Genomic DNA, 72089 nt, shown 5'->3' on the forward strand with positions numbered 1-72089 from the left:
AACTAGATGATTTGTCTTGAAGAGTGAGGCAAACATAGATGGACTAAAAGCAGCTTGTGAAACTTCAACTTCAAAAGTGGATGAAGGAAAGGAGTGGTGGACAATGACAAACTGCAAGGACTAATTCTCAATCAATGATGGATGAGTGACGGGATCAACAGTAGTAGCTCAAAGCTAAGAGCTACAAAACTGCAGGGACTACACTAAATCCTCATCAATGATGGATGGGTGACGGGATCAACAGTAGTAGCTGAAATCTACAAAACTGCAGGGACTACACTCATATTTATGTGACTTGCAGTGTCTTGGAAACGTACTCCCCCTTAGTGTGAAAGGCGGAAATGTGAAATATCACAATTGTTGGACCACTAAAACAAAACAAAATATTAAACTACAATGCTGAAACAAAGGCATCAAAGATCCAAAGACATGTTGGAGGTCCAAAATTCTTTGTTGGACAACTCCCAAGTGGTGATACTTAGCAGTGTATCACAAGAAGATCGGGCTAAACTCTAGCCCAAGAAGAACTGACGTAGTTGCGTCTGTCTGAGGCGGTAGCGACTACAGCGACGGTTGACTGCGCCGATGCCGACTGCGGCAAATCTAGTGAGAAAGGAAGAAGATGGAAATTTTGTGAAGACCAAAGAAGATGGAAGCTATGGTTGCTATGGAGGGTCAGAATAGAGAGAAGAAGCTCCGGCAAGACGACCGGCAACAGCGCGGTTTGATGCCGACGCCGAGAAGACGGCGTGTGATGAACACACGTCCGAGATCTACCGGAGAGAGGAGGCGCGTGACAGCGCATGCGGACGAGACAGAGACGGCAACCACCAGGGTTAGGTCGCGCTTGAAGAGACGATCCAGATCCACTGGTTACCGGTCGAAACTGTGACGATGGCCGACGACAAGGCGGCGCGTGGCAACACACGCACCCGAGACCAGCTGAAGACAGGCGGCGCATGGAGGCGCGTGAAGATGAGTCTAGTATTGACTCTGACGGGGTTGGCCGTCACTCGAGGAGACACTTCAGATCCGTTGGCCACCAGTCGAAACTGTGACGGCGGTCGGCAACGATGGGAGAGATCTGATACTCGTGGCGGCGCGTGACTGAGAAGTGGCTCTCAAAATTGGCGTGGTTGGCCGTCGCTCGAAGAGACGGTCCAGATCCGTAGGTTACCAGCTAAAACTGCGACGGTGGCCGGCGGCGGCGGATAGCGGCAATGGTCGACAGCAGAGGCGACTGGATGCACTGGTGCTGAATGTGGCACAGATTTAAGAAGAGAAAGAGTTGCCCACTGAAATTTTAGGGGCTGCCGGCGGCCATGGCGGCCGGCCGCTGGCAGACAGCAGAGACCCCGGAAGAAGATCAGAGAACCTGCTCTGATACCATGTTGAATATAGTGAAAAACTATATTTGGGATTAATCTCCCTTGTGTTAAATACACACATAGGGTTCTCTATTTATAATAGAAGAAATATAGGCTAAGCCCAAAATACAAATGAGAAATAATAACAAACTAAAAGATAAAAGATATAATATATCTAACATATACCACTATTCTCTAAAACATTTCCCACACACCACCCCTCCCCAATTTCCACACACTACTAATATGCAGTTAGTACATCCCATTTTTACAAACAAACCAATAAAATCTTCATTTTCCATTTTGTGAATTGGAATTTGCAATTGTTAATTGGAATTTGCTAAAAGTACTTTGCCAACTTAAATCCAAACATACATACCTGCCTAAACTGTTTGGTAAAAAGGCATGGAATGGTTTTATATCTCACATTATATATAGCTTGTTAAGCAGTTATGTGAACAATGTCATTTAGTCCAAAGATCAAGCAAAATTTTATTTTTCAAAGCACATTTTCAAAGTTACCTTGAGCACTCAGTTTCATATAGCTCAAAGCTTCATCAAGCGTCCTTTAAATCAACAATCCCACCATCTTTTTGCAATATAATTCATTTAAAAGATACTTAAATAGGAGCAGAAAAAAATTATAGCTCCTCACAGTCGTCATTTTCATTCACTATACCCATTTCACTCGGTACAAAATGAACTTCAACCTATACCAAACACAAGGCAGCACCATCTCACTATAAAAATATAACTGCAGCCTCAATGTATCTTAATTAAAAAGATTAGCTGATCAAACAAAACAGAGAATTTCAGAACATTAAATATCAACCCTAAACACCCCACACCTATTTTTTTCAGTTGCAGATCTAACAATTCCCAGCCCTCTTAGATCTTCAACCCAGAAAACAATAAAGAAGAGGGAAAGCAAGTTTTTTTCCCTCGTGAGTAATTTTCTTTTTCTAGCAATACGAAACCCTAATCCACTGGAACAACATTGAAATGCCCATACAAGCACAAAAATGTCAAATTATAAACACAAAGGACTCCTTACTCGTCGAAACGTTTAAAACCTTAACATTTTCCAGACCCCACACACACAAGAGAAAAAAGGAGGAAAAAAAAGGAGATACAAATATATGAAATATCAATAAAATTTGAATCACAAACAGAGAAAGAAGAAAGCGCATTTAAACCTGATTCTTGAAGGTAAAGAAAAAAAACTAGGAAATTGACAACATCTTAGAAGGAGCGAGAGAACAAAAAGAGGAAATAAAAAGAGGAAAGAGAAGAGAAAGAAACAAGTATACCGCATATGAATAGATTTCGAAACACAAAAAGAAAAAACAAAGAGAAGAAAAGAAAAGACGCGGAAGAAAACCTGATTCTTGAAGATAACGAAAAACTAGAAAGTTGAGTTCGGCGGCGGAGATTGAAGCCATGTCCTCCGCTACACGAGCATGAGTCCTGTAGCAGTAGCTGAAGAGAGAGAATGAAGAGGAAAATTGAGGTATGAATTGGAAATGAAGGTGAATGTGAAGGTGAACGGTTAAGTTATGGTGAGGGGTAGCAGAGGAACGGATTATAAACTGCAACAGTCACGCTCAGCTCACGGGCTTCAGAGCTTCCCTTCCTTCCGTCTGCCTCTGTTACTTTACACAGCTTTTCCGTTTCTTCTACTTCTCCCTTCTTATAATTCATTAATTCATTATTTTTAAACCTAAAAAACAGTGTCATGCTCTTTCATGTTTTTTTATTTTATTTTATTCACACACAAATCATGTCACCTCAACTCTCACCGAAAAAACAAAATTATTGAAATTATTTTTTTACTGTTTTATCTTTTATAAATTATTGAAGTTATTTATCATGTTAGAAGATGCGAGATATTTATTTTTTTAAAATTAGATGTTTGTTAAGAATGGTTTAAATATTCAAATAATTCAGAATTATCTAGATTTGTTTTAGACGATTCTTTTTAGTGACTAAAAAACAAGGAAAAAAACAGTATAGAGAGAAAAAATTCTCCGCTTTTTCAACTTTTTAAAAATACATATTACTCGTTTAAAAAATTCGTCTAATTTCTCTTTTTTTCAAAAAAAAAATGAAAGCAATTACACCAGAAAAATATTAATTAATATGAAAACCTGATAGAAAGAAAATAACATTAATATTTCATTGGAATTACAATTAATTTAAAACCGTTTTACATGGTCAAAACTAAAGTAATTTTTAACGGAAGGAGTATTTATTACAATACGTTTAATTTTTTGAATTAAAAAACATTAAAATGTGTTTAATTTTATAAGTGTGTTTTCCTTAAACTTACACTTCAAATCAACTCATCCCATTTTCAGGACTTGATTGAATTATCCATTATGTTAATACATTAAACATTTGATAATTGAGTCTGTATCGTTAATGGTGGAAATAAACCTAAGCGTTTGTCAAATAGGTTTAACGATTTTAAAAACTATGTTTGAGCAAATAATATAGGCTTTGAATATTTGAGAAACTATTAAATACTAGATTTTAAACCTCGTCAGTTGTACTTTACTTATATACTTTTTATTTGTTTTTAATATATTTATAATGTATATACATCATACATAAATAAAATTATCTACTTTCAAATATTTAGGAGTATATTAAATATAATTACACTAAATTGAGCTAACGATTAACTGTATTTATAATGAAACAAATATTTCCTTCCAAAACATTAAGTCTACTAAATATTATTGTTGATTTATTCTTCTTCCAATGCTAATTATAAGTATATGTTTATAGTTCTCTGGGAATATAAATACAATAAATATTAATGCATAGCACATAATTATTTGTTATTATGGAAATTACGTTAACAGATACGTGTATTTATAATTAATAATTTTTAATGAATCTATAAAATTACATTTATTTAAAATTTGTTGAAAAGTATTATTAATTTTAAAAACTATCCAATTTTTCATATTATTATAATTATAATATTTAATACAAGAAAGATTAAACTCAAACCAAAGGAAATAAATTGGCTTAACTTAGTAAACCGTGCATGTCAGAAAATACGCTGCCTAAAATTTCTAAGCAAGTTGCAAATATTTATGTCAAAAGATAAAGTGATTTAACATTGAAAAAAGAATTTTATGATTTTCTTTTTCTAGCAGACATTTTATATGTAATCTTTCTTTGGCGACAAAGTCCCTCTACCACTGGATTATTCCATTGTTTGGATAAAACAATATCTCCCACCAAACTCAAACCCTAGACTTTGTTTAAAAAACTCAAGTGTCAAACCAGTAGCGAAACACCATTTCTTGAGTATTTTGAGCTGAATTTAAAAAATCCTTTTTTATGCTGTTCAATTGATTATGAGCATACAATTTACAAGACGATTTTTGTAAATTTATGAATAATGAGTCTATACAGTTGTTCCATGCTCCGAATAGAAGCAGCAGCAAGGTAAACTGGCAAAACTTACCAAAGGTCATTATTGTGATAGAAACAATTAAGATAATTTAATCTAAACAATTAAGAAAAACGAACAACGCCATTAATCCTAGAAACACCTTATTTCCCCCACAAATTGGGCTCAGGGGAACAATTATAGAAAAGACAACTGTTGGTTTTGAATTACCAAATATTTTTTCCTTTAACTACCCACATAAAAGAAAAAAAGAAGGGGGCGAGGGGGAGTTTTGCTTTCACTTTGTTCGTGTAATGACTCTGTGAGTTAGATCTATTAGGGCTTTCCTTGATTTTCTTACTTCCTCGTCGTCACTGTCGGGTAAGGAATCAATTGCTGCTGCTGCAAGGTTAGCATGCTGCACGGCTAGTTCCCTTGTTCTCTGTATGCCTCGGCTCTTCCCTAGATAGTCCAAAGCCTACAAAGCCAAGATTGCAAATACAAAAATATGTGAACTGCGTAATATTAAGCTAGTTTGATGTGGATTTTCTGCACCACGAGTTTGGTTTGGAGGATAGATGAAAAGGGTTTAATTCAATCATAGTTGTAGGTTACCGTGAAGGATCCTCATATTTGCATTCCTGAACTTTGAAAGTAACTATGGTACGAAAACTAAATAAAACACACAGTAATTATGGATTTTGTTGACCTTAATAAAAGCAGGGAAAATCAACCTCACTTTTTCTCCTACTGCAATCTAAAAGTAGGAGACTACGGGACTGTCAGAAAGGCCATCAATGATCATCAAACTAAAATCGTAGAAATGACAAAACCAACTGCAATCACTTAAATGACAGATTCACGGAAGTTATCTGATCTAAACATGGTTATTTCTTTTGTTTAGAGGCACAAGAACTAATTATGTAGAATAAACGCAGCCATGAAACGTAATTTAACTTACAAGCTCAATATTGGCAGGGTTTTCAAAGCCCTCGTCAACAATTGCACGCAACTGTGGGAACTCCTCCATCGCAAACAGTATGGGAGCTGTCACAATTCCCTGCATTCATTTTTTGGACACTTAGTCATTCAGCAGGTAAAACAAAACACGACAGGTCTCACGAAAAATAAAAGGCAAAGCAAACCATAAAGTAATAATAAAATATTTTCTTCCAAATGACACCCAACCCAACATAGGTTTGTTAGCATTGAAATTTAATATCAGTGTAAAAATAAATATCTGCATGTTGTCAAAACAGGATCAAGAAATAAGCACAATAACATATGTTTACGGATATCAAATGAAATGTTTCAAGTCATATAATTTTTTGCTTAAATGCCCTTTTAATCCCCTCGGTCATTCCTATGTGAGTTCTCCCACAATTGAAAGTATGCAAATTGGATCCTTCAAGTATTGCGATTATATGAATTTGATCCCCTCATCAGTCTTCCATTAAACTTTTCCCAGACTTTGTTGGCATTTTGCTAGATGTATATGCTAACATGACTTAATTACATTAACGGTTTCTCACAATTGCAATACCAAAGAGACAAAAAATGCAATTAAGTCACAATAACACGTGTCAAGCAACACATCAATTGTCACATCAACAAAATTTATTTAATATTTAATGCAAGACAGATATAGGAACAAAATCATACTTTTACGATACTCGAACACTCTAATTCATGCACTAGGAAGCCAAAGAATCAAAATTGCACTATTGCCATATCTGAGAGACCAAAAGTGAAATTAAGCCTACTATTTTTTTATTCTTTATCTCATTTGGTAAGATTTATTTAAACATGAATAAAATTCAAAAGTGGATGAAATTTAAAATAGTAATAAATTATGAAATTACATGTTGAATGTCCGATAAAGAACCCTTTCCAAGGGATGCAGAGGTGCCAGTAAAATCAAGAACATCATCAATCAATTGAAATGCCAAACCCTGCAAAACAGTGCAGAGGGAAATAAGTTTCCAGTAAATTATAAACCGCAACATATGCATAACATGTACAGACAGGAACATAGATATCAACCAAATGTCGCCAGATAAAATGGTGGATAAGCGTTTGGCACAACAAAATTTCTAGTTTTCCAATAATTTAAAATTAAAAAAAAAAAGCTTGTAATATACACTATGTTTAATTCTTAGGAATGAAAATGTGTTTAGCTGATTCCAACAAAATTGTTTCGAATGGGAGATATGGGAATCTAACTTTTTTAGAGTTAAAAAAACAGTTTCATTGCAGTAAAAATAACACAATACAATACTCTTATCAGATAACTCAATATATTAAATAACTTTTAGGGCAAAAACAGGATGTTACTCTTTGATTACCAAGGCTCCTATGTTTGTGTGTATATTAAGAATATTCAGGACCAACTGAACATATTTTAGTAATTCTTAGGAATCATATTTTGGGGATTCATAATTTCCAGTGGCATGAAAAAAATTTCCCAGTACCAGACGTTTCAGTAGTTCCATTAATCTTATTATGCAAAGCCTTCAACTATTAATAATTAAACAAACTATTTACTATGTAAAGTATCATACTTCCAAGTATAAATCCATGAAAAATTGAATAATACAAACCAGATTTTTTCCATACTCAAAAGCAAGAATTGCAACTTCTGTTGTTTGCCCTGCAAGGATGGCTATTGCCTTGCAACTGTTTGATATTAAAGATGCAGTCTTGTAGTAGGTCTTTTCCATATAATACTCCATGCTGAAAACATTAACAATTATAAGAAACCATTCTAACCATATATCGGTGCCTTACATGCCCACATTCTAACGAATTAAGACTGATCTATAAATAAATGTTTGGGCAAAGGAAAATCAATGAATTTTTATAAAGAAAACATTAACCACTGATAGGATATAAAAATCTACAAAACTAAGGTTAACCTCTCGGCAAAGAAAATGCATAACTCAAGCATACCTACACTGTTGATCAGATGTTGTAGTCATTTGCATCGTCTCGCCAGTGACAAGATGCTCTACAACTTTTGCCAATAAAGATACAACCTACAGGGATGCAATCCTTACCATAGGCAGATGACAGAAAAATAATTGTGTGCCCCCATCAAGGAAACTAGATACATCACACATCTTTACAAGTTTTGTATGAATACACAGCATAGCACCCATTTAACTTACCTCAGTGTTTTTCAAAGAGGCAAGAGCAACGCAAGCCCGAGAAAGAAGAAAATCTCCAGCCAATACTGCCAACTGCATAGAAAAAGAAAAAAAAATAAACAACCTACGCCCGCCACTTGACAGTATGTGTATAGAAAATATAACTAAACAACACTGCACCAATGGCATATAATATGCTGGCAAACGGAACACAACTTTATATATACCTTATTGCCCATTACAAAATTCAAGGAACCAATACCACGTCTGGTATCAGCATCATCCAATACATCATCGTGAAGAAGACTGGCCACCTGTGATGACATCATGTCAACATTATTTGTAATAATGATAAAAAAAAATATTCTTACAACAGTATAAAGAGGGACTTTAACCATACAACCACCCACTTGGGTATATTTATACACGACCCATTCCTAGGACTAAAATTTTGAGGCATTAAGTTTTCTGATTTGGACATTTGCAGATGACCCAAAATAAGACTGAATACGCTTGTTACTTTATTGGAATTGAGAATAAACTCAACCTAACTCAGCCTCAAAAACTAACTCAAGTGGAGAAAATTGTATAGTCATTATAACAGGTACTTTACCCAATGCTAAACTGATATGGTATCTTAAAAATAATAACAATAATGAGAGCCTTATTTGACAGAGCACGTCAAACAGTGTATTTAATATCACACCTGCATGATTCTCATTTTCATATACAGAATTTTTCAGTTTGTTAACATGGCTAAACATAAACAATAAGTAGCTATCACTTCAGCGACCACATACAGAATACAAAATTAATATAATTAGAATTTAAGTTGGAAGATATTAATATCACAAAACTGGAGTGGTATAAAAAAAATAGCTCTCTCTGCTTCAGAAGAATCTTTCTCATATGCGCAAGAGCAGGGAAACACAACTTTGGTCAAAAATTTAATTTCCAAAAATCTGAAAGGTCATGCACAGTGGGTACAAGGGTTTATCAAAATGATATTTTTCAAACAAATAAAAGGAAAACTAAACTAGAAAGCACAAACGAATAAAAAAGGAACTACAGAGACCCAAGGCAAAATTTGCAATAGAGTTGTTTAGTCTTTTTCTTGTCTGAAATTGTTATTCCCTTTCCATAGAAACAACAACGAAGCCTTACCTCTTGGAATAAAAAAGAAAAAAAAAAAACTTTGCTTTATCTCACAAGGTGAGTAAGCTTTATCAAAACAAATTTTCAATAAATACATTTAACGCAAGATTTTTTTAACAGTTTCTCCTGGAGTTTTCATCAGCCTTCCTCTATTGGCCTTCTTACTGGAGCATCTATTTGTCTTCTGTAACGTTCTCAATATGTGACATTCCAGATTCATTCATTCTTCACTTTTCTTTTATCATTTGATCCCCTTACTAATCTTCTACCACAACCATAACCACAAATAGATCGAGACCATAAACACAATCATGAGCTGTCAAAATCAAAGCTAATTTGTAAAAAACATACACTGCGATAAAATTTCTGAAGGACTTACATGAATCATCTCAGTTATTTCAGCTATCCGTTGTTGTCTTAACCGTACATCAGTTGTCAAGTCACCTCCTAGCTCAATAGGAGCAGATGCTTCATTTATTGGTAGATTTAAGGCTGTTGCCATTAACAATAAAACCTGCAGAAACATCAAATCGTTAACCTGAATGCTGAATGTGAAAGAACGAAACAAGATTAACACTAAACAATACAGGAGAACAAAGACAAAATAATAAAATAGATATTTTATCACCTTATAACTATATGCACACTCAAAAGGGAAAAAAGATGGAGAAACAAACACCATAGTCATCAGAGTTAAATAGCACCATGAAGTGAAAAAGTAATAATGCTAGGAAGACCTCCTGATTCAGACATCAGAACAAGTAAAAATAAGCTTAAACATAAGTTGCACCTATTGTTAAAAATATCATTGTCCCTAACATAGCCCAAACTACTAAGCTTAAACATACGAAATTGTTTATGATGTGTCCATAAGCTGTTTTAGCTTATTTCAGTAAACTCCCTAAGATAACTTGTCAAAACAGCTTACAGCCTTACAACACAAACAATCTAACCCTTTTTCTTCTTTGATTATAAAACTGACTTTAATGCTCTTGTATGATAAGAATTTATTCAATAATCACGTAAGCAAGATACCCAAGCACACCCTTAAAACATCTGTCAACTGTCAATAATTGTATTTCACAGAATTGGGTAAACCTGAGCTCACGATACAACAGAGGAAATGAGTCAGTAAGTATGGATGTGTAAGCTTGCTTGTATTAATTTCAAAGGGGTAACTTGATAGTCAAGTGATTGTAAAAGAATTCACAACTTTCCAAGCATAACTTAATGCTCGTTTAGCTCCCACAATTACAACAATTGATGTGCAGATATTAAACCCAACAAAGTAATTGCTGCACAAGCATAGAAGATCTGCAGCAAACATTGATGCAAAAGAATATAAGAACATCTACATAGCATTGAGAATATGCTTACTGTAGGGCGAAATCGTTTTCCTTCCACTCCCATTTTGAAGAAGTATTCAGCAGCGGAGGCAAGCTTAGGAACCTGATACATAATAAACAATTCTCACCGTGAATTATGTCTGATTTCTAGGCAGCAAATGACCCAGCACTGAACCATTGATTCAATGCATACACTAGAAAGTAAATCAAGAACAATCTCATACCTCAGCAGCTACCATTGCTCGGAGTTTGTTACCAAGAAGTGACAATTCGTCAGCAACCAGTGAAAATGGATCATGTTCATCCTGAGAGCAGCACATGTATCATAATGGAGAATTAAATATAGATAGATAATTGAAAAATACATACAAGAGTCTTCAATGAATATTTCAATTTTTATTACGGATGTGTTTGGTTGGTTGTATTTTCGTCTTTTAGTTTTAAAAAGTATTTTATATAAAAAATTTCAAAAACTATTTATTTTAGTGGGTAGTAGAGGAAGATGTGAAAGATATTATGTTTTTATTTAAAAAATGAGTCAAAATAAAAAACTGAAAATAGAAAACCAAGACAACTAAACGATATTGTTTTTTATTTAAAAAACAAAAAAAAAAAGGTATATTAGCGTTGAAAACAGGCTTCAAAACTACTATCAAACAAGATTATTTTTCTCAAAAAATAAAATTAAAAATAGAAAAACAAGCAGCCCTAAATCTATCAGTATTTGTTCAAAACAAAAAAGGTTTAAGTTGTTCCTGAGAACAGATAGGGAATAGCACAGTGGATAAATAATGAAATTTGTATTACTTATGTTTGTCAATCACATTCTATTGCATTACAGCCCTGGGATGCTACCCATTTTTAGATAAGGAGGAACCAAATTACACCCTACAAGTTACCCCTACTATTATATCATTGAATAACTTTTTATTAGAAAATATTACCTCAATCTGCTATTAATTCTAAAGCCTTATTATATAGATCACACTCTACTTTATTACAGCCCTGGGATGCTACCCATGTTCAGATAAGAAACCAAATTACACCACTACAAGATACCTAAACCATTACATCATTCAATAAATTTTTATTAAAAAATATTATCCAAAAATCTACTATTAATTGAAAAGTCTTATTAAATGGATCATACCTACAAAATTTTACATTTATCAAAAATAGTTTAATATTCCATTGATAAACATCAAAATCAATGTCACATATAACTTTAATATGTTAAGTGAGAACTATTTGATGACATACTTATAGTTTTTAATTTTAATAAAATTTGACAAGAACATCCAAGTTGTTATATAGTTATAGTTCAACACTTCAATTGATAAAATCACATTTTGTATGAAGTTGTTGATAACTTCAGTGTAACTTACATTGTATCTAAAATTTCACAATAGAGTTCATCCTACTATTGCAGTCTTGGAATCAGCCACTGCACACTAAATTCCATGATTGATAATTGTGCTATAATGCCCTTGCTTTTTTCCTTTGAATAAATATGCATGTGACCACACTCATAAACACACCAACATGATTAGGGAAACTCTTTGTAATTAGGGTTTTTAGTAAGAGAATATAATAAAATTTAGAAAAAAAAAATGTTCCATTACATTTTCTGTCCCTCAAGTGTTGCGATTGTATGACTTTGGTATCCTATGTTTCAATTGTACCCACAAGTCCCTCAAGTTTTCTCCTATTTAAATCAAGTCCCTCCATCCCAATTCCATCTAATATTTTAAGTCATTGATTTGCTTAGAATGAAAAGACATTCCTTTTGTTGTTCGTTGGTGTTATAAAAACTATAATTTACCCTCAGAGCCTCATTAATATAACAACTAACTCAATACAATCATAAGATGATTTTAGTGTTCAAATATGTGTTTTTAAGCATATACATTGTATTTACTCTGTCATGACATGTTAGTTTGCCACATCAGTAAATCTGTTAAATATCGAATGGAGGGACCTGGTTGTAGATGGGAGAGAACTTGAGAGACAATTGGTGTTTTTGAAAACTAGCAGAACAAAATTCTACAATCTATCCAAGGAACTATAATGCAACCAGGCCATATAAAAACAGCATAACCGATTGAAGCAGTAAGAAATGGGGATTCCAACCAATGAACAGAAAAATGAGAAGTTACCAAGAAAGAACACAGAACTAACCTCAACTACGGAGCTGCTTTGTTGATGGATCAGATATCTACAACTATGCAATGCTGGTAGGCCATTTGAAAAATTTAAACTTCTCATAACCTGCATCACACCATAATCATTTGCAAGTAAAATTAAGTGTTGCAAGACGTTTTCCTTCAGAAGAAGACGATGTTATGAGAATGAAATAAGATAAAAAGATGATATTATGATGATGAAAGAAGACTAATTAACAGAAAGAGGATAAGAAGTTTTCTTTAGGTAAATTGATAAAAATAAAAATGAACCTACGAAAGAAGCAAAACCCAACCGCAATTTAGGGCCCGATTGAATACTAAAGGACAAAACTTCTTCCCTGAATAGTCTCTAGGCAATAGTGCAAAACATAATTTGACGTTAGTGAGTCTGAAATGAAGTTCCTTATAAGTTGAGCACCTTGAGAATACCATTGATCGAACGTTTGAATAACATTCTTATATTACATAACAACTACCACCAAGGTCACTTAAAGATTAAATAAATAAATATATACATATATATATATATATAAGTTAAAATGAGGATTTGTGGAAGAAGAACAATAGAATGCGATCTACTAAAAATAAATTAAGAACTCAAGTTCTACCATTAGAATAAAAATTAATGAGTATTCTTAAATCCTATGTGACAACAAGGAGCCGCCAAAAGAGATTTCAGAACCCAAATTTTCCAATGCTCTTAACCAATCAGACCTAAACCACTCATATAATAGAGCTCTCTTGTACCTCCAAATCTACTAAAGAGATTCCTCTCCACCGGGCACAGATATCCATTACTTGTAAATTACATTATATGATATAAACATAACTGTTAATTACTAGCAAAACATAAACTTCCTGTACAAGCAGGGAGGCTCAGTGACCACAAAATAGCTTAACCATTCACAATTCACCACAACAGATTCTACTTCCTCAAAAGGTTAAAGCACCATACTATAAGTTCTTCACTTTTGATTTGCAACAAGACAATTCTAAATTTGAGCTCCCAAGACCAGGAAGCGTTACTAAAACTCAGTCCCAATCACAAGTTCTACCGGTATAACTTCAAACAGTTAGTAGGCACATCGTTGATGTTTACCAATAGAATTCAGAAAGCAGTGATCCCGCATGCCGCATTGCCGAAACGAGATTACAATTAAAAGAAAAGGGGCGGAAGCAGAAGCAACAAAGTTTGAGACTTGAAATCGGACTACAAAAAATGAGGATCCCAAAACGCGCATGTTAAGTGAAACAACACAGAGCAAAAAGGTATGATAAAACAGAAAACCTGATGAGTAGAATCTCCACGCGAATGAAAATTATGCGGGATAAGAAACCGGTGGTTGTGGTCTCCAATGGACAGAAACCCCCGACATGAGTTGAAGCTTCCTCTGAGGTTTTTCGATATCCGAGAAAACAGCATCGTATACAACCAACGAACCAAGGCTTGCGAGAGACGGGGATGAGAGAGGATGAGGGCAGAGACTTTAAGGCGGCTAAGGAAAAATGGAATTAGGAATTGGGAGCCGTCGAAAGACAAGTAAACAGACTCCTTTGCCAAAGAAGGAAACGACCACCGAGTTTACAATGTGGTGACGACGGCGAAATACAGCCATATATATGAATTAATCCTAATTTTTCCAATATTCTTGCTCACTAATAATTTTTTTTTTTATAATTGACTGATAAATGTCGTTTAGGCCTGATACGGCTAGTTGCGTGCAATTTTGGGACATACACCCACCCCAAAGGGTTAATTTTTTTATGTTCATTTTTATTCTTTAACTACTTTCATCAAAAGGATACAAATAAACAAAAACTAAGCTTAATTGTAATCTAGCATGTCTATGTCCGTTTCTCCTAATCAATGAATCAAACTTTTGTTCCTTAATTCACCTTAAATGCGTAAGAAATTGTTGCTGACATAATAATTATTAAGAAATTTAGATAAAAGTTAATATATCTATTATAATAATAGTTTATAATTGAATGGTGGTGTTTTTTTAGCACTGGTTTACACTATTTATTCATTTTAAGATGTGAAATGATATGAATAGTCAACCAAAATTTTTTGGTAAATATTTAATTGAGTTTTAAAAAAGAAGAAAAAATGAGACTGATTTCAAAGAAAAGCCTGGGTTTTCTTTTATATTTAAGCATAACATAGCGTTTATTTAAAAAGAACGAATAAAAAAATTATATATATGTGTGTGTGAATGTGTGTTTTTTAATAACAAACAATTTTATTCAAATAAATAAAAAAATGTTGTATGGTAGAGTTAGTTCTTCAATGAGTTTTGTGTGAACTCTATAATTAGTTACGCATTCATTCTTTTGGTTTAATGGTTTTACGACCCAACTCACAATATTAATTATTTCATTGTGTCCAAGTGTGATCACATAAAGAACGTGTTTATATGTGCTTAAAAAGTAATTGTTAAAAAGTATTTTATGTATTTAAATGATTCTTATAAAGTAGATATTAGTGTGTTTATTTTTTGTGTCAAAAGATATATTTTGTAATTTTGTTTTCTTTTACTGTCTGTACCTACTTTTTATGAAAAGCAATTTCAAATTGTTTCTCAAATATTCAAAATTCAGAATTGATTGTTGTATTAAAAAAGCATTTTTTTTTTCTAAAATAATTAAGCAATTATTTGTTTCTAAAATAATTCAGAAGTGATTGTTTTATTTAAAAAAACTTGTTTTTCTAAGAGAATTACCAAACGAACTTAATAACGAGTCCCATGGAGGAGAAATTTAACTCTTCCAAGTTTTATGGTTTGAGATTATCCTCTCGGTAGTAGATAATGAAACATGTAAACAAATATTTGCATTAATTTAATTCTCAAAACTATGTTGTATGGTGGGGAAGAACTTTGTACTCAATTGGATTTTGTTTTCTTAAGATATTTGTATTTTCAAGTCCGTCTAAAGATATTATTAAAATTAATTATTATTGAAATATTGTCATTTTGTAATTTATGTTTCACTATGATTTTGTTTCTAAAATATATTTTGATCAATGAAAAAAAATTTTAAATTATATTTAATTTCGATTCTTAAAAATATAAAACTATTAAATATGACAAGAACATCTACCTATGTTAAAAAATTAACTTGTCAAATTTGCTTGATTTGTCAGTTAACTTGTCATCCACAAAATTAACTCTGTCATATTCATTTTAAAAAATCTAACGTATTCTACTACAATTTTATCTTGGTTTAATATCAAATTTTGTCTTTTATTTTGTTTAAAATGATTTTTCTATTTTTGAGTTGTTCAAAGTGATCTTATGTTATTATAAATGGTTCAAGTTAATCATTTTTGTTGATCGCGTCTATCGATGTAATATCTACCTTAACGGTATAATATTCACCTTAGTCAATCCAATTATTCATTAGTTAAAGTTATTGATGTGAAAAAATTAAAGTTAAAATTACAATTAGGTTATAAGCAATCTACTATCAAAGCTTAATTTCAAAAACATAACCCAAAGAACCTCAAAACGAAAGATCACATATTCCAAAAATTTGAAAAGTGTAAGATCATAATACAATTGCTGATAATCCTAAAATGTGAAATCAGAAAACAAAACCTCAATTCGAAAACCCTAACCTCCAAATCAAATTAACAATATGCATAAGAGAAACAAGACATAGAAAATTTCCAAATCAGAACCCTCAATCCCAAACGAAAACCCTAAAATCCTTAAATCAATAGACAAAAACCCAATCTAAGAAAGAAAACCCAACTTCGCAAGATCAGAATCCAAAAAATAGAATCCCAATTCAAAGCTCCAATACGAATAGAACTAAAACAAGAAGAAGGAAAGAATAAAAGTTTCATGCGATGCCAACCCAAAAACAGAGGAAAGGAAGAAGGAGGGTGTCTCCTTGCACGACAAGGAATCCACACTGTTGGATTTGTTCGAGAAAAAAGAAGTCCCGAAAATGAAAAGAGTTTATAAAATTATGATTAAGGTAAAAGATAAATTACCATTTAGAATTTGAACTAATAAAAAGAAAATTAATTAGATGACAAATTTTACCAAATTTTTCAACCTATTAGCACTTAATAAAAAACTAGACAGATAATTTAGTGATCAACTTAAATCAATTTTGGAAGACATGATATCACTCTGAATAACTCAAAAAATAGGAGAATCACTTTAAATACAATTAACAAAATTAAGGACAAATTTGATATTAAGTCTTGTTAACTTTGTCTTTTCATAAATATTGCTCGCATAAAATAAAATATAAGTGCATGTATATCCTTAAATCATGTACTAACCAATCATTTATAATAAAATGTTTATTTTATGATAAGTCTTAACATTTAATAGATGCAACATAATGCTAAATAAGCACATGCAGAAGAATTTATTCATAAAAAATCGAAGACAAACAAATTATTTAAACATAACACATATATGTATATCCACGAGTAGGCATGAAAAAAATATATTTTTAATTAAGATTATTATCATTTGTTTCCATTAATCAAAACATCAAATTAGGATTTCTCAAGCTTGTATCTAACAAATTACATGGAAAGAACAATTTTAATTTTAATTTCTAAAGTACAAAAATAAATACTTTCATGTTCTTGTCAATAATTATTAAGTAAAATTCTAGTAATGAAAATTTGGAATAAATTAATAATTAACATAGAAGCTTTTAATTTAAAGTGTAAGAATGAACATTTAAAAAAAACACCATGAAATTCTTAAAAAGATTGATGGTAATAAAATTTTGATAGAGTCAATGTGACCTTATCTCTAATCGATGTGAGATTTTCAATATCCACATACTCATACCATATTAAAAAGTGAATTTAAGTATAACATTGTAAGATGAGGTTTGCATGCCACTTATATATTATAATTTGAGCTTAATCGATGTGAGACTTCCAATAAGTAACTCTATTGTTTGGATTTATAATTTGCTCAGAGGAATAATTTTTACATATAAAAAAATTGTTTATGTTTTTTTTATATATAACCTTAGGAAAGTGACTTGATTATTAATATTAGTTTATTAATTAAAAAATTATTTGAATGATTGAATCTCAATATTATTGAATTATGTTTGGTAAGTGTTTATTTGATGGATTTTTTATTTTAATACTTTGATTTCAGTGACTAGATCATGTTAAGTATAAAGTTTATTTAAATTGAATTTTTGAATATGGTTTAGATAAGTAGAGAAAATTAATATATATTTCTTTATGAATTTAATGTGAGTGTGAACATGTATACTTGAATTTAGTAAAAAAATATATTTAAATATTGATTTGAATTAATTTTTTCTTTTTGGAGGGGGACGTGGAATTTATGTGGTTCTGGTATAAGGATTGATTTTTCTACTCAAACTAACATAAAGACATAACTTTACTCTGCACCTTATTTTCATTCAAGCCAAAATAGATTTGAAAATAATAATATTTTTGACTTTATTTTCGTTCATTTAATGTTTAATTTTATATTTTTAAATAATTTTTGTGGTTAAAAAATTAATTTTATTAGAGTTTTAATTTTAATTGAATTGCTTAAAATTACTGATTTTTATTAGGACTTTAAATATATATATATATATATACATATATATATATATGTGTATATATATATATATATATAGTGCTTATATTATGTAATACTTTGAAATGCTTTATGCTATATATGAACCATAATTAGGTTATGTTATATATTTTACGCTTTGTTTTAAAATGTTACATATATCATCTATCTAATATTTCCAAGAGAATAAAGGTAGTTAGTTATACGAACACAATAATAATTTTTAATACCATATGTACTATATTGAAAATGTGGAATGTGTATGTTGAATATCAATTATTGTGATACATTAATGTAAAATGAATGCAGTTAAAACTGCCATAAGAAACAAAACTAGAGAAGGAGAGGTCATCCGTTATTCGTCCAGCACTATCTCATCGGACAGTGTCTTAAAGCTCACAAAAATGACTTCAATGGCATCCTCCAATTTCTTGGTCTTTTTCACCCTTGTATTGCTTTGCATGATCGGTTCAAGTCAGAACAAGTGTGATTTCGAGGCAATTTTCAACTTTGGTGATTCAAATTCAGATACTGGTGGCTTTTGGGCAGCTTTTCCTTCTCAATCTGGTCCCTTTGGAGTGACTTACTTCAAGAAACCAGTAGGAAGAGCTACTGATGGGAGACTCATAGTTGATTTTCTTGGTAACTAAAACTCTGTCATCTTAGTTTTCTTTAGGTTTTCTAATGTTTCAGTTTAACCATTGTCAGAATTTGTTCATTTTCTTTGTTTTTGTATAATATCTCTCGCCTTTTATGAGTCTGGACATTGAAGCTAAACGAAGAAGAATGAAAATTTTAAGGAAAGATTTAAGCTTTTGGTTCTGCTCTCCTTGTTCATTAGGTGAGACCTTATCGATTTTTATAAAGGGTAAGATAAACACAATTTCACGTGACAAGGGCACGCTTAAGTCCTTTTTATATATAAAGAAAGTATCTTTTTTAATAAAATAATCACTTATTGCGATTATTATCTTGTCTGGACTTCTGTTTTCAGAAGCAACTTAAGTTTTATAAAAATCATTTTTTAACCATTGCTATTTTTTAGTACAAACAAACAGAGTCAAGTTATGTGAAAATTAAACTCTCATCCCCACTGGGAAACATAGATCATTCAGATTTTATTGATTCACGTGACAAGGTCATGAAAAAATTCAACATGCGCCAGTGGGAAACATGGATCAGCAGATTTTATTGATTTTGTTTCAGTGTTTCGTTGGTGTTTCATACAGTATCAGTGCTTCTGATTTGCATTGCAGGTACTAAGTTCTAACAGCCAAGACAAACATGTTACTGAAATTTAACAAAAGAAAGAAACTGACTGCACCATAATGATAAAGTCGGTGCCTTGATCTTTGGCTGTAATATATCTGCTTGAAATTGGGAAATCTAACAGAGTTTAGCAAATTTCTCCTAATCTGTTATAGAGTTGTATGTATCCTACATTTTTCGTCTGTTAATGAGAAAATCTAAGACTTGTCTTTATTGCTGTCACACTCTTACTCACAAGAAAAAACGCCCAGCTAGAAAGAGTTGAATAGCTGTGGGTTGTCATTATCTTCTAGACATCACTAGTAATTAATGGTGTCACTTTTTAATACGTCTCTGGGACTTCCTGAACTACATGTTCACCTTCTTACCTTTCAAATGTTTCAGTTTTTTTCCTTTTGGGAGTTCAAGAAAAGAAAATTTTTTAAATTGACAATTTTCTCGTGTATTTTGCCATTTATCTTTCATAGATTAAAGACATGCTTTAATGCTTGAGCTGTTATATGTGGAGCAAACAGTCAATTTAGTATATTCTTTCTCAATAAAATCTGTTTTATTCACTGCAATATGAGAACCATTCTATCAGTAGTACAGTACTAATATTAGAGAAGCTATATGTTGCATTTCATTGGGCAGCTCAAGCTCTTGGATTGCCATTTTTGAGTCCATATCTGCAATCAATTGGATCTGATTATACACATGGAGCTAATTATGCTACACTGGCATCTACTGTGCTTCTACCTAATACTTCTTTGTTTGTCACTGGGATCAGTCCCTTCTCTCTTGCCATCCAGCTCAACCAAATGAAGCAGTTCAAAACCAAAGTTAATGAAGTGCATGAACAAGGTACAAAATGCATAAACTTCCTAGTTCTCACTCTGTCTTTTAATTCTAAAGCATTGTAATAGTTTCTTTTGATTGTTCCTCAGGATCCAAGCTTCCTTCACCAGATATATTTGGAAAGTCTCTTTACACATTCTACATTGGCCAAAATGATTTTACTTCCAACTTAGCTTCCATTGGCATAGGTGGAGTACAACAATACCTCCCTCAAGTTGTTTCACAAATTGCTGCTACCATTAAGGTGAGATTACCATAACAGTCAACAACAACTAAAATCTATAATTAGTGAAAGAAAAGATGTATAATTGAGTTTAGCTCAATGAATTTATAGGAGTTATACAATCTTGGAGGACGTACATTTTTGGTTCTTAATCTTGCACCAGTGGGATGCTACCCTTCATTCTTGGTCCAGCTTCCTCATAACAGTTCAGACATTGATGAGTTTGGATGCTTGGTTTCTTACAATAATGCAGTAAGGGAATACAACAATATGTTGAAACAGTCACTGAGACAAATCAGAGAAAGTCTTTCCAATGCTTCTGTCGTTTATGTGGATACTTCCACTGTTCTGCTGGAGCTCTTCCGGCATCCCAATTCTCATGGTTCAAACACAAATCCCTACACTTGTTTAAGAGTACCGGAATTTCTTCGTTATTTTTCTGACTTTTATCTCCTTTGTGAAACAGGGCTTAAGTATGGTACAAAAGCTTGCTGCGGCTATGGAGGTGGTGACTACAACTTCGATCCTAAAGTTTACTGTGGCAATTCCAAAGTGATAAAAGGCAGCAAAGTGACAGCAACTGCATGCAATGACCCCTACAACTACGTGAGCTGGGATGGAATTCATGCCACAGAAGCTGCAAACAAGCTTACTACCTTTGCAATTCTTAATGGATCCTACTCTGATCCTCCTTTCCCATTTCAGGATCATTGTGATCTTCAACCTATACATTAATCCATTTCTTAATTAACAAATGATGAAGTCCTAATTCTGGCTCAGCTGTTTAATAAATTTTTCCAAGAAATCAAATTTCTTATGACGCAAAATTTCCAAAACTGAAAAAAACAGTTTGTATTGGTAGATGCATCGGCTTACAATTCAGTCAACAGTACTAATAAAGAAATTGAAATGAAGACAGGGATGACAACAGTTACGTAATCGATTACCATATGTCGTACTCGATTACATCGCGATGAAGTTGTTAAGGAACATGACTACTTTCACTTTTTACATTGGGAGGGCTTAAGAGAAATTGTTTTGGGGTGGTGCACTATAAAGTTGTGTGAAGTCTGCATTGCTTATTCTCATAAAATAATATATGTTTCGAATTTGCCGAAAAAAAATGTAAGACATCATTAAAAGTGACATTCTAAATGACAAACATGGGCTAAAATATAAATGACAAACATTCATTAAAAGATAGTTGTTCTGTTCTTTTAATATATATAAAAAATACTGTCATAAATCACATTATTAAATGTTTTTTTATTGTTGGAGGAAATGTTGTAAGGACTCATAATAATTCTGAAATTTGTGGCAACACTTTTCCATTTCCATTTTCATCCGTTGTACATAAATAAACTTTCAGAATACAAATAAAAGAGAAAAAATAAGAAGAAAAACCAAAGCCGCCATTGACCTGTGTTGAAGTCTTCCTCTAGTTGGAGTTCCATGCTATTCATATCTGATACAACATCATAAGCAAAACTAAACATTGATTACCATTTTTGCATGGCGACTGTTCAGCTCTGTGTGGCACTTCTTTTCCTTCTTCAGCTCTCATCGCTGCAGTTCGCTTCACTGGGCTACAACGTCCCAGATAAGTACTTCATAAATTGTGGGTCAGACAACAGTGTCACCGAAAGTGGAAAGGTCTACGTTGGTGAATCAACACCTCAAGCCACTTTTAGCAGCAGTAACACAGAAAGGAACCAGTCATCGGTACCTTCTCCTCTTTACCAAACAGCAAGGATTTTTCGAAGGGAATCTTGGTATAAGTTCAACATCGATAATAATGGCACCTACCTGGTACGCCTCCATTTCTTCCCTTTCTCTTCTCCCACTAATCTTTCCTCTGCCAGCTTCAACGTTTCAGTTCCTGGCTTTTGGTTGTTGCAAAATTTTAATGGTAGAAATGATACCAATAACAACTCTGCTTTAGTAAAAGAGTTTTTCATGGAAATCAGTACCCCCAGCATAAAAATAACTTTCAGACCTCTGGAATCATCGTTTGCGTTTGTGAATGCCATAGAACTGTTCGTACTTCCGCTCCATCTGATATCCAACGATGTGTCGCGTTTCACTCCGATTGGGGGTACATCTAACTTCAGCGAGGGTTTGTACTCTCGGGTGTTGGAGACCAAACACAGACTTAATGTTGGAGGCCAAACTACCAGAGATATCTTATTAAGAAACTGGATTCCAGATGATATATATCTCACTTATCCTGAAAACGCCAAGAATCGTACCCCTTACCAGGCTCATATCGTGCCCCGTGTAGGTGATGACTCCGATAGTCCAAACGCAACTAGTTATACTGCGCCATCTGAGGTGTACGGGACTGCTAAGGAGTCTAAGAACATCTCTGACAATGCCACAGACTTGGGACTTTTCAACCTGACATGGGCTCTTCCGGTGGACAACAACACAGATAATTTCCTTCGGCTTCACTTCTGTGACTATGTCAGTGCACAAGTTGGCCTTACATACTTCGAACTTTCCATTTATGACTTTCATGTCATGCAGGTAAATAGTGACGAAAACGTGTCTAAGGAGTTGCCTGCCCCTTATTATTATGATTTCGTGGTGAGCTCTGACAACTCTGGATATATTAAGGTCAGCCTAACACCTAATGGAACCGCTGCCATACCAAATACCTTTTTAAACGGGCTGGAAATAATGAAAGTGATTGAATCATCAAATTCTGTCCCCCCTGAGTTGGACGAAAACGGTTCTGGGCATAATCTTCTTCCTGTGTTGCTTGGTTCAGTTCTCGGTGGTTTAGTCTTGGTTGTTGTTGTGGTGCTACTTGGCTTTCTTTGGCGTTCTAAAATGAGGAAGGAAAAGCCCGTTGAGAATTCGGACTGGTTGCCAATCCCCGTTAATGCTGGAGGGAGTTGCTCAAAATTCCCTTGATTGATCTTCAACTGGCAACTAAGAACTTCCACGCAAGTCAGCTAATTGGTAAGGGTGGTTTTGGCAACGTCTACAAGGGAGTCCTCAAGAATGGCATGACGGTGGCGGTGAAAAGAAGCCAGCCAGGGTCAGGTCAAGGCCTTCCGGAATTTCAGACAGAGATCATGGTTTTTTCTAAGATTCGCCACAAGCACCTTGTTTCCTTAATTGGGTATTGTGATGAGAGGTTCGAGATGATTCTGGTCTATGAATACATGGAAAAAGGGACACTCAGGGACCATTTGTATAATACAAATAAGCCAAGCTTGTCCTGGAAGGTGAGGCTTCAAATATGCATTGATTCTGCCAGGGGTCTTCATTACCTTCACAAAGGAGCAGCTGGGGGAATCATTCACCGTGATGTTAAGTCCACAAACATATTGCTTGATGAAAACCATGTTGCTAAAGTTGCTGATTTTGGTCTTTCAAGGTCAGGTCCTGCTGATACTCAACCTCATGTCACCACTGGTGTTAAAGGCACTTTTGGGTATCTTGATCCTGAGTATCTCAGGTCGCAACAGCTGACAGAAAAATCTGATATCTACTCATTTGGGGTAGTTCTTTTGGAAGTGTTGTGTGCAAGAGCAGCGATTGACCCATCTCTTCCAACAGATCAGATAAACTTGGCAGAATGGGGATTGCTTTGCAAAAACAAGGGGATACTCCGAGATATCATCGATCCTTCCATCATTGACCAAATTGATCAAAACTCACTCAGAAAATTTATTGAGACGATAGAAAAATGCTTGAAAGAAAATGGTTCTGATAGGCCAAGCATGGGTGATGTGTTGTGGGACCTGAAGTATGCTCTGCAGCTTCAGACAGGGCCGTATGAGGATAGTTTTAGTAGTGTTTCTGCATCACTTCAACTTCCCAATGTTCGTCGTCTTCCTTCACTCTCTATACTGAGTGAAGCGTGAAGCGGATGATACTCTTGTGAGGGGTGATGAATCCGATATTGCTATGGATTACGCTTTCCCCCAGTTGAAGATCGATGATGACAGTCATCCATTCGCAAATGTCTGGAGTGGGTAGCTGCTTTTTAAGATAGATTTTTCAACCCTTCCTTTTCTTTTCTGTAAGTTGTTTAAATAAAGTTAACAAAGCAATTGTAAACTCACTGATTATTAGTCAATTTCCGTGGCCGTAATAAATTATTGACGAATACTTTCATTTTATACAACACTTGGGTTGAATTTTGCGCTCGTGGATAAAATAATTTTATAAAACACTTTTCTGAATGTTTGCATTAGTTGATATCTTTCTATATTTTACATTATCTTGTATTTTACATGATAATGATACTTGATAATATATTTTTGATAATATTTTAACGTGTGTTATTATGTGATTGATTTATTTATGATTATTATTATTATTGATTGTGGAGTAATTTTAGACCAATCACAGAATGACATAGATTGTGTTAAAATATTGTAAAAAAAATGTTATTAAAGTATCATTATCCATTTTATATTATCTACTAATTTTATTGGTTGGAATAAAATTTTTCTTATAAATTAATTTTATAAGAATGAATTATACTTGCAAGAAACTACTAAAGCTATGGTCTATTTGATGAATAATTATCTGTCATCTCTTCTGAATTTTAAAACTTACATGAAAATATGGAATGGAAAAGGATGCTCAATATGTTGACCTTTGTACGTATTAAACAAGATAAGTTGAAGCACTGGTAGAAAAATGAATCTTTATAGGATATACCAAAGAGCGAAGGTATATATGAGTTATGGAGGTTGGAACCTGGGAAAATTTGATCTTTTATAATATTAGATTGCATATGTTAAAATAGGTTGAAAGTCAATCACAATCACCACAAGTTTATGTCAAATTGGATTAAAAAAATAATTTTCTTTTAATGTGGGTTAAATTTATTTTTATTTACAGAATTTGTAAGTTAAACGAATTTAAATTAGGTTGAAGGTGTATTAATATGTAACTCACAAATAACAATCCTTCATTGTTTTCTTACCATTTTTTTATAAGTTTATTATTATTATTATTTACTACTTATAATTATGTAAATTGACAATTTGATATTTCTAAAAAATATGTTATTAAAAACAATATTTAAATACTTTATATGCTTAATTTATTTATTAGTAAAACTATGTAGATTGATACTATAACTTTTAGTTAGTATTTTTATAATAATGTTTGGTAAAATATATGAATACTTTAATTGTTCTGTTGTAAAAAAAATATGAATCAAATATATAAAATAAATTGGAAAAAACAAAATATCTTTAGGTGAGTCAATTCACCTAGATTACCAATTTATAGTGGGTCAAGTTAAATTATAAAATTTTTGACTTACCAAATAATAAATTGAATTGACTCATTTTAGCTTGACACAAAGTGAGTCAATTCCAGTAAGCAAACTTGAGTAAGTCTGAGTTATTTATTTTGACACGCCTATATTAGTTGAAACGTGAATAACAAAAATGTATAAGAATATAGAAAAAAAGAGAGTTAAAGTTGAGATAGAGTTTTTCAATTTTAAATTGGATCATTAATGAGGATCGACCTTTTACTTTTCACTAAGAAAAATGAGATATGTAGAGACTCTATTTTACTTATGATAGAGAGAGAGGAAGACAATTAAACCAACAAAAATGGTTTGGATATCTTGATCTCATTTTTTAGGCCTTTAATGCAACATGAGAGATAAAATGTTTTGAGTCTAGAAGCTTCAAAGAGGCACAAGAAAAAGTAATAGCTCAAGAGTGGAATCAAACATGGATGCTGCTTTTGGTTGTACTCATAAATCAAAAATTGGTTGGAAGTTGGTATTCAAGAAGAAGGAAGGAATACCAAGTGCAAATAAAGAAAGATTTAAGACAAAAGATTGGTGGTGAAAGGTTTTCCACAAATTGAGGAATGTATTATAATGAAAATTTCCCACCTGTACTAAAACATTGTTTAATAAAGATCTTAATATCATATGTTAATCAATACAATTTGGTGTTAGAACAATTGGATGATAAATCAACATTTTTCATGAAATTTTGTGAGTTTGCCTGTATGTAACAATCTAACTAGTTTATTGAAAATCAAGGTGTGTTTATTGTAGAAATCATTATAGGATGTGAAACAAATTTCCGATGGTTTGATAATTTTTTGGAGGAAGACAGGGTTTTATAAATGCAACTGTGATAGTTGCACCTACATCTTAAAGAAAGAAGAAACATGTTGTTCTTACTCTTTTATGTATTCAATATTGTTATAGTAAACCAATATATAAACGAGATAGAACAACTCAAAGAAAATTAATAAATTATTACTTTTCTAAATGTTATACTTATGAAAAAAAATTAATAAATTATTAATTTTCTAAATATGCTGAACAAAACATGAGGCGGTCCAGTTGGTCCAAGCATCATGTATAGCTTCTTTTTTTTCTGCATGCATACATTAAGCCTAATAAAAAAAAATAGAAAACAATAATTAGCAAATCAACCATGTAATTTTTTCCCTTTTGCTAATCTTTTGTTCAATTACTTTGTAATGAATAAACAAATACTTTTATAAGATAAACACGTCTTTTATGTCGTTTATTTAGTTTACTTGTTTAGTCTCACACCTTAACAGTGACATTTCTTTTGGAATTTAAGACTTATGATGTATTCAAGAAAACCAGGACAAAATAGGTGCCAGTGGACCATTGGAAATTTTTTATCATTCTGGAAAGATATTTGTACTCTATTTACCTTGCAGCATTATTTGCCCTTTAATTATTTATTACAACAGTAGTAAGTATCCATACACGCGCTCTTCGGCAAGTGCTTAAAGACAAAAGTAATGGAAAGTTTCAAACGTCAACCATACTTCTCGATTATCTTTTTCACGGCCCTAATAGTCCCGGTAGTTGATAAATCCACTTCAGAATTAAAAAAAGGGAAAAGAGGAAATAATAAGAAAAATCAAAGGTGACGCCTTGACCTCTGCTGAAGTCTTCCTTTCATCTGTGTCCCGTGTTCATTGAAGTCCACAGAGTCTAGTTTCAGAAGATGCAATAATCATAGCAGATACTAAGCCCCAATCACCATATTTCCATGGAGATTCCTAAGCTCCACATAATTCAACACTCTCTCTGTATAGCACTTATTTTCCTTCTTCAGCTCTCGTCACTGCAGTTCGCCTCACTCGGCTACACCGTCCCAGATAAGTACTTCATAAATTGTGGGTCAGACAACAGTGTCACCGAAAGTGGAAAGGTCTACGTTGGTGAATCAACACCTCAAGCCACTTTTAGCAGCAGTAACACAGAAAAGAACCAGTCATCGGTTCCTTCTCCTCTTTACCAAACAGCAAGGATTTTTCTAAGGGAATCTTCGTATAAGTTCAACATCGATAAAAATGGCACCTACCTGGTACGCCTCCATTTCTTCCCTTTCTCTTCTCCCACTAATCTTTCCTCTGCCAGGTTCAACGTTTCAGTTCCTGGCTTTTGGTTGTTGCAAAATTTTAATGGTAGAAATGATACCAATAACAACTCTGCTTTAGTAAAAGAGTTTTTCATGGAAATCAGTACCCCCAGCATAAAAATAACTTTCAGACCTCTGGAATCATCGTTTGCGTTTGTGAATGCCATAGAACTGTTCGTACTTCCCCTCCATCTGATATCCGACCAAGTGTCGCGTTTCACTCGGATTGGGGGTACATCTACCCTCAGCGGAGGTTTGTACTCTCGGGTGTTGGAGACCAAACACAGGCTTAACGTTGGTGGCCAATCTACCAGAGATATCTTAATAAGAAACTGGATTCCAGATGATATATATCTCACTTATCCGGAAAACGCCAAGAATCGTTCCGCTTACCAGGGTCAAATCGTGCCCCGTGTAGGTGATGACGCCGATGGTCCAAACGCAACTAGTTATACTGCGCCATCTGAGGTGTACGGGACTGCTAAGGAGTCTAAGAACATCTCTGACAATGCCACAGACTTGGGACTTTTCAACCTGACATGGGCTCTTCCGGTGGACAACAACACAGATAATTTCCTTCGGCTTCACTTCTGTGACTATGTCAGTGCACAAGTTGGCCTTACATACTTCGAACTTTCCATTTATGACTTTCATGTCATGCAGGTAAATAGTGACGAAAACGTGTCTAAGGAGTTGCCTGCCCCTTATTATTATGATTTCGTGGTGAGCTCTGACAACTCTGGATATATTAAGGTCAGCCTAACACCTAATGGAACCGCTGCCATACCAAATACCTTTTTAAACGGGCTGGAAATAATGAAAGTGATTGAATCATCAAATTCTGTCCCCCCTGAGTTGGACGAAAACGGTTCTGGGCATAATCTTCTTCCTGTGTTGCTTGGTTCAGTTCTCGGTGGTTTAGTCTTGGTTGTTGTTGTGGTGCTACTTGGCTTTCTTTGGCGTTCTAAAATGAGGAAGGAAAAGCCCGTTGAGAATTCGGACTGGTTGCCAATCCCCGTTAATGCTGGAGGGAGTTCTCACAGCAGATTGACTGATATAACCAGTCACGGGTCTCCCCTTCCCAACATAAACCTTGGGCTCAAAATTCCCTTGATTGATCTTCAACTGGCAACTAAGAACTTCCACGCAAGTCAGCTAATTGGCAAGGGTGGTTTTGGCAACGTCTACAAGGGAGTTCTCAAGAATGGCATGACAGTGGCTGTGAAAAGAAGCCAGCCAGGTTCAGGTCAAGGCCTTCCAGAATTTCAGACAGAGATCATGGTTTTGTCTAAGATTCGCCACAAGCACCTTGTTTCCTTAATTGGGTATTGTGATGAGAGGTTCGAGATGATTCTGGTCTATGAATACATGGAAAAAGGGACACTCAGGGACCATTTGTATAATACAAAGTTCCCAAGTCTATCCTGGAAGGTGAGGCTTCAAATATGCATTGATTCTGCCAGGGGTCTTCATTACCTTCACAAAGGAGCATCTGGGGGAATCATTCACCGTGATGTAAAGTCCACAAACATATTGCTTGATGAGAACCATGTTGCTAAAGTTGCTGATTTTGGTCTTTCAAGGTCAGGTCCTGCTGATACTCAACCTCATGTCACCACTGGTGTTAAAGGCACTTTTGGATATCTTGATCCTGAGTATTTCAGGTCGCAACAACTGACAGAAAAATCTGATGTCTATTCATTTGGAGTAGTTCTTTTGGAAGTGTTGTGTGCAAGAGCAGTGATTGATCCATCTCTTCCAAGAGATCAGATAAACTTGGCAGAATGGGGATTGCTTTGCAAAAACAAGGGGATACTCCAAGAGATCATCGATCCTTCCATCAAGGACCAAATTGATCAAAACTCACTCAGAAAATTTAGTGAGACGATAGAAAAATGCTTGCAAGAAGATGGTTCTGATAGGCCATCCATGGGCGATGTGTTGTGGGACTTGGAGTACGCGCTGCAGCTTCAGAAAGGTGCAAATGCAATACAGAGAGAGCCGTATGAGGATAGTTCTAGTAGTGTTTCTGCATCACTTCAATTGCCCAATGTTCGGCGTCTTCCTTCACTCTCCACACTGAGTGAAGCGGATGATACCATTGTGAGGGGTGATGAATCCGATAGTGTTGTGGATTCGGTTTTCTCCCAGTTGAAGATTGATGATGCCAGATAGAGTATCGAGCACTTCTAGGTAGTCATCTATTGGAAAATGTCTTGAGTATGTACCTGCTTTTAAGATAGATTTTTCAACGTTTCGTCCTTTTTTTTTCTGTAGTTTTTGTTGTCAGTCTATTGTGGTTTAAATAACGTTATGAAAGGAATTGTAAAACCATTGATTATTAATCAATTCCTATGCTGGCAATAAATTATTGATAAATAGTTCCATTTCATACAACACTTGTTTGCACTAGTGGATATACCATAGACTGCGGCTAACCATGCTATATTAAATACATACTTTCGGTTTTTCATCATCCCTTTTCGGGTTTCAATGGCATATAAATCAGCCCTCCCATTGTGAGTGGCACTGATGCCTGTTAGGTTTCTTGGAGACAAGAAACCAGATTTATAATTCAGTTTAAGAAATTAACACACAAATCTTACTGTACAATGTAATAACACTAATTCTGAAAAACATAATACAAGAAAACATCCAACAGCTTCCAATGGAAGAAATTCCCTTCTACACAAGACAAACCCTGTTCTGAAACAAAATACGCTCCACAACCAGAACTAGAACACCCCTTCCTTAAAAGACAAAAACTGCCTAACAACTAATTAAAACTTCTCCTAACTGCGGTTTAAACTCCTCCTAACTACCCCTAACCAGTTCATACTATCTTCTATGTTTTATTTTTGCCAAACTATCTAAAAACTGTCTACAATGTCCAATACATTACATATCCCATCAACAGCCAGTGAACATACCTCCCTGTGTTAAAATAAATAAAAATGGGTAATTGTTTATGTGAAAAGAAAACCCTTGACAGTAATTATGGTATTAAAAAAGCTTTCCTGCATCGGCTTGAAAGAATGGATATCATGGTTGTTCTAGCCAAAAAAACAGTCACTTTAAGTAACAGCGTTTAAAGTGAAACCTCCTAAAATGATGAAGATCCCACAGATATGTCTAATTCCCTATAGAGATATTGGTTCTTGAAAGACAACGCTTTACGTGATCTTGGATCTTAACTGCTAAGTTAGATTTCTGGGGTGAAATCCCACTAAATACTGCGTATGTGTTAGTTATACTTTATACATTCCTATATGTTGGGTTTGTGTGGATAGTCCCTTTGGCCAAGACTTTATCATCACCTAATACTTGATCTTGTGTCTTTCTATATCTTATTGCGAGAAAAACTGTATTGAAACAATGGTCATTCCTTCCTATCCACTAAAAAAAATCAAGTCACACTCCTTTTTATTCCAAAGATATACGTGGTCGACACCACTGTTGCACTCAATTCTTACAAAGAGATAATTTGTAGTAAAACAAAAAAGGAGGTGCCTATTGAGTTAAAAATCCAGAAAAATGAAGCCTGCTGAAACTTTTAATTATATACCACTACCAAATAAAATAGTAGATGTTCACCAAAGTTTAGAGAAGGAAACCAGTGTGCATATTTCACGGCTTCCGAGGGAACTAAGAAAGATGTACCCGAGTGTGAAGGAGGAAGCCATCAACTAAACATCTTGCTTCTGACATATTGAATGGGTATTACACTTGGTTATTTCAATTTGTTATTTACAATCTAGCTCGAAATTAGCTATTTAAAAATTTGGTTAGATAGCCAGTGTGGTGATAAACTTGATCCCGAACGTTTCGATAAAGTCTTGACTCGCCTAAAGACTAATTAAGTATATCAAGATATTATATTGGAAGATGTAAATATGGAAAGATTTTATCACAATTAAATACATGATCGGAACAAATTAAATCAGAATAAATACCTAATATAGAACAAACCTCTTCAACAATATAGCAATTTATAGTTTGAGTAATTAGGAAATAAATGAAGCAAAAAAGTTTAGGGAAATGGATCTGAATGTTAGAGTATGAAATTATAGGGAAATGGATCTGAACTATAAAAAAAGATTGGTAAATGACCAAAGGCAGAACACACACACTGACTAAACTCCTCTAGCAAAGTGATCATCATCTCTCTTAGTTAGAAAAGTTAGTTATTCCACATCAATGAACGAAAGGCCCAAATTGTTACACAATCGAGTCATAACAGAAATGCAAAATGAAAATGGCAAAACAGACAACACATTCTGAGTTGCATAACAGAAAATTGTCCTGACATGTAGTGAGCTGTATATAGGACAAATTTGTAATGTTTTCCCTTTTTCTTTATCCTATTAGGTCATTCTTTATATATTGTACCTTTCGAAATAGAAAACTGAGTGCGTGAATACAGAGGATTTCTGCATTAATCTTCCTTTTAGCCTTTTCCTTTTTATGGTATCAGATCCTAGACCTCAATCCATCCAGTCCTTTTTACATTCATCCAGACCTAACTCTGTTTCTGTCATGCCTGTCCGTACTGGAAGCAATTACAATTCACAGTCTCGTTCCTTTCGAATGACCTTGATTTCTAAAAACAAAATGGGTTTTCTGCTAGGTTCTATGCCCATTCCTTCTCCTTCAGATTTTTTGTATCCTTCCTGGGAACGTTGCAACACTTTATCATGTCCTGGTTCATCCACTCTTTTGTCTCCCTCCATTGCTCAGAGCGTCACCTTCGAGAACTTTTTCTCAAGGTGATTTGCTTCGCATTGCAGAGCTCCAAGAAGATCTTTATAGCCTTCAACAAGGTTCCAAATTCGTCTCTGACTATTACACTGCACTTAAATCCCTTTGGAAGGAGTTGGACAACTTTCGCCCTTTCCATGTATGCACCTGTTCCGCAAGGACCTATCATCAACATGATTTCATCATACGATTCTTGAAGGGTCTTGATGAGCGTTTTTTTGTTGTACGTTTCCAAATCTTGCTCTTGGATCCTCTTCCTTCCATTAATCGCGTCTTTTCCATGGTGGTCCAGCAAGAACGTCAACATTTTCCTTCTTCGTCTTCAACCGTCGAGGGGGCCAATTTGTTCCTCTCCCTATGGCAGAGGTCAAGGTGGTGATGCTTTTCAAAATGGAGGTTCCAAACAGAACCCCAATAAATATAGCTCTTATTGCAAACGCACAGGTCACACAATTGCTGTGTGCTATAGCAAACATGGTTATCCTTCTCATCCTCGCTTCCCAGGCAGACCCTAACAGCATCAATAGCCGCAACATTGGCGGAACTTCTGTCAACAGTATTGCGCAACATGCAGGTTCACATATAGCAGAGGCAAATCCACATGACTTAGGGATTACTCTCACCTAGGCTCAATATTAGCGTATAAGAGACCTCCTTCAGCAACCAAGGTCTTCTGATAGTACGGGCTCAGCTAACAACGACCGACCCACTAGAGTTGACCTCTCCGAAATCAAACAAAAGTGTCCTTTCTCTGAAACTGAAACTCTTTGTATTTCTTTTGCCTTTTGCACTAAGCACACACTATCACCTTCATCACTTGTTCCACAGATTATTGATTCTGGAGCAACAGATTACATTGCTTCCTCCCTTTAATATTTTTTTAAATTGTTCAAAATAAAACCTGTCATTATACATCTACCTAATGGTGCTGTCGTCCAAGCTCACTTTACTGGTATTATCCAATTTTCTCCAAATTTCATCATCTATGATTTCTTATATGTCCCAGATTTCAATTTCAACCTTCTTTCTGGATCGAAATTAACTTCCTCTCTTAAGTACTCTCACTTACATTTTCTCATGATTCTTGTCAAATACAGGAATGGACACACATGGCATGATTGGTTTGGCTAAATTGACAACAGGACTTTACCATTTGGAAAACAAGAAGGAAGAAGGAAACTAAGTTTCATCTATTAACAATCATTTGTGTCTTCTATCAACCTATGCCATTTTAGGTTAGGTCACCTTTCTGGAAAAGGTCTCGATGACTTACACAAACAATTCTCTTTTGTTTCAAAACATGTTAATGAAAATTGCAACATTTGCCATCTTGCAAAACGAAAAAGATTGCCTTATTCTTCCAGTACCAGTAGAGCATCAATTTTTTTTTATTTAATCCATATGGACATTTGAGGCCCTTTTTCCTCTACTTCTATTGATGATTACAAATATTTTTAAAGCATTCTTGACGATTACGGTAGATTCACTGGAATTGTCCTATTAAAAATCCAAAACTAAGGTCAAAACAAATGTTCAAAATTTCAGAAATTTTTCTTAAAGATTTATTGTCTTCTAAAGGCATTATTCATCAAACTGTGTTTGCACTCCCCATCAAAATGGAAGAGTTGATCGAAAATATCAGATGTTGCTCAGGGTTTCAATTTTACTAAAGAAGTAGTACTTGTTGGTATGACTAAAACTCAAATAACACTTGAAAATAATTTGTTGACTCTTAAAGAAAATAAGAGGATCTGGAACTGAAGTGCAGTTGATGATGATATTGGATTATGACAACTACATTCATTGAAGTAGACGTGTGGAGAAATATGAGGTTGTTAGTGACTTCTTCTGGACATATCCTGATGCAATCAAATTATTGAATCCAATTAATATTGCTTCTGAATGGATTTAACTTACAGAACAATAAATATTGATTGTCCTTGCTAGAAATTGTTGGTGTGACATCTACTTTTTAACTTACTTATATCAGTATGCACCTCAAGTACGAACCATATCTTTTCTAAATTTTTTTTTATCAAGAACATTACACAAAAAGTAATCAATTAAAATAATTATACACTTATATAATTCAATTATATTATTAAAAAGTCATAATAACTTAAAATTTAAAAAAATAAATCCATAATTAAAAAACACAACTAAGAGATTAGTTAAAAAAATATTAAATCATTCAAAACAATTATTTTAATTCCAATCAAATTAATTAATTAATTAATATAATTATGTAATTATCAAATACTAATATATTATTACAAATAAAAACTTTAAATTCTATAAAAAATTTAAATAAATATTAAATAATTACAAACAAAAAAAATTAATTCAAAATAAATTTATTTAATTAAAATATTTTTATAATTATAAAATTCTAATTTCATTAAAAAAATAAAAAAATATCTTAAAATTATAAAAAAATTAAAAAACTATAAAAAAAATAAAACATTAAATAATGCAAAACAACAAAATAGAATAAAAATAAAATTAATTAATTAAAATAAATATATATGTATCAAATACTAAAATTTTATTAACAATAAAACAAATTCTAATCATATAAAATTTAAATAATTGTAAATCTTATTTAAAATAAAATTAAATCATTAAAAAGTTGAAATTAAAAAGGCATAATTTAATTAAAATTAAATTAAATCATTAAGAAATGAAATTAAAAATCAGTTTTCTAATTCGATAAAAGTAGTTTTGCGTTTCCACATCCGATTTTACAAAAACTCGTTCAGATCAATGTTTTCTCTTGTCCAAAACATCTTTCTAAGATATTCCCTTACACTTCTAATCATACAAATTCTAATTTTAACAATATACAATTTAATTCTACATGTACAAACATACAATAAATAAATAAATTGAACTTTGGAAGGAATGCACCAACCTTCAACAAAAAGTGCAGCAACAACAACAGGAAAAAGAAGGAAGGAATGCACCGGATAGAAGAAGAAGTTGGATCCACGAAGAAGAAGGAACTTGGATCTGTGTGTGAGAAGAAGTGAAAGAGCTGCGTGGAGAAAGGAAAGAGGGCCAAGAGAAAAGGTGAGAGTAGAGAGAGAAATGAAAGGGAGAAAGATTTTAGGTTTAGAAATAAGCTAGTCAAATATTCTTTTCAAAGATTTGGTGTGCACAGTGTAACTAGGAATGACAACCAGTCAGGTCACGCACATATAATGCTTATCCGCTACCCGAATAAAACTATACCCGTTACTCGTTGGATATCCGCATAAAAAAAATCCACAGACTTTTTCATCCCGTGGATACTCGTTGGATATCCGTTTTCAACTCGCGAAATTTTTTAAAAAAATATTTTATAAGTATTTAAATGAAATCCAAATTAAATTGCAAAAAAATACAAATAATATCTAAAACATACATCCAAAAGAAGTCAATTGATAAGTGTTGGGTGATTTCGGCAAGTGCACCGAATCACTTCAAGTAATAAACCATGGTAAGATCAGATATCGTTTTTCCAAGAGACTTGTAATACTAGAGAATTGTGCGATTAACAACTCATCTATACTCAATAGAACAACATTCATTTACAAGAATGTGCAAAGAGATAAATTCACAAATATACAATGGTTGGACTTTGGTCATTAAAGGCTCTTAGATATGGACAAGACTAGAAATGGTATGAAATGACATTGCTAAGTTAGTTTTCACCTGTTTCACTCTTGTGCTTACCCAATTTCATCTCCTCTCCATAATTTACTAAAGTCAATCCACAAACACACTCTAACCCTAATCCCTTAGGTGGAAGAGCCTATATTTTCCTTATTAAACTCCAATCCCTTGGAAAATCTAACAAGCAAACCCGCATTAAAGAGCTAGGATCTTAAGACAACATGTGAATCATCTTCCATCCCTAGAATCAATGACCACAAGGACTCATGTTTCAGTTCAAAGTTCCATCTTACGTCAACTCATGAACATTTCTATTACATGCAAGCTTTAAGATCGGAAACAAGAATACTAGCAATTGATAGAAAAGACATATATATATATATTCAAATCAATCATCCATTACACAAGAATTCAAAGGCTACATCTAACCCTAACAAGATGAATTTGGTTCTCCACTTCCATGAAGAACCCTAGAGCTTACAAACATGGATGGAAGAAGAAGGAGACCCAAAGGAAGAGGAGGAGATGTTCCCAAGAGCTCCTCACGGCCTCCATGAGCTCCAATAGTGAAATCGCGCCTCCAAAGAACCAAAGACCTAAAGTCCTTCGCGTTTTTGAGTTAAATAGACAAATCTGCCATGTCAGCAAAAAATGGCGCTCCAGCGCCCCTGTGTAGAAGGCGCCCCAGCGCGCAACAATCATGGTAGTGGCGCTCCAACGCCCTTGAGCTAGGAGGGCCCAGTTAGGTTCAGCAGCACTGCTTCTTTTTCTGGTTTCTTTGCAGATTTGTTTGCTTTTGTGGCTGGTTCAACTCTCTACATTGTTGGAGATTCTTCCAAGCATAGTTTTAGCTACAAAATAATGGGATTAGTGATGAAGTTACATCTATGTAGCCTAAAACACATTTATATAGAAAACAACACAAAAGAAGAGAATTAAGCAAGTTACAAGCTAGAAATGAGTTGATTTTGCTACTAAAATGATGCTTAGATAATGGTAAGAATTAGCATTATCAATAAGTAAATAAAAGTTAAAACATAAATTCAAATTAATACTAAATCATATATCCAAATACAAGTAATTTTAAAACTAATTGTTCTACAAATAATATTCCAAAATTTTTATTTCTTCTCCCATATCTTCATTTTTGCTACTTAATTCTTGAAACAAATAAATAAAAATAAAGTCATCAATCAATGACAAAGTGACACTATTAATAAAATTAGATTAAAATATTATAAACAAAACTACTAACATCATCACCAATTATCTCTTCTATTATTGTATTAAGCTTCATGTTGTGCGCTTTCAATTTTGAAGAACCTAAAAAAGGAAAATAAATTCATTTGTCATAGTCAATCCTTTGAATGAATATAAATATGTTATTTGAATTGTTTATCTAATTACCTTGTATGTCACTCCATAGCAAATCTTGAACACACATCAATGTCTCGAAAGTGTCTGGGTGTAATATACTCCGATGTGGAGTAAGAAATCGACCTCCAGTACTAAAAGAAGACTCAAAAGCAACTGTTGAGAGAGGAATGGCTAGAAAATCTCTTGCAATCATTTGTAAGATTGAATAATTTAATCCATTAGTCTTCCACCAAATTAAAATGTCAAATTCTTCATCTGAATCCGGTAGTGTTGGTTCCTCCAAGTAACAATCAAGTTCTAACTTATAATTTGATGGTTCATTTTTCTTTGCAATATGGTGTTTTGCAAAATCTCTCCTCTAAGCACAATTTTTTCCATCAACAATTTGGCCTACATTTATGTTCGAATTTTGACATGAAGAAACTGACTTCTTACCTTTCATGTACATTTCATATTCTCTTACCAAGTCCTTAAAAAAAATCTTCCCCTTTTCAATTTCACAATCAGACAATACCTATAGCCATCACTCCACTGATCACACTCCAATACTTGTTAAACTTTAAAACCATAGTTGCAGCCATTTGGTGAATAATAGAATTGGGAGAGTTAAGTCATTCCGTCAAAGCCAACTTAATTTCACATACCTTTGGAAATAAAATGTTGCACTTGGATAGGAGGTACCAGAAAACAAGAGTGTCACATCATAAAATATTTCCAACTTTTGGAAAATTTCATGTGCCAATCACGTGCGCTAGGCAAAACTTTATATTGACTCTCGTTGTGATAAACGATCAAATACATCTTTGTATTGTATGACTACTTGAAGCATTAAAATGTAGAATTCCACCTAGTTTTGTAATCAACAACTAATTTTCTTCTGAATGGAATATTCAATTGAGCACATGTCTTTATAAATTTATCTTCTCTTTTAGGTGTAGCTGTCCAAAAATTAGCACTTTCTCTGACCTTTTCAATGACATTAGCAATTATGGATAGACCATCCTTCACAATCAAATTCAATATATGTGCACAACATCACATGTGAAACAATTGGCCCAAAATAAGAGACCTAGGTGAAACCTTGTCTAAAATGTGATCAATCATAACATCATTTGTAGTGCAATTATCAACTGTCAAAGTAGAAACTTTTCTATCTAGATTCCAATCCATTAAACATTCAATCAACAATTCAGCAAGAACTTGACTAGTATGAGGAGCAGACACATATATAAACCTAAAATTGAAAGTCATATTTTATTAATTGAGTGAAGAACAATGTTAATATAAAAATTACACTTAAAATAGAATATAGTGTTATTACCTCACAAGTCGACTTTGTAGCTTGCATAAATCATCAATAAAGTGAGTTGTTATAGTCATGTCACCTCTATTTTGATTACTAGAGGTCCACATATCAGTTGTAATTGCAACTCGACTTTGAATCCTTGACAATAATAATTTCAATTTCTCTTTTTTGGCATTGTAATCCTTTATAATATCCCTTTTTAATGTGTTTCGAGAAACCACTTTAAATAGAGGTTGTACAGCAGCACAAAATTTTTTAAAACCTGTGATCAACCATTGACATTGGATACTCATGTAGAATTATCATCTTACGGAGTGCATCTCTAGCTATTTGTGGTGAAACCGTAGTTGTTGGCAATTATGTGTTTAATCAACAAATAGCTAGAGATACACTCCATAAGATGATAATTCTACATGAGTATCCAATGTCAATGGTTGATCACATAGGTTTTAAAGAATTTTATGCTGTTGTATAACCTCTATTTAAAGTGGTTTCTCGAAACACATTAAAAAAGGATATTATAAAGGATTATAATGCCGAAAAAGAGAAATTGAAATTATTGTTGTCAAGGATTCAAAGCCGAGTTGCAATTACAAGTGATATGTGGGCTACTAATAATCAAAATAGAGGCTACATGACTATAACAACTCACTTTATTGATGAGTTATGCAAGCTACAAAGTCGACTTGTGAGGTAATAACACTATATTCTATTTTAAGTGTAATTTTTATATTAACATTGTTCTTCACTTAATTAATAAAATATGACCTTCAATTTTAGGTTTATGTATGTGTCTGCTCCTCATACTAGTCAAGTTCTTACTGAATTGTTGGTTGAATGTTTAATGGATTGGAATCTAGATAGAAAAGTGTCTACTTTGACAGCTGATAATTGCACTACAAATGATGCCATGATTGATCGCATTTTAGACAAGGTTTCACCTAGGTCTCTTATTTTGGGTGGCCAATTATTTGACATGCGATGTTGTGCACATATATTGAATTTGATTGTGAAGGATTGTTTGTCCATAATTGCTAATGTCATTGAAAATGTCAGAGAAAGTGCTAATTTTTAGACAACTACACCTAAAAGAGAAGAGAAATTTATAAAGACATGTGCTCAATTGAATATTTCATTAAGAAGAAAATTAGTAGTTGATTGCAAAACTAGGTGGAATTCTACATTTTTAATGCTTCAAGTAGTCATACAATACAAAGATGTATTTGATCGTTTATCATAACGAGAGAGTCAATATAAAGTTTTGCCTAACGCACATGATTGGCAAATGACACATGAAATTTGCCAAAAGTTGGAAATATTTTATGATGTGACACTCTTGTTTTCTGGTACCTCTTATCCAACTGGAACATTTTATTTCCAAAGGTATGTGAAATTAAGTTGGCTTTGATGGAATGACTTAACTCTCCCAATTCTATTATTCACCAAATGGCTGCATCTATGGTTTTAAAGTTTAACAAGTATTGGAGTGTGATCAGTGGAGTGATGGCTATAAATATTGTCTTAGATCCTAGGTACAAAATTGATTTGTTGGACTATTTTTTCCCTCAGATATATGGTAATGAGTTTGATTGTGAAATTGAAAAGGTGAAGATGTTTTTTAAAGACTTAGTAAGAGAATATGAAATGTAAATGAAAGGTAAGAAGTCAGTTTCTTCATGTCAAAATCCAAACATAAATGTAGACCAAATTGTTGATGGAAAAAAAAAATGCTTGGAGGAGAGATTTTGCAAAACACCATATTGCAAAGAAAAATGAATCATCAAATTATAAGTTAAAACTTGATTATTACTTGGAGGAACTGACACTACCGGATTCAGATGAAGAATTTGACATTTTAATTTGGTGGAAGACTAATGGATTAAAATATTCAATCTTACAAATGATTGCAAAAGATTTTCTAGTCATTCCTATCTCAACAGTTGCTTCTCAGTCGTCTTTTAATACTGGTGGTCGATTTCTTACTCCACATCGAAGCACATTACACCCAGACATTTTAGAAGCATTAATGTGTGTTCAAGATTGGTTGTGGAGTGACATACAAGGTAATTAAATGAACAATTCAAATTACATATTTATATTTATTCAAATGATTGGCTATGACAAATGAATTTATTTTCCTTTTTCAAGTTCTTCAAAATTGAAATTGAACAACATGAAGCTTAATACAATAATAGAAGAGATAATTGATGATGATGTTAATAGTTTTGTTTATAATATTTTAATCTAATTTTATTAATAATGTCACTTTGTCATTGATTGATGACTTTAGTTTTATTTATTTGTTTCAGAAATTAAATGGCCAAAATGAAGATATGGGAGAAGAAATATAATTCTTGGAACGTTATGTTTAGAACAATTATTTTTAAAATTACTTGTATTTAGATATATGTTTTACTATTAATTTGTATTAATTTGAATTTATGTTTTAACTTTTATTTACTTATCAATTGACTTCTTTTGGATATATGTTTTAAATATTATTTGTATTTTTTTTGCAATTTAATTTGGATTTCATTTAAAAACTTATAAAATATATTTTTTTTAAATTTTCGCAGATTGAAAACGGATATCCAACGGGTATTCACAAATTGAACAAGATTCGCGAATTTTTTTTATGTGGATATCCAGCGGGTAGTGGATCGGATAACGAGTACAATTTTATCCGGCGAGTCGGGTTGCGGGTAGACACTATCCGTGCCCGACCCGACCCATTGTCATCCCCACTTCAGTCTCTCTCATTTTGTTTCCATCCCTTTATACCCAAAACCCTATTATACCCAAAACTCCAAAACCCTATTTCGGTTCTAAGTTGACTTTCGATTCTGCCCTTACATTTAAGTCCTCTATACGTGGAGAGAAACGGAGGAGGGAGGTATGTGCATGCAGATTTTCCAAAAGTCGTAATAGAACTCACTCAAGGCAAGAAGAAATTAGGGAAAACGAAAAGAGGTAGTTGGAAGAGATTCCATTCTTGGTCGGTAAAGTGCGACTCCGACATTGAACACCAACGATGGTACAGTGTGTGTGTATGGTGGCTGAAACAGTCCAACACAGAACTCTGATGGTGGCACAAAACGTTAGCACAGGCAGGATGGGGAGGCTGTTTCACAGATGAAAGAGGCAAATGGGCAAAATAATAAAACTTAATTTAAACCTAAGGATAAAAACGTATTTTCAACTTTTTAGTGAGTAACGAGTATCCGCGGGTCGGATAGTGTAATACCGTAACCCGACCCGTTTATAAGCGGGTATTAAAATATCCGCTACTTGCAGATAGTAAATATCTGTGGATATCAACTATTCGTTGCAGGTTTTCTCTGTAGATATATGCAAACGCGAATTTTTTTGTCATCCTTAAATGTAACCCTTGGACAACAGGATGTAATGGTCATTTTAGAGAAATTTGGGGTGTAATGGGCATTTTAGAAAAAAATGGGATGTAGGATGAAAAATCAATCATCCTCAAAGTGTCCATATCCAATACAGTCCATTGCCAACTATAGTCGTCTCTCATAATCTCATCGTCACTGTTTGAGGAGTCTTTCAGCATGAGCCACGTACCTATCATGAAGCACATCCTTGCTAGATCGAAGCCATGAATGCTGAAATTGACGTCTTGGTCTTGAATAAAACCTGGGATATTTTGGGCAAGGCTCAAAATGTCACACCCATTGGTTGCAGAGGATCTACCGCATCAAACGAAAACCACATGGAAATGTTGAACACTATAAAGCGTGTCTTGTTGCCCGGGTTTTTCCCAAATTGAAGGGCTCAATTACTTTGAAATATTTTTCCCTATGGTAAAAATGACAACCATTCGTCTTATTATTGCTCTTGCCTCCATCAATCACATTCTTTCATGGAGATCTTACTAAAGATGTGTACATGACCATTCCCCTGGGCTGGATTTATATGATTCCTATTAATGTTGCAAATTGAAGAAGTCACTTTATGGTCTCAAGCACGTAAATGGTATGAAAAGCTTTCACTTTTACTTCTTTCTTGTGGTTACAAACAAGCTCAATGAACTTGCATTCACCACTTGTGAACTCCAATGGTTGTCTTATTTATTTCATGATCTTAAAGTCACTTGTTCCAAGCCTACAATGTTATTCTGTGACAACCAAAGCGCCCTTCACACATTGCTGCTAATCCAGTTCGTGAAAAGAAAACTGAGTGCGTGAATACAGATGATTTCTGCATTAATCTTTCCATTTAGCCTTTTCCTTTTTACACATTTTGTGTACAAGCTAAGGGCGGTTTGATGTAATCAACACTTCTAATCATCAACCAATCTCAAATTTACTACTACTTCTCATTTTTTTCTTTTCATTTCAACATCCTAAAAGCCCTGTATGATCAACAATAAACGGATCTGTGTTACAAGGGTGGGGGCAGTTGCCCCTACTAGGGTTTTTTTATTTATTTAAATATATGTAGTATTTTTTTTCTTCTTAAAAAAATAGGTATGCCACCATAGGGAAGACAATATATTTTCAATGAAATAGAAAGCTTCATTTAGGCAGTGCTGTTTGCACATCCTAATTTTTCTTTTTCTGTTTTCATTTCAGTAATACTCTATCTAATGCAAACAGAGTTCATAACTAAAAATTTAAATTTCGAAATTTATTTACAATTAACATACATTTAGAATTTAATTTTGAAAAATCATTCTAATCTTCCGTATTTCGGAATTTAGATATTGAAAACGTGAACGAATCCTGAATTTCTGAAATATTAATTGAAATAAAGCATCCTTACTTGCTGCATTTGCTTTCAAGGAGGTTGTATCGGTCTTGCTTCTGACGCCGGAAACATATCACTGCCTTCCATCCACCCTCTGGCGACGCCGTGCAAGGGGGGAGAGTCGCCACGATCTCTCCATGGAAAATGGCTCCGAAATTGGCTTTTAAAGAAATAATGTAAATAAAAGTTTACACTTAAGCATGATTGCAATGACTCCATTGTATCTAATAGTTGAATAAGTTCTAATGTGCGATGTGGGACAAATTGGAAGGGAACGCGGGCAAGGTGTCGCTGCAGAATATGATTAGGTTATTAGGGAAAATAGGATATGAATAGGTTGTTATAGGTTTATTTAAGAATAGAAAAAAAAATGAAATTATCTACCAAGACTTTATCAAGAAATATTTACTTTTAAATTGGAAGGAACTATTAATCAAGAGTTTATTTTTATTTTTTGTTTGATTTATTTTTCTAAATTATAAAAACATAATTTAAAAAGGAAAAGAAATCGACTATATTCCTTTTATTTCCGTAAAAGAGTTTAACTAGACTAAATTCTATAAAAATTAAAAATTGAAAATCAAAAGTCAAATAAATAATTTGTCAAAATAACTAAAATATAGTTGAAACAAACTTAATAATTGAACTCAAATATTGTTCAGAAAAAATTAATTATTATTTATAACTCAGTGAACTGCATTCCATATTTTTTTAGTTAATTTAATTATTTGAATTGCATTCTTATTAAAAAAATGGAACACTATTTTTTTTCAACTCAAATTCATATTCATTTATCAACAATGTATAGTGACTAACCTTTCAAAGATAAATTATACATGATAAACTAATAAAAATAGTAAAGGTTCTTATAAAAGATAAAATAAATCATTAAAAAGGTAAAATTTTCACTTTAAGATTATGGACAGTGTGTAACATCCCAATATCTCAAGCCAGATAATTCATAATTTATATATTGTAACATTACATTTACGGTAATATCCCGTAATCTCACACTTATAAATTCATAATTAATATATGTCTACACATGTTTTAAACTCAGATTTCAACTATAATCTCATAAATATAATTCGAATTCTTCTAACTTATTCTTCTGTCTCTCCCTTCATTGGCATTGGATCAGACGACATTCCTTCATCTGCTCCCGTATAACGAATTATACGATCATCGCACATACCCAAACACAAAACAAACACAAACAAGTAGGGTGAGCTAACATGCAACAAATCATTTAAAACATGTATAATTACCTTGATATAAACATCATATAATAATTATGTTCGACACCCTCATACCACAATCCCTATTAGACATTCGTCTCACAATACCCAATAGACACCACAATACCCAATAGACACTCATCCGGATGATACGTTGATGAGCGGTCACGGGAGGTTATGCACTTGGAATGACTTCTACTTCTTCTTACAAATACACTTCCAAAATACTTCATACCATTCACAAGGTTAGTCCCCTCACTATGTCCAAAACCGGCACATAGACCAGGACCTCCTGCTCCTCTCACCACATAATTCATCCATCTCTACTTGAGACTAGATGATTATTAGAGTATCAGGATAACCTCCAACTACGGGACCCTCAACATCAACATATACACAAATACTATAATATTACTGAATATCTCCACGAGACTCATGCCATACTCATATTCCTCAACTCATATTATACCATTACGAAATCTACCCCTAATCCTCATACACATACCCTGACATTACAGAATCTCTCCGCGAGACTCATACCATACTCACATTCCTCGACTCATATTATACCCTTACGACATTTCCCCGTAATACTCATACATGTGTAGATGCATAAATTCAAATCAAATAAACTTCAATCATTTCAGAAATCATACAAACTGAATATATTCCAACAAGATATATTACATGATAATTTAACAGTACATAATCTGTACACAAGATTTAAGTTAAAAACCTGTCGAGTAGACTTCCAGGAAAGAGAGGTGCGTCACAATGGACAACTTAAGTACCAAGTCTTTCCTTAGCCAAAGTGTTCCTCAACTAGTTTTTAACAAATTTCTTATTAACAGATTCAAAACAACAGCATATAATATTTATACCGAATATCAATATAGATAAACATACAGTAAGCATTAACAATATTCATACATAATTTCAAGACATGAATAGTAATAAAACAGTACTAAATCATAATATAAAAGCTTAGAAAAGTTAGCTCCCCTACCTCTATTCCAGACTTAATCTCCTGCTCCGAATTTGTTTCCCCCGAAACCCTTCAGAACCTCTACTCTTCTTGCAACTAAAAATTTCTCCCTAACTCTTTCTTCTCTATTTCTCAAGCTCTCACTTGATTCCTCTTTTCTTGGTGCAAAATACCCTTCCCTCCTATGGCTATTTATAGTAAAAAAAATTTACTATTCATTAATATTTTAATATTATTTATTATTTTAATATTATTTAAAAATAATATTTCAATCATTTTCTCACCAAATCTGATCCTAATTTCTACCTACTACTTACTTCCATGCTAAGGAATCCAAATGCTGAAAATTTATTTTTACTATTTACTATTCACTTTTACTATTCACTTTTTACTATTCACTTTTTACTATTCACTATTCAATTTTTACTATTCGATTTTTTTAAAAATTTACTAAATAAGTTATCAAAAATTTTAACTTCTCCTTATAAAATTACTATAATTTTATATCCAAAATTTATATTTTTCTATCCATTAAAATTATTATTACTAATAAAATGCTAAAATTTACTATTATAAATTTTTTCATGGGTTTTACACAGTGTTATTTTTTCTAGCAAAGCAATATAATAACTAATATATTCCTGTTCACTTAAATGAATTTGAGAAAGAGTGATTGAATGAATTTGAGAGGATTTGAAGGTAAATTTTTGGTTATTTATTTAAGTGAATTTTGGAGGTAAGTGAGAGCGGATTTGAAAGTAAAGTTTGTAAGAATTAGTGAAAAATTTGATTGATGTGACACATTAAAAAAATTTACTTCCAAATTTACTCTCACTTACTTCCAAAATCCACTCAAATAAACAACAAATTTCAAATCCTCTCAAATTCATTCAAAATTCATTCAATCACTCTCCCCCAATCCATTCAAGTGAAGAAGGACATAATTTTGAAAAATAGGATACACTGAGTGGAGTCAAAATTTTAAGCCATTTATATATATTTATTTAAAATCTCTAAATATATCACCTTTTGTATCACACACCACCCAAAGCAAGTACTTCAACCCTAAATTTCAACAAAAAATAAATAAGACTTATATTATTTAATCTAGTTAATTTTTTATCATAATAATTTAAAAGTTTAAATCACCAAAGTTAAATTGTTGACTAGATCAATTTAAGTAATCTAATTTCAAATTGCTTAAAAATTTAATTACTCATGAGACCAGTCTAATTTTTACGGAGGTAAAGTTTTGTCACACTTATATATTTATTAAGAGCTTTTCTGGGTCTTGCAAATTCTCTGTAATAAATAAATTATTTTATTTTAATAAATTAATTAATTCAAAGTGAAAATAAATATGCAATTATCAGAAAAATATATATTTTCTTAAACTTAAAAATAATAAATAAATAAATAAAAACAAAATCATCTGCTTAAATTTCATAAATACAATTAAGGAATAATAATTTATTTGACATTTTACTCCTTTTATTTTATATGTTTATGTCATTACCATTTCGCAGCTTTTGGCTCATGGATTAATTACGGTGAACTGCTATTAGAAAGTTATGAAATTTAACTCACATTTTTAATATATCAATGACCAATGAGTCAAATAAATTTTTATGTAAGTTGGGTTACCATTTTTAAATTGGTAGACTGAATGATCTAACTCTGTTATTTATCGTCAATATATTTGAATTGAATTTAGAATGGAAATATTCGATTTAATTGTTATTATTAGAAATTAATTATATTTTATAATTGTATAGAAATTAACTATATGTCATAAGAACGTGTATAAGTTAATATTAGAGGAGAAAGATGCATAATTAATTATTTATAAACTTAAATACACAATAGATTATGCAATGAACATCTTTGTTCTTGATAAAATTATCTTAAACGTTTTATTAAATATAAACTAAAAAAATATCATAAATATTTTAGAATAAATAAATATAGTGCATTTATATATATATATATATATATGTATATATATATATATGTCTATGTGTGTGTTTGTTAACTTGTAGTTTAGTACATTTTAGAATTGTGTACCGGTAATATATCATGAATTCTAAGTTATAAGGTTAAGGGTATTTTAAAAATTTTCATTCTCAAAACTACAAAAAAAAACTTGCAAACCCTTACTCACCTGCCTCATTCCTCTCAACCCTTTCTCTTTCATCCCCTCTCACTCCAACATTTTCATTACATTCTTCTGACTTAATTTTTAATTGGCTAAACTTGGTTTGATTTTGATCTTGGTTTATTGATGATCGTGTGCCTTCAGAGGGGAGTTTGTAACACAACAAAATTCTAAAATTTAAAATTGGATAAGTGAGGAAGGTAGATTAGGGTTAGGCAAGTGTTTCTAATTTTTTTCAATTGGGACTAGGATAGGGATGAGAGAGAAAATGTTGGAGTGAAAGGAGAGAAAATGTTGGAGTGAGGGAGATGAAAGAGAAAGAGTTGAGAGGAAAGAGGGAGGTGAGCAAGGGTTTAGTTTTTTTTAGTTTTGAGAATGAAAATTATTAAAACACTTATCTTATAACTTAGAATCCATGATATATTAGAGTATTTTTGTCAACTAAAATCTGATACACATTGCTAAAATATAACAACTGAAAAACAAACTTATGCAAGTTAGCAAACCTCATATATATATATATATATATATATATATATATATATATATATATATATATATTGATTTAAATTGATCGCAAAACTTTTAATCACTCAATTGAAATAAAGTTAAGTTTATTTAAATATTAATTTGATATTAGTAATTTTATTTTCTTTTTTGTAAAATAAATATTAACAAAATAAACTAAAACTCTATTCAAAATTTTAATTATTCTTTAAACCTATGTATTTTATTGAGTGTTTGTCACAGAAAAATTGAATATTATTTTTAGCTTTATAAATTGATTGCATTATAATTAATTATTTTAAAAATTTAATTTATATCCCTTTTTATTAGAATTAAACAAGGGTACTTTTGTGATGTATTAAAATATCCATTGTTTTTCTTTCACATCAATTAAGTTTCATACAATTTTTTATTGATTTGAAGTCAATTTTCTTATATCCAAACAGTCTCATCTAAAACCCTCCTTTTTCTCCTTATCCAATCAAAAAAGAAAAAAACATTAACCCTTAGCTTCCTGTAAAAATTCTAGGACTTCAATTATTAAATTGAACCTAAATCGTCCTGTACTGAAAAAAACAACAACAAAGTTATACACGTGAATAAGCAATATTTGGTGAATGTGCTTGAAATGTTAATTTAGAATTTATCCATCTCCACATAATTAGCCGTAGATTGCTTAGCATGGCTACAATCGTTCATGCATTCTTCTCTTGCATCAGAACAATCTACTTTAGCTGGGTCAGAGGACAACTGAAAAAGCAACTCAATTTAGATTTGACACAAAATACTTATAACATGTGTCTAACTGTTAGACAGTCTTAATAAAACCATAGTGTACATTACTAATATATATCAGCTTGCACGCGTTTGGAGAATATATCTTTTCCATTTACACGGAGATGAGGGATTCATAGGAATATTCTTTATACGGACTCCAGTAATTAAGAGACGTTATTGAACAAAGCCTTAATTACTTGTCTCCTCCTAAGATTTGTCATTATTGATACCTTATTCATGATTTCTCTCCAAGCAAAAATTTATGTTGAGGGAGTTACCCTTACACTCCATAACATTTTGTACAAATCAGAGTTTTCTCCAAAACATTGCATTTTTCCATATCCAGATTTGACAGTATATATGTACCTTCCTCATCTTTTCATGTCCATTCATCCTCACCCTCCTTCTTTACAATTGTTTGTTGTATTAGGTGCGAAAATTCATCTACTTTAGGCAACTCTCACTTAAACTATTTTCTTTTTCATGTTATTTTCCATTTCCATTCATCATTCTCCCATTTCCCAAGCTCCTTTATGGCTCTATTCTTAATTAGGAATTCCTATATAGTCTCGAAAACCTAAGGCTCAAGGGATTTTGTCCCAAGTATTTTCCAAAAATTTTATCCTAGACCCACCTCTATATTTTGGTCAATCCATCTTTCTTTTTCCCTCTCCCCGCGTATCTCTCTTAAGTATTTCCATAATGTTGACCTATTTTTATGTTTACTCTTTTTAATAAGGTCTTTCTATGATCCTTATTTTGATTCCAGAATTTATTTCCAAAGACCATTTTCTTCCTTACCTAGTCTCCATTTCCATTTGGTTAATAAAGCTTTATTGAACAACTCCATGTCATTTGTTCCATTCCTCCTTTCATTTTTCATTCACTTAAATCCTCCCATTTGAACACTCCTTTTTCAGCTTAATAAAAGGAGAAATAGTAAAGTGTAGGGCTCTGATTACAAATTTTATAAGACACATTCGTCTTACAAATGATAAGGTCCTACCCTTCCATGTGGGCAACTTCTTTGGATTTTGTTGATCATTGATTGCCAAAAGACTTATTTTGTTGGATTACCCCACTATCATTCCTAAGTACTTAAATGGAACTTCCATTAATACTATAATTCAGAATATTAGAGAACACTTGTGTTATTTTCTTGTTTACTTCTAAGACTCCAATTTTACTTTTGTGGAAGTTAACCCTGAGTCCTAAAACCATCTCAAAGCATCTAAGCATGCTTTTTATTGCCAAAATATTCTGATTATTCATTTCACACAGAATCATTTGCAAATTGTAGTAAATTAACCATAATTTTATTGTTTCCTACTTTTATCACTGTATAAGTTTGTAATCTAGTTGTCTGATTTACCATTCCAAATAAACCTTGTGTCACTATTAAGAACAGGAATGGTGCTATAGGGTCACCTTGTCTCAACTTTCTTGTTAAATTATTAAGAACAGGAATTGCAGTTAAGCAAAGATAAGAAGAAAAGAGACTATGTGATCATAAAACTAGACGATTTAATGCATAAATATTAGAGCAATTGAATTTCCGGAACAAAAATGTAAAGTATGTCTGTGTCTGAGTATGTATGATGAAAAAGTGAAGTTAGTGCTGAATTCAAGTAAAGAGGGTCTAACTTTCACTATGGTGTCAAAGTTGCAGTGGAAAGTTTTAATATTATTAAATTCAAAATTCTTTAGCGGGGACAGATTGAGGGAGGAATAAAAGTCCATTATATTGACCTGCAAGCTGAAGGTTGGATCTCACAAAATCTAGTCAACTACCTTGTCATAGTTTGGTGACCAAGTACAACAAAGGAAACTACCCATTTGATTTTGATAGGTTTGGCGCTTTGTTTAGTCTTCATGCTGATTTTATTTTACTGCATGCACCACACCACACCAGAACTCATAACCCTTACCTAATGGCATGAAAATTTTCGTTACTGCTATGTGATGGTACTGGTGGCACCTACGACACCAATATCAACCATCCATAGCAAATTACCCATATGTTTGAATCCGCATGATGCCTCGCCAGAACAATTATTTATCGGTTGCTTTTACGTTAATTATATCAGAATTTTCACACTGTCAAATACATAATGAAATTCACACACCTTGACTTCTTACTCGGTAAAAAAGAACGATCCTTCGAATAAGAAAAGACCGTAGTCTTGATCGAGAGCTTTAACATTCAATAAACTTTCCTTCTATCCATCCAAGAACTATATGTTCATGTTACAACAAGCTTTGAAATTGTCATACAATGTGCGAAATTCGAATTTCCTTTCTAATATACTTTTGTTCTAAAAAATCAACCCATAAATACCTTATAGACAGAAGTTACACATTCCATATATATGTAGTTCATGTACAAAGATGGCCTATCATGTGAATCCAACCAACCGACCGTAGTAAAGCAATGAAAGAGCAGTGATAGTGATGGAGCGGAGCATGGAACTAGTGACCGGAACCTCTTCTGCTTGGTCCGGAGGACATGGTTTGGAATTGGTTCTCAGTCAAAACCCTGTCGGTGTGGGGCTTGTCAGTGATGACTAAGGTGATGAGAAATGGAAGCAGTTTGAGAGGGTGGTGAGGGGCGGTGTGCGTGTTGGGAGGTGGTGGAAGGGGTCTGGAGTGTACATGGGTAGGCCAAGTGGCAGCGAGAGCGGTGAGGAACAGTAGAAGTAAAACAGAGAGCCTCATGGGAGAAGGGTTGAGGCAGCTTCAAGGTTTGAACCTTGAAGTGCTTATTCGGGTGGAAATAAAAAGATTGGTGTGGTATGGCATCTGGAGAAGGGAAGGGAAGGGGGTTTACATATTAAGAGGGAAGGAGGAAAGAAGGGAAAAATGAACGGTGAAGGGATTTTGGGTGTGGGACCTATGGGAGGGAGTTGTTGACTGAAAGTGTTTGATGGTAATAATAATCAGGCGCAGTGATCGCTATGCAGGAGTTGAGAGGGTCCAAAATTTGACTTTGGCATATGTGAGTGAGCTCCTGATGGGTTGGAAATAATGAGTCCAATCACTCCCAAGTTTCTGGTGCACGTATTTAGCGTGGAAAGACAGAGTAGCGAAGGCATAAGTGGGAGTGGAATCAACACCCTAAGGTGATTAGCAGCGGAGTCTTTGGACTTGGTTAACATCCTCACAAATTGCACTTAAAAGGAAAGGTGAGAAGATTCTCTGGGTGTAAACTTTCTGTCGCTAGGAAAACAATTTATAAATTTGCGTTGTCCAGAGGCTTATTGGTTCCGGGGAATTGACCAGTGTCTTGTTTTTGTTTTCTGAGCTAGGTTAAAAGAAAATAATAATAATAATAATGAAGAAAGTATTAAGGGGTGGGAATTGTAGCAGAATTGACCGGTGTAAGCGTGGACAGATCAGTGGAGGGAGATGGAGGGGTGTGGGAGGTGTGTGTGTGCCCTCATTTATTCTTTTCTTCACTTTTCGCAATTGATGGACGACAGAATGGTGCATCAAAGCTCAAGATAACCAGAATCCTCAATTCGTGGTTTCCAGTTTATTTTTAAAAAATTCAAAGGGCCGCAGTCTTCACGAATCTCGGTTTCTTTACCTACAAGGAAATCGAATGGAATATGTATTTTGCCATCAACAATAACATACAATCCTTACAAACCCTTTCTTTTTTCTCTTTGTTCCATCACTCCCACAATTAACTAATAAATCAAATAAAAATCTTCCTCCCTTCTCTTCTATCTCACTCCTCGCTTCCATTACATTTTTCTTAAACCTTTTTATTTCTATCAATATACAATCGATAACCTAACTTCATATTCCATTTCTTTAACAATTAATATAATCTTACCTTAACAAAGACACTTTCTTTATTAAATAATTCAGATTATCTGAGTATTCGCCATTAAAAACTGTCATTTTTACCCCTGAATGGTGATTTCTAAGGTGGGGGCAGTAATGAAAAAGGAGTTTGATAGTTCCTAGTGAAAGATATTTTTTTGAGCCATACATTCTTATTAACTTTTAGCTTGGCAAGGGTGATATATAATAGTTCACTCGGGCATTACTAAATCAAAGAATGATCAGAAATTCGATAGAGATTTCACAACAATAAGGTAGTTTTATATGAATCGGTAACTCTGAATATGGACCAGCTAACATATGAAAGAACAGGGGAATCCTATCCCTATATACATAGTTGTATCATACAAAATCCAGCAATTGCTAGGCACCACTCAAAATAGAAACATATCAAAGCTTCAAGAACAATATACTCGACAGACAGCCTCCAAATCTAAAGAAAAGACAGAGAAAAATAGGATGAATCGTTAAAACTCCGTAAGAGACTCACAACAAAACAAGAAAGATAGGTAGATATTCACTGAGTGTTTAAATTTAAATACAAATTTAAGGAGGAAAAAGAAAGAAAGAAAAAGAAATGTAAGATACGAAATAAATCAATTTGTGAGTCAATACTTCATCATCATGAGACAACACATTTATGAATATAAAGAGAAGTCAAAACCTGCAATAGTAAAATCTTACGTGAGTCATCTTGTAATAGTAAATGTATCAAAAACTTCAAAATTTTATGTGGGTTAGGGGGTTCTACTGTTATTGCATGTGGGATAGGGGTTCTTCTTTTTTTATATTAAAAAATTACTATTAATAATTTCTAACAATATTTACCTAATCTATCATTGATACTATTGTGATATTGATTATTCAATTTTGTTTCCGTTTCCTATTTAATATTAAAAAAAAGAAATATGTATTATTGATGAACATAGCAAAAATTTATTAATAATTTGACTTTATTGATCGATTATCAATGATTAAAAATTCGTTAATAAAATAGTCGTTATTCACTAGTAATTATCAATCGTCACAAATTTATCAATAAGTATTCGTTGATGAATATATAGTAGTAATTATTGACAGATTTTGATTGTCAATGAAATTTGTAAGTAAAAATCTTAATTGACCTTTTTTATCTCTTTCTTTTTCCCTTTTTTTCTTTTTTTTTTCTTCCTCTTCTTCTCTTCCTCCTCGCGCCTTCACCGTCATTGTCATCCCCATCACTTTAACGGTCTCACCGCTGCTTCAATTGTTATTACCTCCGACTCATCCTTATCCTCCTCCTCCTCCTTCTCTTCCTTTTTTTTTTCTTGTTTTCCTCCCCTCCACCACCACCATCATCACCGCCTCATCGATGGTTATCATCCCTGGCTCATTCTCTTCCTTCTCCTCCTCCTTTTTCTCTTCTTTTTCCTTCTCTACATTCTCTAACTCTAATAGTCATCGTCATCGCATTTCTACGTCATTACATGTTAATACTGAGCATGGTTGTCATCATGTATTTGTTATCGTCACTGACTCTGCATCCTCCTCCTCTGCCTCTTCATTTTCTTATTTTTCTCTTCTTCTTTTCACTTATCTTATGTTAATATTGATTATTCAATTTTTTTCCTTTTCTTATATAATATTACAAAAAACAATTGTGTATTATCAATGTACATAGCAAAAATTTATCAATAATTGAGTTTTATTGACAAATTATCGACAATTAAAAATTCGTTAGCAAAATAATTGTTAATAGATTGTACAGATGTCGCAATCCATTAGTAATTATCAACGGCCAAAAATCTATCACTAAGTATTCATGGACGAATATATGTTGGGAATCCAAGTGTGACTCTAAGTTCCACATTGGATAAAAATGAGAAAGTAGAGTCGTATATAAAGGTGGAAGACCCATTAACTCATTGCCTTAAGGTTTTGGGTAAAGAATGTTGTCGATCCCTTATATAGTTGGCTCCAATGTTATTGGTGTTTGAGTAATGCACAGGGAATCTCCTCCTCGATAGACCCAACAATATATACTAATAATTATTAACATATTCTGACCGTCAATAAAATTTGTCGGTAAAAATCTCAATTGTCCTTTTTTATCTCTTTCCATTTTCTCTTTCTTTTTTTTCTTCTTCTTCTTCTTCCTCTTCTCCTATTCCTCCTCTCGCCTCCACCATCGTTGTCATCCCCACCACTTTAACGGTCTCACCACTACTTCAATTGTTATCACCTCCGACTTATCTTTATCCTCCTCTTCCTCTTTCTCTTCCTCTTTTTTCTTTTTCTTGTTTTCCTCCTTGCCCCACCTCCACCACCATCATCATCATCACCTTATCAATGGTTGTGGCTCATTCTCTTCCTTCTCATTCTCCTCCTCCTCCTTTTTCTCTCATTTTCCTTCTCCACATTCTCTAGCTCTAATAGTCATCATCGTCATATCTCTACGTCATTACATGTCATTACTGAGCATGGTTATCATTGTGTATTTGCTATCGTCACCGACTTTGACCCCTCCTCCTCCACCTCTTCATTTTCTTATCCTTTCTTCTTTTCACTCATCTCCTGTTAATATATATACAAAAATCATATTAGTGTAGGTGAAATTTTTTTTATTTAATTTATTGTCAGTTTATTTAAAAAAAGAATATGTCAAAAATCAAAATTGTAATTTACTGAAAAATTTCACTAAGAATATTCTACTAATAAAAATATACAATAATATAAATTTGTATTTATTTACAATTCTTCAAATAACTTTTATCAACAAATTTATTATCGATGAAAATTTAAATATTGATAAATTTATTTCTCACAACAAATTCATTGTGTTCTATTATGATATGGCTTTTAGTAATATTAGATTATTAAAAGAATGTTTAAGACTATTTTTCTACAGTAAAATAATAATGACATTAACCGTCATATGGATCATATGCATACAATTTGTTGGGGATAAGGTGTGACCTAATATCTCATCGTATCAAACAACATTCTATCGTGTAGCTTCTTACAATAAAAAAAGAAAATTATATAATTATATTGTAAGTTTTGTTTTGGTAAATAGTGTATAGAACCCACGATGAAAGCACAAACAAATATATAACCATCGGACTACTTTTTCTTTAAGTTATTGTTGCTGAAAATTAAATTGTTTGAAAACCAATTAATTTCAAAAAACAATTCGCAAAACTTATATTGGATAATGATCCATTTATAAAAGTTATATTGTAAACATATATGCTTTAGAATTTAATAATGAGTGACTTGAGTATATATATATTAAAAACATTTAATATATCATATAGTATCGATTCTTATAAGTTTTTATAACAAAATCACTGAGTTGAAAAAAATGTGATAACTATAATAACTTCCCAAAAAGTTAATATAAATAAATAAATTACAATATATATATATATATATATATATATATATATATATATATATATATATATATATATATATATATATATATATATATATATATGGAAATAAATTATGAATCTATACCTAGATAAACGGTGAGAATTTTCATTAACTTCTTTCACCGCTTTATATTTTCATTCATATGATTCACATTTTCTTGAAATCTTGGTATATTCATTTATATGATTATCACAAAATCTTAAAATATCTTTCATATATTTCATCACTAAATTTATCAATATCAAATCATTGTCATTATTATTTATTATTATCATCTCACTCTAATTTCACATTTTGATCATCCCATTCTACACATTTTCTTGAATAAAACACCTAAGTTTATAAAATTGTAGTGAATATATGTTACTTAGTAACAAAAATTATATTATTATCTAAAAAGAAACATATTAAACCATTTTGAAAGTTTGATGATCAAAATATATTAAAGTTTAAGATATAGATAAATTTCAATTTCACATTTAAGTTTAGAGACTTAAAAACATATTTAATTATGTTATAAAAAAGTTATTAGATTTATTTTTCTTCTTATCATATAATTAATTATATGTTTGGTTTTTCTTATGCGATTTCATTTATTGGCCTTTCAAATTGTTTTTAAAACTCACATTTGATTCTTTTTATTTTTTATTATGTAAAATATTGTTTTGATACTTTTTATATAATTATTTTTATTTTCTAATTCATTATCATAAATATAATTTTATCACTACAATTATATAAAGAATTTTCATTTACAATACTATAATAATTTAATATCATTGTCATTAATATTGTTTATTACTATCTAACATAAATTGAAGTTCAAAATATTAAATATTCATGCTAAATTTCAAGTGGTGTATTATATTTTTTTGTTAATGTGTAAAAAAATATTTTATTAGAATTTAAAGAAAGTCAAGAGATATTTAAAATGTTTTTTAATTTAAATATCTATTTTCTTATTACAATTTTTTAAAAACTTTTTTAAATTTTATCAATTTTATTTCATTAATGTTTTGTAAACTTAAAAAATGTTTTGGTTCTTATAAAATTTTATTTAGTATTCTAATTAGAAACATATACAATTATAATTATAATTTCTTTCTAAATATTTGATAGGAAAGAAATCAGATTACCTTATTTTAATATTAAATATTTGATAATATTATGTTTTTTTATTATAATTTTTTATTATTTTATAAAGAATAATTAATTAATATTGAGTGAAGATGTTGATGAAACAAATTTTATACTCGTCTAATTTAAATATGGATACGAGGGTGCTACTTTTTTTTAACACATCAGTAAGACATAGCGAAATCCATCTCTGCAACAATTCAATCCTTAAATATCACTTTACTTTTACTTTACTTTCGTAAACTTCTTATTTCATATTTGTATTTTTAATTCACAACTTAAAATACATGTTGGTTTTGAATAATTAAGATTAAATATAAATTCAAATTAATTACCACTTTTAAATTATTTACACAATTATATTATGAAGAGGAAAAAACAAGTTCGAACAATTATCAAAGGTTCATTAATTTTTTCTAAAATGAATTTTTTTAATCAGCTTAATAATTCCATCATCAATGCGCTTCTATTTGTTGACATTCTATTACACTAAACTATTTTGTTTAATTGATAAATTTTAAAAGTAATTTTGAAAGGATTGTGAGGGAAAGAAAAATATTTCTTAATGTGAGAGAATTATATTCACTTATGAGTCATTCTACACTTATGATTACTATTGAGTAGAGAGGTTATTTACAATTATTCTTGAGTTAAAAAAACTACACGATTATCAATTTAGATTATTATAAAATAATAAAATTATTTTATTGAGTGAAATATAGTAACATAAAAATGACACCAAAACTACTATATATAAAAGAGCGTACATTTATATATGATATAAATAAAATGTTTCTATGCTTTAGAGGAAATTATAGACCATGTATAATGAAAACACATGCGTTAAACACATACGCTTAAACGTACGTGTCATTTGTTTTTTTTATCAAAGGTTAACTAAATTATAAAATAATTTTTATTAAAAATAATTATAAAAATAAGTAATTTAAATAACTTTTTTGTTATGTAAATTTTTTTATTATAAATAATTATTTAAATTTTAAAAAATAGTTATCAGAACAATAAAACGGAGAAATAATTTATTTGTTAAGAACAAATATTTAAATTTAAATATTAAAGGATAAAATTAGAAAAAATATATATATGTACATATAAAAGATAAATATCTATATAATATAATAGTATATATATTCATGAAAATAAATTCTATTAATAAAAGGCTAATATTGAATTTGAAGCACTTATAGAGATATGTTGGGTCTTCGGAGGAGATGATTAAGTGGGAAGATACAGATACTAATGAGATATGAGTTCATCCATATAAGGGATTAACACTATTATCTATCCTAAACCTTAAGACAATAAGTTAATAGGTTTTTTATTTTTGTATAGTGTTCTACTTTCTCATTTTTGGACTTAAATTCACATTTGGATTTCCAACAGGATGTAACTCAATTATTCTAATTTTTTTTATTAATAATAGCATTAGCTAATTAAAAAAATGTGTTAAGTGTAACATCCCAAATTCTCACATTAATGTAACAACCCAACTTTTTACATTAATGTAACATCCCAAATTTTCACACTTGATAATTAACATTACATTTACGGTAACATTCCGTAATCTCACCCTTTAAAATTTCCTAGTTAATATAAGTCTATACATGTAAAAAGATTCTAATTATAGTTCTTCTACTCCTCCCTTTCCTTGGCACTATGTGAGGCGACATTCCTTCATCTGCTCCCGTATAACGAATTATACGATCATCGCACATACCCAAACACAAAACACAAACAAGTAGGGTGAGCTAACATGCAACAAATCATTTATAAGACATGCATAATTACTTCGATACAAACATCATATAATAATTATGTCAGACACCCTCATACCATCGTACCACAATTCCTATTAGACACTCGTCCCACAATACCCAATAAATACCATAATACTTAATAGACATTCATTCCATAATACCCAATAAACACTCATCCCACAATACCAATAAACACTCATTCCACAATACCCAATATACACTCATCCCACAATACCCAAATAAACACTCATTTCATAATACCCAATAGGCACTTATCCCCACGATATTCAATAGGCACTTATCCCAACGATATGTTGATGAGCGATACAACGGAAGGTTTTTCACTTGTGATGTCATTCTTAGTCCCCTCACTATGTCCAAAACCGGCACATAGACCAGGACATTCTGCCCTCCATACCATTCATAATGTTAGTCCCCTCACTATGTCCTAAACCGGCACATAGACCAGGACATTCTGCCCTCCATACCATTCACAAGGTTAGTCCCCTCACTATGTCCTAAACCGGCACATAGACCAGGACCTCCTGCCCCTCTCACCACATAATTCATCATTCTCTACTTGAGACTGATTGATTATTAAAGTATCAGGATAACCTCCAACTTCATGACCCTCAACATCAACATATACGCACATACCATGTCATTACAGAACCTCTCCACGAAACTCATACAATGCTCACATTCCTTAACTCATATTATACCATTACGAAATCTACCCATAATCCTCATACACCTACCATGACATTACAGAATCTCTCCGCGAGACTCATACCATACTCACATTCCTCGACTCATATTATACCCTTACGACATCTCCCCGTAATACTCATACATGTTCAGATGCATAAATTCAAATCAAATAAACTTCAATCATTTCAGAAATCATACAAACTGAATATATTCCAACTAGATATATTACATGATAATTTAACAGTACATAATATGTACACAAGATTTAAGTTAAAAACCTGTCGAGTAGACTTCCAGGAAAGAGAGGTGCGTCACAATGGACAACTTAAGTACCAAGTCTTTCCTTAGCCAAAGTGTTCCTCAACTAGTTTTTAACAAATTTCTTATTAACAGATTCAAAACAACAGCATATAATATTTACACCGAATATCAATATAGATAAATATACAGTAAGCATTAACAATATTCATACATAATTTCAAGACATGAATAGTAATAAAACAGTACTAAATCATAATATAAAAGCTTAGAAAAGTTAGCTCCCCTACCTCTATTCCAGACTTAATCTCCTGCTCCGAATTTGTTTCCCCGAAAACTCTTCAGAACCTCTACTCTTCTTGCAACTAAAAATTTCTCCCTAACTATTTCTTCTCTATTTCTCAAGCTCTCACTTGATTCCTCTTCTCTTGGTGCAAAATACCCTTCCCTCCCATGGCTATTTATAGTAAAAAAAATTTACTATTCCTTAATATTTTAATATTATTTATTATTTTAATATTATTTAAAAATAATATTTCAATCATTTTCTCACCAAATCTGATCCTAATTTCTACCTACTACTTACTTCCATGCTAAGGAATCTTAATGCTGAAAATTTATTTTTTTACTATTTACTATTCACTTTTACTATTCACTTTTTACTATTCACTTTTTACTATTCACTATTCAATTTTTACTATTCGATTTTCTAAAAAAATTACTAAATAAGTTATCAAAAATTTTAACTTCTCCTTATAAAATTACTATAATTTTATATCCAAAATTTATATTTTTCTATCCATTAAAATTATTATTACTAATAAAATGCTAAAATTTACTATTATAAATTTTTTCATGGGTCTTACATTAAGTGGGTACTATTTTTGTTGCAAGGAATGTTTTATTAGGAAATAATTAAATGAGTTTAAAACATTTGAAAACTCGTTAATATTTTTATATATTTTAGTGATATATTTAATTTTAGTAGTTTTAAAATATTGTTGATTCAATATCGATGAACTCTTTAAATGGAAATAATGCTCTTAATGTATTGATCTTGCTTAGTGTTTGCAAAATGAATAGATATTGTAACGATAAATGATAGACTTATTATTTTTATTAAAACACGTTTGATTAAAAGAATAACAGTATTTAAATATTATTTATCGTTTAAAATTATTTCTTTATAATTTCACATGACCATGTTAAAATAAAGCGTGTACTTAATTTTTTTTTTCACACAAGTGACTTTGATAGGTAATATTGTAGCAATCTTATTTACCAATTATATTATTATATTTATTTCTATAAATATCTCTCCTTTGTTTACGTTTACTTAGCATTCACACTTCAAACATATATCACACCGTCATTATAGTTAAATAAGTCCAAATACAAGAAAAGGGTAATGTAATAATTTACAAAACATCACACATTCAGTAATAATTGTCAATTTTTATTCAGAGATATCATTCATAAATATTAAAATTAAATGTTTATAATTAATAACTCAGTTTTATTAACGATTGGCTTAATCCATTTACTTTAAATAAATAATATAAACATTTAAATTTATTTTCGAAAGATTAGTGTATAATAAACTAAGGAATTTTGCAAAACTACATTTTTCTCATACAAAAACAACAATATAAAAAACTAATTCCTCCACTTATTCATTTATATGACAAGGTAAATTTATTCTATGTGGAAGTTATAGTTCTTTTGTTATAGTTATTTTTTTACATAGTCTCTCCAAGTTATAAAAATATCCAATGACTCTCATTATATCTTGATATTTTTTTTATGTAAATTTAATATTAGTATATCAAAATAATATACAAAAACATTATTCAATAGATATCATACAACATCTCAATGTATTATTTCTTTTTAGAAATAATTACGCTTATATCAATAAAACATCAATCAATATATCAAACTACATTATGATTCATGGCCTAACTTTACTTAATCACATACCCACATAATAAAAAAGAATTTAGTTATAGTGAGTACACTCATTCTATTTAACCACATACTCACCCATTTTATTTAAAACTCTTAAAACATTTATTTTTATATGTAAAATTTTATCTCGGTCAGCTCCCATAATACTGGATACCAAACATGTGCTCAATCATATTAACTATTGTGGAATTAACAAAAAATTAATATAATTGAAATTATTAACCATTATTATATTTTTTTATTAATATACTAAAATTAAAATATACCAATACCAATTATTCTGAAATAACCATTTACTCTAAAATAAAGTATAAACCATGAATTTAATCATACATGGAGTAAAGTAAAAATGAAAGCAAGAAACGAAAAGTAAAGTAAAATTTTAGAAGCGAATGAATCGACCACGGACAATCCATGAGTAGTAAGGAGATGTCACAGGAAGCAAAAAAGGAAGGGAGTGACTAACATAGATATAACTTAAAGTTGGTACTTTGATATGGGAAACAAATCACAAATAGGTAGTGGGCAGCCTTAATCATCGTGAGAATATTTTCTTCAAAGTCTTAAAGAGTGGCTAGTTTTCACCACCCACGATTCCTCTCACAGAAAACAACATCTCTAATCAAACATCCACGTTACTTATTTCTTTACTACATGCTGGCTTACTTCGATGGGCCACCCGATTTCCTGTTTTCTCACTATTGTATTTTTTTTAAGAGTGTTAGATTAGTTCATTTTATGAGAAAAAAAAAAGGTTTTAATAGATTTTTTTTTGTCTAAATATTGAGTAGTGTTTTTACTGGAATCTTGAGTGGAGTGGATCTGAGGTCAGGTAATAAGATTGGAATGGATTGGAAAATTCTCACGTATGTTTTTCAGGGTTGAAATATAGAAGAAAATCCACCTATAAAAAGTTCTCTGACTAAGAGAGTTAAGATCTTTTGAATAAAAGACAAAGTATATATTTCGTGGTGAAATAATATATATATTTATAGAGCTTTTGGATCCTATGATATTTATTGTAAAAATTAATAATATCAAGAGGTTATATCAAACAATATCAACAAATATGACAACTTACTTGAGATACATATTAAGAAGTAGATTTTAACATGGTATCGGAATGAGGTTGAATTAGACTTAAAGTTCAATTCTTAATATGGTATCAAAGTTATGGTTAGAGTCTATCCTAACGATATTTGTTGTTTGTTGGGCACGTTGTTTCACCCGCTATCGAACCATCCGTTTATGTCTAATCTCACGCTCGACATGATGTTTATACCTCGACGTGAGAGGATGTGTTAGAAGTCTCACATCGACTAGAGATAAGACCAATTTATAATATATAAGTGGATGCAAATCTTACCTTACAAGTCGGTTTTATGAGATTGAGTTAGACTTAAAGTCTACTTCTTAGCGATACCAAATATTTTGTAAACATATAATATTAAAATATAATTAAAATTTTTTATATTTGATCACATATAGTATTAATATATAAATTTCTAGGTCAACAAATATATCTCAAAATATCTTTTACCACATGTAGTTACTTTCTAAATAATGTCAACATCAATTTATAAAAAATGACCATATTAACTTATTTTAAATAAAATAGAAATTGAAAGAAAAAATATTAAGAGATCAAATATTGGGACAAATAAAATTTATTAAGTAAAAAAATAAATAATGTCATATCAATTTTCTATAAATAGTAAGTTCAAGTCCACACCTGAAAAGAAAAAAGCAAGCACTCTATACTATGTTATGTTGAATTCTTTGAGTTCAGGTGATATAATAATAACAAGCTGGGACAATTTTGACAGGGAATTCACTGGAACTCTCTAAATGTGCAATATTTCTCTACATGTATGTGCAATATACAAGAGTATACAAGAGTAGTGTATGTAGCTTGTGACAGGTTGATTTACTGTGCTTGAGGACTGAATAGAACAGGAATGAGTTGGATTTGTAGTGGATGAACTAAGTTATTTTTCTGTGTAAAAGGGTTAAAAGCATCTAAGTGTTTTATCATTAATTTATTTATTTATCTATAAAAAAATTCAATTTTCTTAAAAAAGAAAGAGATAACTTGAGGAAGAAAAGATTGTGATATGATAAACCAATTCAATCCAACAAATATAAAAAAATATATTTAAAAGACAATAAAACAAAACGCATAAATTGAAGAAACTTAGTTGGTTAGATGAAAGTAACTCAAAAAAAAAAAAAACTAAAAGCCAAATCAAGCTGAACTCATTATTAAATTATATAGCTTTTTATTTGATTTTGAAGACTGGTTTAATTTCATTCAAACTTAAATAAATTATATTTATAAAACTATCACGTGACTATATTTATTTTATATTTTGTTATAGGATATTTTAATATTTTGACCTACTTCAAATTATTTTTACCATATAATTTATTATTCATTCAAGACTCTATTCAAAGAAAAATTAAGGAGTGTATATTGAACTGTGATTTTTAAAATATTTTAACCAAAATGTTTTGTGAATTTTAAAAATAAAGCGCGCACGCATATATATATATATATATATATATATATATATATATATATATATATATATATATATATATATATATATATATATATATATATATATATATATAGAACTTGACATTCTTTTTTATCCATATCATCATTATTTGCACTCCTTAAATCATTCTTATATTCTAACACGACATAAAAAATTACTAATTATTTGTTTAACCATCATTTTTTTAAATATAGAAGTGTTTTTTTTTCACTAGTATAATAAAAAAATTGTTAATTTTATGCTCTAAGATTTGTAAATTCTAATGGAATTCCATGATAAAAAAGTTAAGATACTATAAATTTATGATTTATAAAAACTTCAAAAATTTCAATAAATCATTCAAAATTATAAAAATTTATAAAAAAAGATAATAAAAAAGAAAATATTTGGGTTCAGGTTTATATTTTCCTTATAATATTTTCCCATTCACATGAAGTTAGATTATATGTGGTAGGTTGTAACATCCCAAAATATAGTAATTACCATAATCAGAATTAATTACATTAAGCTAATAAAACAGTGCAGTCTTACAAAAAAAACCGAACGATCGTTAACATCCGAACGACATAAACATACGGAAAAAAAAATAACGAGCGCGATAAAGTACAACAGTTCAGAGACGAACGGTCTTACAAGACTATGACCGAACGTTCAAAATAAAACTAAAGAAAACTAATAAAATAAAGATACGCGAGCACTCTAAGGCTCGGCTTTAACTTCAACATCCACCAGATTCGCGTCCTCCAAATTTTCTTCTTCCAGCACTTCTTCAAGGGACGCACCACCATCTGCTCACATCCACACGGATGATCATTGCAAGGACAGGACGAACGTACACATACAAGATGACAACACAAGGAAAACGAAGGGTAAGCTTAAGTAATTTAAATTCATACTTCATCATTTCTATTCAAACAAACACATAACTTCAATACATATAACATCAACCAAAGCATAAATATATAACTACTAGACCGACCGTCCGGACTGTATGAATCTGTGTAGTTACAAGCGTCCTTGCACCCGAGTGGTGTAGTAACTGGGATACACCAAACAGCTGCCACTCGAGGTCAGTCCGTTCTTACGTCGCCCATGTTAACTTATGGACTAAGGACCTCCTACCGTTCCCACACATGACATACTTCCTCTACATGAAGATAGTATTCACGGAACATCAGGATGGACAGCGAGTCTTAACTTATCCACAGTCATACTTTACCAAATTCAATATTCAATATACATCAGAGTCGTTCCTCCATGGAACGCTCGTTCAAATACCAAAATCATAATTTCACTTCTTATAGTGTTCGCACACCTTAATACTTCCATTTATTTACATTTTCATTCTATGTTCCACTTCCATACAAAGACGAGCGTTCAATCCTCTACGAGGACGAACGTCAGGAGTGAGACCGGGGGTTTCTTTTCAAAACAATAAGTTGACGCGCTGAACATGACGGACGTTACTTTTACTAGAATCAGTTGAATGAACCGACTCATAGCGATATAATATAAGTGTTTCAGAATAATTTAAATTTAAAGACTTTGGACTAAATTCAAGAGGATAAGGATATAACTAGACGATTTATTTAGTACTCTGAGGACAATTGTTTAACAGGATCAACCTTCAGTCAATGACCGCAAGCAAATATTCATTTATTGAAAATTTTAGACGAACGCTATTTACGTACGTTCTGGAATCAAAGATATTGACGAGCGTTCGGTATAAGACCGTACACTTCTTAGGACGAACGCTAAATATAAAACCGAGCGCTATTAGGACGAACGCTCAGTGTAAGACCGAGCGCTACTTAAGACGAACGCTTGGTATAAACCGAGCGCTATTAGGACGAACACTCAGTGTAAGACCGAGCGCTACTTAAGACGAACGCTTGGTATAAACCGAGCGCTATTAGGACGAACGCTCAGTGTAAGACCGAGCGCTACTTAAGATGAACGCTTGGTATAAACCGAGCGCTATTAGGACGAACGCTCAAATAGCATTTTCAAAAGGGGACGCTCGTTCTAAGACAGAATCCTTTCCAAATGAAAGAATTTCACTCTAAATCATTTTCAGAGAAACCGAACGGTATATGACCGTACGATAACGAACGTATTTTTTTTCATACGACAGGATCATTATATTTCATATTTTCATCTTCATCTAAGCTTAACATTTCTCATATGATTCATAATCTTATAATTTCCGTTTCATCATTTAATTCTCATACTATATAGATTTCACATTAATAAATCATACTATACAAAAATTGTCCAGTATTCAATTCATGCATATCAGCCAGCGCATACCACATTCATTCATGCATAACAGCGATCGTTCAAGCATACTCAAACGCAGCATACATCTCATACATTCTATTTCTATCATGCTCGCACACAATCATATACGTATGGATCAAATTATTAAGCTTCCCTTACCTGGATAGCAGTGTACTCCCAAATGCAAGGTTTTGGTTCGACCTCTAACAGCGTTCTACCCTCAGGTTCACTCAACAACTTCCACTTAGTCTAAAAACACCAAAAATCAGAACAACTCAGACCTAGAACCCATGCATGCAACCAAAACTAGGGTTCGCATGAAACCAGAAAAGATAAACGGTTGACGACGAGAACTTACCAGTTCCGATCCAAATTCTGTTCGGTCCAAAAAGGAAGATCACAGCTGGACGAACGTTCCTACGGTTCTGAAACGTGATCGGAGAAGGAAACGGTGAGTTACAGAAGAGAGAAGTTTGAGAGGTTCTAGAGAGAAGTTGGAGAAGATGAAGAGTTGAGGTGCTGAGGAAGAAGATGAGTGGCACAGGTGAGTGGAAGGGTTTTTCGAAAACTCAATTTTGTTCAATCGACGTTCGTGCGGACGAACGTCTCCCGATCCGACACCTGCACACTCACTCTGACTTCCGAACCTTCCAACGTGACAAGTGGCGCTCGTGCATGCAGCGGTGAGTGCGTTTTTAATGCACCGAACGTGTGACGAGACGCATTTAATGAAGCTGTCAGGTGACTCAACAGTGTAATCAATTACGGATTTGACATTTTAATTATTTTTAAATTTTCGAGATCTCACATAGGTCAAGTTTAATCTAATTAACTTTTATTCAATTCAATAACTAATGTAGATAGTTCGTGTTCAGTTTAATTAGCAGCCAAATGGAGATGAGTAATTTTAAAAAATAATTTATTAAGAAAAATATTTCAAAATAAACATTACATTTGCTCAAATATGATCTTTCATGAAAGTTATGTCTGTAACATATGTACAATTTTTTAAATATGTGATAGTTGTACCAGCTTTTTATAAATAGTTAATAGCTATGCATAATACATATTGTTAGCATTTTGTTGTTGTCTAACATTATATATGATCAGTTTGTTAATATCTAGAAATTACGTTTAATATAACATTAACTTTCATGAAATGTTGTTCCAAAGTATTCTATATTGTTTCCTAATACATATTTCACTATGGTGTGTGTGGCATGTATTTTAGAGATTACAACAATTTATAAATTATGTTATTGTTCAAATCGTATATATTACTGAAAACTATTTATTATATTATAATATATTGTCCATATTTTTCCTCTTAATTTCTTTATGAATTTACTTCCACACAATAAAATATAGATTCACTTGTGTAATCTATATTCAGAATGAAAATATGTTTACATTTTAAATATATATCATGGAAAGTTTCAGTTTGCATTATCAGTACAAAACGAAATCGTTTTATCGTTTGGTATTGAAAAGTTATACCAAACAGAAATACATTTTTTGTTCGTATTAGGAATACACAAATGTCAAATGAAAATACATTTTGTGAAGAGTATTTGTATCAATAAATAAATAAACAAAGTAAAGCAAGAGAGTGACGTTATCTCAAATGAATCATAAATAATAATGGTATTATCCTGCCACTAAATACGGGTGAATTGAGATTTTTTTTTTAAATTTTCGGATTGTTTATGCATGGATTGAATTGAACAAAATTTTCATTTCTATACATCATTTACCAAAAATTCACGTTAATTTTAGTCTTTAAAATTGAATAAATTAATTATATCGGTCCATAAATATAAACACATTATTCCTTAATAATTGAGGATAAGGATTGGAGTAAGAATTTTGTACTTTTAAAACTTGGGTTGTCCTTGTCAATGTTTTTAAGAACAGAATTACGAATTACGTATTTGGTTGATATTTATTCGTGAAGAATTTTTCTAATAGCTGGCAACATGCTCTTCAGATATAATAGCTAAGATGCAAAGTTTTGGAAGCAGTAGATGTTGATGTTGAGTTGCTTGATAGGTAAATAGTCTAAAGAAGCGTACAGTAAAAGATAATTTTAGTGTAGATTGAAAAAAAAATATATATTAGAGGGTAAGAAAAATAAAATTCGACTTTTAAAAATTGAAAGGATTTGGAATAAAGATTCTTATTTACCAAATATATTAAATAGTTTTATCGTAGTGAGGCGACTCTCTCTCTCTTCCTTTATTGTTTTTCATTTTATACTCTTCTCTACCACTTTCTTTTTCACCTTCTCTTGCTATTTAAATTTGTGATTTCAATTCTCTTATCTTTTAAGGTTTGATCACACCTTACATAATTAGTTAGAAAGTAATTTTATCCGATTAAACTTTTAAATAAATTAAGTTTTTATTTACTTTATATATTTTCTTTTCTTTTGTTAATATTTTAGTTGTAAGTCAAAACAAGTTACCACTGTTACATTCTATGTTGTTCTATAAAATCATGTTAAACTTTATTTTATATATGAAATATAACAGATCATCCTATTGTTGTTTCTTTTTTCTCTCTTTATCACTCTTACATGGTATTAAGAACACAAAACGATATGTGAGTGAGGTCGTGGTGAGATCAAGAACTGAAAACGTGAAAAACTCAGTGCGAAAGTATTTTTCGGTTTTTGGAAGTCATTTGGTGAAATAAGGAGGTAGAAGAAACTTCAAGAGTTGATCAAGAAGAGAACATGGTAGGTTTAGGAGGAATGATACAAGGACCATTTTCAATCTTTGATGCCAAGATGTTTGATGATTGGTGCATCAAGATAGAAGCCATATTTCAAGATTTTGCAAAGTTATAATTGAAAGGACTCGCAAGTTGAGTTCAAAGGTCATTGATGAAGAGAAAACAAATCATGCAACAAAAACTTGATAGTAAGACACGGTTCTTTATCTATTAATTAAAGTTGTCAAAACGGGTAACCCCACTCAATCCGGACCGGCTTACCATGAGTTGGTCACTTAATGAGCCAACCCAACCCGACTCACTTATTAGTAAACTGAAAAAATTCGAATCCGACCCGACCTATAACGGGTTGGCTCATTGACTCATTTAATTATTAGTTTTTTTAAAATAAAAAAAAATTACAATTTTTAATTCAAATTTAAATAAACGTCACACTAAAATGATGTTAAACTCCAAAAACAATTCAAAATAATAAAAAAATGTATCATACAATCCAAGCGTAATCCAAAAAATGTACAAAAGGTGAAAAAATAAGTTTTTAATATTGATAATTTTTGTACCACTTGTCCATTTATAATATTAGAATGTTGAATAGATGAATCTATAATATTTTTCTCTCTTAAAATATCTTCTTCTTTATCACCATCTACAATATAATGAAAAAACATGTTAACTAATAATATTGAAACACAAAATAATAAATAATTAAATTAAATTACACTAGTACAAAATACACTTTTTATACCGATATTTTATACCTACTGTAATTTATCAGGTGTAAAAAGTGATGCAATGGCATTATCGTAAATAATATAAGTTCTTTTATATCGATTATACATAAAAATAGGTATTAAAAATAATAAAGTGGCAAAATTGTAATAAATGACAAAAACTTTTACACCGGTTATCTTCAAAAACAGGAATAAAAAGATATGTCTATACCTATTAAACTTATAGCCGGTGTAAAAATAAAGCGGCGGCAAAAATGTAATATTAAATGCCAAAACCTCTTTTCCATTCGTAACCAAACCCCAACAGCCATCGCTTTTTCCCTTCCTCTAGCCTCCGCCACCACCATGCCATTTACGCGGGTTGCCAACCTGGTTCAACTGCCGTAGGTCTCGATGGCCTCGATGGCGGCCTCCTCACCGCCCGTCCCAGCCCCAAGGTCGCCGATTTAGGCTTCGTCGGCGAGGTCGCCAGAGTCGACCCCATAATCTTTTGCTCCCTCATCGACACCAACCACATCCCGGTCGTCACCTCCATCGCCGTTGCCGTTGAAGATTCCGGACAGCCCTACAGCATTAACGCCGACACTGTCGCTGGAGAACTAGCTGCAGCGCTTGGCGCGAGAAGCTAATTCTGCTGACAGACGTTGCGGGATCTGGAGGATCGGAACGGTTACAACAGCTGGTGAAGAAGATTGACATAAATTTTACCTTTCATAACATTATGGATTATATTATACTTGCATTTATTTATGTTTCTAATTTTTAATGTTCTTTTCTGTTTATGTTGTTTCATGAAGATATGATCTGTCTAATATTCTTGCGCGTTTCTTGATAGTTGGCATGATTATGCTTCTTGGAATAATTGAATTAATTTAATCAGACAATTAAAGTATTGTTTGTGAGTAACACCATGCTTTGCAGGCTGCAGAGACCTTGTGTTGCATTCATGCTGTGATATTTTTGAGATAAATGAATCAACAAGATGAAGTATTGTTCATATTGTGCAATGAGTGTTAAGTCCAGTAGTGCAGCAAAACAAAATTCTCTTTCTAGTTCATTATTGAACAATTGGATGTGTTTTTTTTAAGAGATATCCTATGTTAATTCTCTCTCTCTCATTTGAGGTAGGGTGCTTAGATTTTGATCTTATAAATGTTAGTTCCACTTTTACTGATAGTTGATGTCAGAATCAAATATGTGGTCTCTTTACAGGTTAAGGAAGAAG

At 32.0% G+C, this 72089-nt stretch overlaps 4 protein-coding genes, 1 long non-coding RNA gene and 1 pseudogene across 5 annotated transcripts in view; 3 read left to right on the forward strand and 3 right to left on the reverse strand.

The window, feature by feature from the left end:
• LOC108343664 (WD40 repeat-containing protein HOS15) overlaps nucleotides 1–3052 on the reverse strand; it is a 15450-nt gene extending 12398 nt beyond the window's left edge. Inside the window, exon 1 of the mRNA XM_017581987.2 lies at nucleotides 2749–3052. Coding sequence (XP_017437476.1) covers nucleotides 2749–2809 — 61 coding nt within the window. The 5' untranslated portion in view covers nucleotides 2810–3052. The remainder of the gene's footprint in view (nucleotides 1–2748) is intronic.
• A 1783-nt stretch (nucleotides 3053–4835) lies between these two features.
• LOC108323900 (solanesyl diphosphate synthase 3, chloroplastic/mitochondrial) lies at nucleotides 4836–14216 on the reverse strand. Its single transcript, XM_017556714.2, has 12 exons — nucleotides 13892–14216; nucleotides 12599–12688; nucleotides 10645–10725; nucleotides 10452–10523; nucleotides 9454–9588; nucleotides 8147–8233; nucleotides 7941–8012; nucleotides 7723–7808; nucleotides 7374–7506; nucleotides 6636–6725; nucleotides 5735–5833; nucleotides 4836–5251 (listed from the first exon to the last, which is right to left on the reverse strand). The coding sequence occupies exons 1-12, from the start codon at nucleotides 14024–14026 to the stop codon at nucleotides 5072–5074; spliced, it is 1260 nt and encodes a 419-aa protein (XP_017412203.1). The 5' UTR covers nucleotides 14027–14216; the 3' UTR covers nucleotides 4836–5071.
• Nucleotides 14217–18497: 4281 nt separating this feature from the next.
• Nucleotides 18498–21293, forward strand: LOC108342964 (GDSL esterase/lipase At4g01130). Its single transcript, XM_017580920.2, has 5 exons — nucleotides 18498–18827; nucleotides 20088–20297; nucleotides 20381–20535; nucleotides 20626–20896; nucleotides 20981–21293. Exons 1-5 carry the CDS (start codon nucleotides 18590–18592, stop codon nucleotides 21247–21249), a joined length of 1143 nt encoding a protein of 380 aa, XP_017436409.1. The 5' UTR covers nucleotides 18498–18589; the 3' UTR covers nucleotides 21250–21293.
• A 134-nt stretch (nucleotides 21294–21427) lies between these two features.
• Nucleotides 21428–24601, forward strand: LOC108342971 (probable receptor-like protein kinase At5g24010; annotated as a pseudogene).
• Nucleotides 24602–27199: 2598 nt separating this feature from the next.
• On the forward strand, nucleotides 27200–30296 carry LOC108342959 (probable receptor-like protein kinase At5g24010). Its single transcript, XM_017580909.2, has one exon. The coding sequence runs from the start codon at nucleotides 27546–27548 to the stop codon at nucleotides 30090–30092; it is 2547 nt and encodes an 848-aa protein (XP_017436398.1). The 5' UTR covers nucleotides 27200–27545; the 3' UTR covers nucleotides 30093–30296.
• Nucleotides 30297–34407: 4111 nt separating this feature from the next.
• Nucleotides 34408–35814, reverse strand: LOC108341153 (uncharacterized). The gene is made up of 2 exons (XR_001833286.2): nucleotides 35587–35814; nucleotides 34408–34534 (listed from the first exon to the last, which is right to left on the reverse strand). It is a non-coding gene; the product is annotated as an uncharacterized LOC108341153 (long non-coding RNA).
• Between the last annotated feature and the right edge of the window lie 36275 nt (nucleotides 35815–72089).

The sequence above is a fragment of the Vigna angularis genome, chromosome 1 (assembly GCF_016808095.1).
Source record: "Vigna angularis cultivar LongXiaoDou No.4 chromosome 1, ASM1680809v1, whole genome shotgun sequence".
Classification (NCBI taxonomy): domain Eukaryota; kingdom Viridiplantae; phylum Streptophyta; class Magnoliopsida; order Fabales; family Fabaceae; genus Vigna; species Vigna angularis.

Bases quoted from the DNA above. Each gene is read 5' to 3' on its own strand.
- LOC108323900 (XM_017556714.2), bottom strand. From the start codon at position 14,026: ATGCTGTTTTCTCGGATATCGAAAAACCTCAGAGGAAGCTTCAACTCA. The intron at 10,524-10,644 runs GTATGAGATTGT...ATTATGTATCAG, and splicing joins GAGCAATGGTAGCTGCTGAG to GTTCCTAAGCTTGCCTCCGC. The intron at 6,726-7,373 runs GTTTGTATTATT...ACTGTTTTGCAG, and splicing joins TTGAGTATGGAAAAAATCTG to GGTTTGGCATTTCAATTGAT.
- LOC108342964 (XM_017580920.2), top strand. From the start codon at position 18,590: ATGACTTCAATGGCATCCTCCAATTTCTTGGTCTTTTTCACCCTTGTA. The intron at 20,536-20,625 runs GTGAGATTACCA...ATGAATTTATAG, and splicing joins AAATTGCTGCTACCATTAAG to GAGTTATACAATCTTGGAGG. The intron at 20,897-20,980 runs GTTCAAACACAA...TTTGTGAAACAG, and splicing joins CCGGCATCCCAATTCTCATG to GGCTTAAGTATGGTACAAAA.
- LOC108342959 (XM_017580909.2), top strand. From the start codon at position 27,546: ATGGAGATTCCTAAGCTCCACATAATTCAACACTCTCTCTGTATAGCA.